Source organism: Macaca nemestrina, chromosome X (assembly GCF_043159975.1).
Source record: "Macaca nemestrina isolate mMacNem1 chromosome X, mMacNem.hap1, whole genome shotgun sequence".
Lineage (NCBI taxonomy): Eukaryota > Metazoa > Chordata > Mammalia > Primates > Cercopithecidae > Macaca > Macaca nemestrina.
In genome coordinates, this window is record NC_092145.1 from 64,018,156 (window position 1) to 64,090,244 (window position 72,089).

Sequence of the window (72,089 nt, forward strand, 5' to 3'; positions counted from 1 at the left end):
TTTTCAAAATTTCTTTAAGTTGGTTTCACGTTTTTCTGTTATCTCCTTGAGTAGCTTAATAATCATCCTTCTGAATTCTTTTTTCTTTTTCCTTTTTCTTTTTTTGGAGACTGCGTCTTGCTCTGTCACCCAGGCTGGAGTGCAGTGGTGCAATCTCGGCTCACTGCAACCTCCACCTCCTGGGTTTAAGTGTTTCTCCTGCCTCAGCCTCCTGAGTAGCTGGGATTACCAGTGTGTGCCACCATGCCCTGCTAATTTTTGTATTTTTAGTAGAAACGGAGTTTCACCATGTTGGTCAGACTGGTCTCAAACTCCCGACCTCGTGATCTGCCCCCCTCAGCCTCCCAAAGTGCTGGAATTACAGGCGTGACTTCTGAACTCTTTATCTGGCAATTCAGAGATTTCTTCTTGGTTTCGATCCACTGCTAGGAAGCTAGTGTGGTCTTTTGGGGTTGTTATAAAACCCTGTTTTGTTATATTACCAGAATTACTTTTCTGGTTCCTTCTCATTTGGGTAGGTTAATACTTACAATTTTTTTTGGAATTTATTTTTAACTGAACTGTGCTTTTATTTAATATATATTTCTTTTTTATTCTCTTGAGGATCAGACTTTAATGCTTATTTTAGCCTAATTTGATTCTTGATGCTTGTAAGGGTAATGAGTCTCTAAGAGATCCTTAGTTATGAGAGTCTTTGTGTTCTGGTTTTCCCTAATGCTGGTTGTAGTAGTTACATTATTGGTGTGTGGACCAGTTTACTATCTCCTATGGAGTTGGAATGGCAAGGATCTCTTGAAGCATATCTCATTCTCTTGTGGTATACACTTTATTTATTTATTATTTGTCCTCGTATTTTATTGACTGAGTTGATGAATCAGGCTTCAGGCCAAAAGGGGAGGTATCCCTGGGTAAGCACTGATCCTGACTAAGGCAGATGGGTAGATGTAATAACCAATGTTGGATCAAGGTGCCAGCCATAATGAGGATGGCCAGGTGAACTCTCAATTAAATGTGCTGAGGTTTTATCAGGGTGAAGAGTGGGAGCTACCTCAGCTTCCCGCCAGATCAGCAGGAAAGCTTCACAGCCTCACTCCTCCTTTATGTTTCAGCTATTCAGATCGTACAGACACCACTTTTTGTCTATGGAAATGTTGATGTTTCAAGTAGGGGGGAATTGTGACTCTGCCACACTTGCAGGCCTGAATCTGGGGTATGCTCCTCCTATGGGGCTGCACTCTCCGGGACTGTTCCAGAAAGTCTGTCTATAGGTGACTCCATACTGCATTCCTGTGGGGGAAGCTCCAGCTGTGTCTACAATAGAGTACCAGTGGGGAACAAGGACCCCTTCTCCAAGGCTCTTCATGATCACCGAAGCTGCCTGCCTGTTGTGATATAGGTGCAGAATTTTTATTACTGCATCCAGCACTGCAATTGTGTTTCTGCTGTGAGAAACTCCCCACCAGCAGAAAGATCTGGAACTTAAGACCTGCTGTTCAGATTTTTTGTCCCATGGGGTGATCCCTTGATGTGGTGTTCTCCCCCTCTCCTTAGGGATGGGGCTTCCTGAGAACCAGACTGCAGTGATTATAATTGATCTTTTGGATCTAATCACCCAGTGGGGCTACGAGGCTCTGGGCTGGTGCTGGGAAATGTCTGTAAAGAATCCCGTGATGTGATCAGTCTTTGGGTCTCCCAGCCATGGATAACAGCACCTGCTCTGGTGGAGATGGTAGGGGAGTGATGTAGACTCTGAGAATCCTTGGTTGTAGACAGGTTACATCCTGGCTTTCTCAAATGCTGGTTATGCTAGCAGTGAAGTAGTCACATGGACAGACTCAGGACCTCTGGTTAGCCAGGATGTTGCAGGCAGTGGAATTAACTGTTGTTTTCTCCTTCCTGGGGCAGAGTTATTCTGTCATGAGATGCTATAATGGCCTTAGTTGGTTGACCTCCAGCCAGGAGGTGGCACTTTCAGGAGATCACAGCTGTTGTATTAGCAGTGGAATTTGAGCTTGCCCTAAGTTGGCCAGGGGAAGTATTTTGATTTCTCAGGCGATGGGTGGGGCCATAAAGCTCCCAAGAGTTTATGTCTTTTGTGTTTGGCTACCAGGGTGGGTAGAGAAATACTATCAGCGGGGCGGGGTTAGGCTGATCTGAGCAAAGACTCTCCTTGGGCAGGACTTGCTGTTGTCACTGTGGGGATGAGCAGGCAGTTCTCAGGCCAATGGGGTTATGTTCCAGAGGGGATTATGGCTGCCTCTGCCATACAGGAGACTTCACTAGGGAAGTGGGGGATAACTGGTAGCAAAAGGCCTTACCCAACCTCCACACAGTTGGCAAGGCTGGTCTTTTTCCCACAGTGCTCCACTAACAGTGCAAGTGCTGAGTTTAGATCCAGGCTGCCTGTGCACAGAACACAGACCCACCACAGGTCATAAGGTTCCCCACTGAAAAAGCAAGCACAGCTTTCACGCCACACCTCTCTCCATTTACCTGCAATGGTGGACACCCCATCCCTACGCTCATTTCTGCTGCAGTTCCCATTCACCCTTTAGATTCTGTTCGAGAGGTTTTGTTCCCACTTGAAATTATCACAACATTTATTTGGGAGCTTCTTTCACCCTGTGTCCCCTCCCTAATTCTGCTGGCTGCCTTTCCTGAGGGCCCCTGTGAGATATAGTAAGAGATGGCTTCCAAGGGCTCAATGGGAGTGCCTACAAGCCTCCTCATACTACTGCTTCTACTTTTGTATTTCACATGGCTCCCTAAATCCATTCCAGCTCTAGATAAGGTTAAATCCTTCTCCCGTGATCTGAATTTTTAGATTTCCCAGTGGGGATGTGTGTTCAAAGGCAGGTTTTCTCACTCTCACAATTTGGGAACTCAAAGCTTTTCACTTGTCCTGCAGAGTTTGCAGAGGCATGTCACTTCTTTCAAATAATCTGTTAATTCTTTTGATTATCCTGATACTTTCCTGCAGTAATTGTTGGAACAAAAGTTCACAGTGTGAGTATAGACACCTTGTTCTTTCTATCCAAGTGGGAGATGCACATTAGCCCTGCCTCCTATCTGCCATCTTCCTCTGGTCCCAGAAAGAAAATATGTCAATTTCTTAAAATGAGACAGCAATGGTATTTGCCGTATTAATTGATTCTTTCATAAAAAATTTCTCTGTAACATGCAGTGATTTTTAATAGCATCATCCCCACAACAGAAATTCTTTCAAAGTTTTAGTTGATCATCTCAAACCTTGACACTGTTTTATCAACTAAGTTTCTGTAATCTTCTAAATCAGGTGCTGTCATTTCAACCAAGTTCACAGCATCTTCACCAGGAGTGGACTCTATCCCCCCAAAAATCAATGTATTTGTTTATTCATAAAAAGCAAGTCCTCATCCATCCAAGTTTTATCATGAGACTGCAGTATTTAGTTCCATCTTTAAGCTCCACTTCTAATTTTATTTATCTTGCTATTCCCACCATTTTTATATTACTTTCTCCCTGGAAGTGTTGAATCCATTAAAGTCATTCATGAAGGTTGGAATTATCTTCTTCTAAACTTCTGTTAATGTTGATATTCTGACCTTTCGTGAATCACAAATGTTCTTAATTGGTATCTTGAATGGTGATTTTCTTTCCAGAAGGAATTGCCCAGATCTAGCAGAGGAATCATTACCAATGGCAGATACAGCCTTATGTAATGCTTTTTGTTGTTTGTTTTGTTTTTGAGATGGAGTCTTGCTGTGTCACCCAGGTTGGAGGGCTGTGGCACAATCTTGGCTCACTGCAACCTCCACCTTCTGGGTTCAAGTGATTCTCCTGCCTCAGCCTCCTGAGTAGCCGGAATTACAGACACATGCCACCATGCCTGACTATGAAATGCTTTTCTTAAATAAGTCTTGAAAGTCAAAAACATTCATTGACCTAGGGCTACAGAATGGATATTGTGTTAACAGGCATGAAAACTACATTAATCTCCTTGCAAATTTTAATCAGAGTTCTAGGTTGACTGGTGAATTGTCAGTGAAGAGTAATATTTTGAATGAAATCTTTATTTCTGAGCAGTAGGTCTCAACAATGGGCTTAACATATTAAGTAAACCATACTGTAAACAGATGTTCTGTCATCCGGGTTTTGCCATTCCATTTCTAGAGGACAGGCAGAGTATAATTAGCATAATTTTTAAATACCCTAGGATTTTCAGAATAGTAGATGAGCATTGACTTCAACTTAAAGTTGCCAGCTGCATTAACCACTAACAAGAGAGTCAGCTTGTCTATTAAAGCTTTGAAGTCAGGCATTGACTTCCTTTCTCCAGCTATGAAAGTCTTAGATGGCATCATCTTCCATCAGAAGGCTGTTTTGGTCTACAATGAAAATCTGTTTTTAGTATAGCCACCTTCCTCAATTATCCTAGCTAGATCTTCCAGATAACTTGCTGCAGCTTCTCCGTCAGCATTTGCTGCTTCACCTTGCATTTTTGTGTGATGAAGATAGATGGCTTATTTCCTTCAACCTCATGAACCAACCTCTACTAGCTTCAAACTTTCCTACTGTAACATTCTCACCTCTCTCAGTTTTCATAGAGTTGAAGTGTGTTAGGGCCTTGCTCTGGATTAGGCTTTTGCCTAAGTGAATTTTGTCACTGGTTTGCCTTTGATTTAGACCACTGAAATTTTCTCCATATCAGCATGTAATAAGGCTGTTTCATTTTCTTATCATTCAGGGTTTTGCTGGAGTAACACTTCTAATTTTCTTCAATAACTTTTTCTTTGCATTCACACCTTGGCTCATTATTTAGTGCAAGATGCCTAGCTTTCAGCCTATTTTGATTTTTGAAGTGCCTTCTTTATTAGGTCTAATCATTTTCTAGCTTTTGATTTAAAGTGAGAGACATGAAACTCTTTATTTGACGTGAATACTTACATGACATTGTAGGGTTATTAATTGGCCTAATTTAAATATTGTTGTGTCTCAAGGTATAGATAGACCTGACAAGAAGGAGAAAGATGGGGGAAGTGCTGGTAGGTAGAGCAGTCAGAACACATACAACATTTATGTATTAAGTTTGCTGCCTTATGTGAGTGCAGTTTATGGTGCCACAAAACAATACAGTAGTAACATCAGAGACCGAATATGACCATAACTGATATAATACGGAAAATTTTTGAAATATTATAAGAATTGCCAAAATGTAACACAGAGACACAAAGTGAGCAAATGATGTTGGAAAATTGTTACCAATAGGCTTTCTTGATACAGGATTGCCACAAACAAATGTTAATAAACACAATATCTGTGAAGCACAATAAAGCAAATAACAAAAAAACTGAGGTGTGTCTGTTGCAATCACGTTTTGTTTAAAACAGTGAATACATTTCTGAGAAATATATTCTTAGGCAATTTCATCATTGAATAAATATTGTAGAATGTATGTACACAAACCTAGATGTTATAGCTTACTACACACTTAAGCTATAGAGTATCCCTTATTGCTTCTAGGATGCAAACCTGTATGATACATTAGTGAACTGAATACTGTAGGCAGTTGTAACACAATGATATGTGTGTGTGCATCTAAACATATCTAAGCATGGAAAAGGTAGAGTAAAAATATGGTGTACGAGATTAAATTTGATACATCTGTATAGGGCTCTCACCATGAATGGAACTCACAGGACTACAAGTTGCTCTGGTTGAGTCAGTGAGTGAGTGGTAAGTGAATGTAAAGGCCTAAGATTGCATTCAACTGAAGACTTTATAAACACTGAACATTTAGGCTGTGCTAAGTTCATTTAAAAGATTGTTTTTTCTTAAAAATAAATTAAGCTTGGCTTACTGTAACTTTTTTACATCATAAAATTTTTATTTTTTTCAACTCCTTGACTGATTAAAAATAATACTTAGCTTACAACACAACAACATCTCATAGCTGTACAAAAATATTTTCTTTGTTTATATGCTTATTTACAACCTTTTTAAAAATAATTTTTAATGCTTTCATTACTTTTTAAACTTTTTTGTTATAAACTAAGACACAAAAATACACTTGATCCTAGGCCTACACAGAGCCAGAATCATGAATATCACTGTCTTCTACCTCCACATCTCAGATTTTCAGGGGCAATTACTTGCATGAAGCTGTCATCTCCTATGATAACAATGACTTCTTCTTAAATACCTCCCGAAGGACCTGCCTGAGGCTGTTTTACAGGTAATGTTTTTTTAAAAGTTACTCTTTCACAATAGTACATTCTAAATAATGATGAAAAGTGCAGTATAGTAAACAACAGGCGATAGGAATTTTCAACTTCATTATAATCTTATGAAATCACCATCATATATGTGGTCCATCACTGACTGATATTATGTGGTGCATGACTGTGAATCTTTTATTCTGACCAGGTTAATCTATTTTGTAGTCAGTCAAGAAAAGAATGCTCATTTGTCACCACTAAAATTTTGTATCAGCTAACTCTCCCCTAACCAGATCTGGTGCTCTCTCTCTCCTTCTAATACGTTTATTACCTCTTAGGGGTTATTGAGATATTATTTTTTTTCTTAACTTTATTTATTCCCTAAGATAGTTCTTGAGTACATAACAGACAGTGAACTATTTTGTATTTTCTATAATATTTAGAATGCTGCTATATGCATCGAAGTTGCATGCAGGTGATTTTTGAAGCTCTAAACTCATTAACAGACTACTGTAAATGGTTACTTTTCTTTCAACTCCCTACAGGCAATTTATCTCACTTATTTATCTGTTACTAGTAGACTCTCCCTTTTGCTATCATGAACCATGTAATAGGTTTCTTCATGGAAGAATAGTTGGAATTAACATTACAGACTCTCCTGTTTTTAGTTTCATTAAGTATTACTTGGAATTTTTCTGCTAATTGATAAAAACCTTGGAAATGAACATTAGGAATTTGAGCTAATTTCATTAGAAAAACATATGTCATTCTATTTTTAAATATGTGAAGAATGATTCAATAAAATGGTACTTCAAGATCAACATGTCATGGGGAACAGGGAGAGATGGCAGTAAATGAGCCCTGCTAGGTGTCTACTACAATGCTCATCAGCAATCTCATTACTGGATATATAACCCCCAAAATACAGATCATTATACCAAAAAAACTCTCACTTGTATGTTCATCACTATGTTATTCACAATAGCAATTACATGGAATCAATCTATGTGCCTATCAGTAGAGAATTGGATAAAGTAAGTGTGGTCCATATACACCATAGCATCCATAAAAAGATGAGGTCATGTTCCTTGCAGCAACATGGACGGAGCTAAAGACCATAGTCCTAAATGAATTAACACAGGAACAGAAAACCAAATAACCACAGTTTCTATTTTTTCCATGTTTATGTCCATGTTTTTTTCAATGTTTAGCTCTCACTAATAAGTGGGAGCTAAACTACTAGACTACTAGAGGGAGGAGGGAAGAAAGTGGGAGTGAGATGAAGAAATAGCTACTGGGTACTATGCTCACAAATGGAGTCCAATATACCCATGTAACAATTCTACACATGTACCCCCCATATCTAAAATAAAAGCCACAATAAAGAGCACACCAAACTCAAAGCTGGCAGAAGACAAGAAATAACCAAAATCTGAGCTGAACTGAATGGAATTGAGAGGTGAGATCTCAAAACCTTTCTTTTGTGGTGACATAATTCAACTCATAGTATCCACTATCCCTTATCCATTGAAATATTTTGTTTTTTACTTCTCCAGCACTACTTCCAATTCATAGCAATTTTAATATTCTTATGGATAATCTTTCCAGTCTTCTGTTCTCTTAGGTCCTTGAAATATTTTTCAGTGAACCTGTACTTTGTTTCACCTCAGTAATATGGTTAGGCTTTGGGTCCCAACCAAATTTCATCTTGAATTGTAATCCCCAGGTGTTAAGAGAGAAACCTGTTGGGAGGTGATTAAAACATGTGGGCAGTTTCGCTATGTTGTTCTTGTGATAATGAGAGAGTTCTTATGAGATCTGATGGTTTTATAAGTGTTTGGCAAGTTCCTCCTTTGCACGCTTTGCTCTCTCCTGATGCCATGTGAAAAAGCTCTTTGCTTCCCCTTTGCCTTCCTCCATTATTGTAAGTTTCCTAAGGCCTCACCAGCCATATGGAACTCTGAGTCAATTAAACTCCATTCCTTTATAAATTACTCAGTCTTGGGTATTTCTTTATAGCAGTGTGAGAATGGACTGATATGCTAGGCTTCTCATTTTTATTGAGAAATCCAAGACTTTACTGTTACACGCGTCCATGTGAAGAGGCCACCAAACAGGCTTTGTGTGAGCAACAAGGCTGTTTATTTCACCTGGGTACAGGTGGGTTGAGTCCGAAAAGAGAGTCAGCAAAGGGTGGTGGGATTATCATTAGTTCTTATAGGTTTTGGGATAGGCAGTGGAGTTAGGAGCAAAGTTTTGGAGGCAGGGGTTGGATCTCACAAAGTACATTCTCAAGGGTGGGGAGAATTACAAAGAATCTTCTTAAGGGTGGGGGAGATTACAGAGTACATTGATCAGTTAGGGTGGGGCAGAAGCAAATCACAATGGTGGAATGTCATCAGTTAAGGTTATTTTCACTACTTTTGTGGGTCTTCAGTTACTTCAGGCCATCTGGATGTATACGTGCAGGTCACAGGAGGTGTGATGGCGTAACTTGGGCTCAGAGGCCTGACAAGAAATGTCTATACAGACTGTCTCCTCTTCCTTTCTTCCAATTTTTCCTTAAATACACTCTACTCAGGACTCATATCACATTTGCATTAAAACCTTTGTCAAGTTCACCAATGACATTTATGTTCCTAAACGAAATGGTTAACTTTCAGTTCCCATCTTACTTGACATATTATGTATTTGACACTAGTGATCATTTCCATCAACTTGAAATATTTATTTTTTTCATTTTATTTCCAGAACAACATTATTCTATATTATTTTTTATTCCAATTTCTGTTTTTTTGGTGCATAATCACTTTTAAAGTTTCCTTCCCATTTTTCTGATCTTAATAATTAGAGTGATGTAGGCCTTAATAACCTTCTTTATCTACCCACCCTCATGTCTAGATAGTGTTAACCTATGTTGTGGCTTTAAATTACATATCTATGCCAATGGCAACAAAATTTATTATCTCTAGTATAAACTTCTACCTTGAATTCAAGACTCATACATCCCATTGTCTTCTCAGCATTTCCTCTTGGGTCTCTAGGCATCTCAGTATTAACATATCCCCAAAATCTCCTAATTTCTCCTTTCCGAAGGTTGCTCCTCTGTTATTTACCATTTAAGTAAATGACAATCCAAAATCTTAGATTTATTATTTACTCACCTCTTTCCCTTACATCTCTTAGCCATTTCATCATCCAAACTCAGCTATGCTCAACTTTAAAATGTCTTTAGAATTTGAGAATCTAGCTACTTCTCATCACCTTCTACCTATCCTGGCCAAAACTCCCATCATATTTTACCTGAATTATTACATTAACCTACTAAATGTTTATCCTATTGTGTTTCAGTTTTTTCATCTTTTTGTGTCTTAGGTCACTCATCTTAATATCCCAGTTTCGATAATTACCGCTGTAATTTATAGTAGTAATTCCTTTACAGGATTTACAGTCTGTTGATACTACCATCTTTTCACTCTTTCTCACCATCTTTTGTGGGTTGGTGCAAAACTGGAGATATCACATTACAGTTTCAGAGCCAAATATTATGGGTAATTTCTAGTTAATATAAATAGTGAAAGAGGTAAACTATGTGGAATCCAGATTGTGTAGCTCCCCAGGTCCACTTAGCTCCACTTTTATCCTGGATTTTGTTATTGAATAGTGAAGATTCCCCAGATCCTACCAGTGTCATCTCATCTCCTAATAATTTTGATTGTCTTGGATTCACTGAAGTGAGGGCTAAACTCCAAGAAAGTCTCATAACATTTGTTGTAACTTCCTAATATACCAATCTGATCTGATCTAACCCTTGCAGTCACTGGCTCTTCCCAGCACTTCTGGGCTTAGATGCAGCTGCTAAACTGCAAGGAGTACGGAATCGGGCATCTCCAGTGACTGGAAGGGCAGTGAGTCAAAACACAGAAAAGAGAAAGAATGAACTGCTTTTCTCTTACAGATCAACTTTTAATGCATGATGATTCACCATGGCATTTTCAGATATTCCGTGTGATCAAACAACAAGCTGTTTCCTCGTTAAGCCATTGGTGACTTTTTCACGCTCATTTTCTGTTGTGTCATCTGTCTTTTCCTTACTCCGGATGCCCTGAAATGACATGACTAACATCCCCATCCCATCCCCCACACCAATAAACATTAGTACACAGGCTTTGTTTTTAATGACTCGCATCTAAGACATCAAAATTGTTGAATATTTTTCTAAATGGTGGAATCATAGATAGTGCATGGGTATATTCACTATTCTAACATCTAGCAAAATGAACATTAGAACATTTTATTTCCTATACGTCTTACATTCTCTTCTGGCATTTACTTTGTGAAGCAGACGTGGATTAAATTTATCTATTTTCATGTCCATAGGGAAGAAAATCATCGATTATTTAACACTTTATGATGGAAAAACTTTAGGTTACATAGCAAGGAGTCAAGTTCAACATGGGGGAAATGCTCAGGGCTGCAACTTTTTAAAGCTGTCTCCACAAATGAAGGCATTTCTCCGGGTTTAAAAATTATGAGTTGTTTAGTAAAAATAAATGAGATTATGTTCTTATACCAACTTAAAGATGCTGCTTCATTAACTAAAGAAAATAAAACATACCTGTTAAAATCTTGTACATCTATTATTCATATAGTTGTTTGTCATATCAAGTAGCTTATGGGCAGAGACTATGGCATTTTCTAGATATGGAATGATATCATCTGAAAAGAGGGATAGTTTGACTTCATAACTGGTTGTCTTTATATCTTTCTCTTGCCTGATTGCACTGTCCAGGACTTTCAATACTATGTTCCATAAGAGTAGTGAGAGCGAGGACCTTTGTCTTGTGCCAGTTTTCAAGGGGAATGCTTCTAGGATTTGCCTATTCAGGATAATGTTGGCTGTGGGTTTGCCATATATGTATCTTACTACTTTAAGGACTTCTTAATTTCTGCCTTAATTTCTTTATTTACCCAAAAGTCATTCAGAAGGAGGTGTTTTTTTTTTATTATTATTATTTCTGTGTAATTGCATGATTTCAAGTGATTTTTTTTTTCTTTAGTCTTGATTTCTATTTCTATTGTGCTGCACTCCAAGAGTGTTTTTGGTATGATTTCAGTTATTTTGTATTTGCTGAAGATTGTTTTATGTCTGATTATGTGGTTAATTTTAGAGTATGTGTCATGTGGTGGTGAGAAGAATGTACATTCTATCGCTTTTTAACTACAGAGTTCTGTATATGTCTTTCAGATCCATTCGATCCAGTGCTGAGTTAAGGTCATGAATATCTGTGATGATTAATATTAAGTGTCAACTTTATTGTTTGATAGACGCAAAGTATTGTTTCTAGGTGTGTCTGTGAGGGTGTTGCCAAAAGAGATTAACATTTGAGTCAGTGGAACTGGGAGAGGAAGACAACCCTCAATCTGGGTGGGCACCATCCAGTAGGCTGCCAGCATGGCTAGAAAAAGAAGGCAGAAGAAGGTGCAATAAGCTGACTTGCTGAGTCTTCCGGCTTTTGTCTTTCTCAAGTGCTGGTTATTTCCTGCATTCAAACATCAGACCCCAAGTTTTTCAGTTTTTGGACTCTTGGACTTACACCAGTGGTTTGCCAAGGGTTCTCGAGACTTTGGCCACAGACTGAAGGCTGCACTGCTGGTTTCCATGCTTTTGAGGCTTTCAGACTTGGACTAAGTCAATACTGGCTTTTTTACTCCTCAGCTTGCAGATGGCCTATGGTGAGACTTCACCTTGTGATTGTGTGAGTCAAGTCTCCTTAATAAATTCCCTTTACTATATATATATATCCTATTAGTTCTGTCCTCCTGCAGAACCCTGACTAATGCAATATTTTTGTAATTTTCTGCCCTGATAATCTGTCTAATACTGTCAGCAGAGTGTTGAAGTCTCTCACTGTTATAGTATGAAAGTCTAAATCTCTGTGTAGATCTCTAAGAATTTGCGTTATGAATCTGGGTGCTCCTATGTTGGGTACATATATATTTTGGATAGTTAGTTCTTCTTGTTGAATTGAACCCTATACTATAATGTAATGTTTTCTTTTGTCTTTTTTTTTTTTCAATCTTTGTTGGCTTAAAGTCTGTTTTGTCTGAAATTAGAATTGTAACCCCTGCTTTTTTCTGTTTTCCATTTGCTTCATAGATTTTCCTCCATCCCTTTAGTTTGGAACTATGAGTGTCACTGAATGTGAAATGGATCTCTTAAAGACGGCACACCTTTCAGACTTGCATTTTATTCAGTTTGCAACTCGATCCCTTTTAAATGGAGTATTTAGCCTATTAACACTCAAGGTCACTATTGATATGTGTGGTTTTGATCCTGTCATCATGATGTTAGCTGGTGATTGTGCAGGCTTGTCTGTGTCATTGCTTTACAGTATCACTGGTTGTGATGGTTAACTGAGTATGAACTTGATTGAATTGAAAGATGTGAAATGTTGCTCCTGGGTGTGTCTGTGATGATGTTGCCAAAGGAGATTAACATTTGAGTCAGTGGACTGGGAAAGGCAGACCCACCTTTAATATGGGTGGGCATAATCTAATCAGCTGCTAGCAGGGCCAGACTAACAAGCAGACAGAAGAACATGAAAAGACTAGAATGGCTTAGCCTCCCAAACTACATCTTTCTCCCACACTGCATGCTTCCTGCCCTTGAACATCAGACTCCAAGTCCTTTAACTTTGGAAAATGAACTGGCTTCCTTGCTCCTCAGCTTGCAGATGGCCTATTGTGGGACACTGTGATCGTGTGAGTTAATACCCATTAATAAACTCCCCTTTGTATGTACATCTATTATATTGGTTCTGTCCCTCTAGAGAACCCTGACTAATACAGATATTGGTACCAGGAGTGGTTCTAGAGGAACAGAATATTAAGGATGGAGTTCTTTCATTGGTTTTGAGGTTTCTGGAGTTGGCTGCTTAATGTGATTAGACTTCAAAATGCTAAGGACTCTGCTTGTAATAGTATGGAGAACACTGATAGTCCTCGGCAAGAACTGTTTAGAGAGTTATGCAAAATAAATGCATTTGACACTCCAGATTCACCACTTGTGAGAGTCAAGGAGTTTAATAACTCTGTACATATTACCTTTGACCATATGTGGAGAACCAAAAGAACACAATAAAGTTGGTTGGTTTCTCCTAAGTCCACTGGACAAAGTGATTAAAAAAAAAAAAAAAAAAAAAAAAAGTTGAACTCAGGGATTCTAACTCCCATCTTCAGAAGTAAATACTGAGCCTCAAATCTGCTAAGATCTCCCTGAGTGAGAGTCTTATCGCCTGTAGAGAAAGAGCTGAAATTGTGGAAAATCCAACACAGGTTCTTATAATGCAAGCGGCTGACCTGCAACAAAATGTGCATGCACAGCCTTGCCAGGTGTCTACTATTAAAGTGAGGACATTGATTTGTGAAGAATGGGACCCTGCAACTTGGAATGGTGATGTGTGGGAGGACCCTGATGAAGCTGGGGACACTGAGCTTGTAAACTCTAATGAAACTTTTTTGCCAGAAGGAACAGCTACCCCATCCCCAATAGTGGCAAGATCCCCTCCAAGACCCATGCTGCCTTCGGCCTTTCCAGCTTTGTCTGAGGAGATAAACCCTGCACTAACTGAGGCAACAGTGATGGCCTCTCCTGAGGCAGTTGTGAGATGAGATAATGTTTATTCTCCTCAATACCCACCCCCAACACCCTTGTGTGCTTCTAGACCTATAACTAGACTGAAGTCCCAGTGGGCCCATAGAAGTGAGGCTCAGAGTGTGACCCATGAGGAGGTGCACTATGCTTGAAAAGAACAGCTTGAGTTTTCTAATTTATATAAGTAGGAATCTAGATAACAGGCATGAGAATGGATATTAAGTGTGTAGGATAATGGTGGAAGGAACATAGAGTTGAATCAGTCTGAATTTTTTGATTTGGGCCCACTAGGTAGGGATTTTGCATTTAATGCTGCACCTCTGGGAGTTAAAAAACGTTCTAAGAGTTTATTGCTTTGTTAGCTGAATTATAAATTAAAAGATGGCCCACTGTGAGCGAACTGGAAATGCCTGATTTTCTCCCTTGGTTTAATGTAGAGGAAGGGATCCAAAGGCTTGTGGAGATTGGGATGGAGGAGTGGATTAGTCACTTTAGACCTACTTATCTCAGCTTGGAGGGTCCAGAAGATGTATCCTTGAACAATGCTTTGTGAAATAGATTTGCGAAGGCAGCACCTGCATCTCTGAAGAGCTCTGTATGAATTGCTCTTCTCTGTATGACAGATCTAACAGTGGGAACCACAGTCACTTAACTGCAAAATTTAAATGTAATAGAAATAATTGGATACTGAGGTGGCAAGGGACAAGTGGGGACACTCAACCATCAAAGGCAAAATGGGCATAGCCACCATAATGGACAGCAGGGGCAAAGCAGAAATCAGAATAGTTTGACTCGTACAGAGCTCTGGCATTGTCTAATTAATCACGGTTCCTGTAGAAGTGAAATTCATAGGAAGACTATTGCATCCCTATTTAATTTATATAAGCAGGAAACTTCCAGGTCAAGTGGACAAAAGACTAATTGGAATTATAAAAATAGAATCACAGCCCTCAATCAATAACCAGGTGAGTCAGTTTACAGACTCAGAATCCCTTGAATGCAAGGGAGGCCAGGTCCCTTTGTTGAGGAAGGAACTCACTACACTACCAACAATTTATGCTGTTAATCTTTCTCCCATCCTTCCCCAAGGAGACATCTGATCTTTTACCAGAGTAACTGTGTATTGGGAAAGGGAAATAATCAGACATTCTGGGGACTACTGGACACTGGTTCTGAGCTGCCATTGATTTTAGGGGACCCAAAACAGCATTATGGTTTTCCAGTTAAAGTAGGGGCTTATAGAGGTCAGGTAATTAGTGGAGATTTAGCTCAGGTTTGACTTACAGTGGGTCCAATGGGTCCTCGGACTCATGCTGTGGTCATTTCCCTAGTGCCAGAATGCATAATTGGCATAGACATACTTAGCAGCTCGCAGAACCCTCCACATTTGCTGCCTGGTTGGTAGGGTGAAGGCTATTACGGTGGAAAAGGTCAAATGAAAGCCATTAGAGCTGCCTCTACCTAAAAAAAAGTAAATAAAAGACAATATTGCATCTCTGGAGGGATTGTGGAGATTAGTGCTGCAATCAAGGACTTGAAAGATGCAGGGGTGGTTATTCCCACCACATCGCCTTTCAACTCTCCCATTTGGTCTGTGGAGAACACAGCTGGATGTCAGAGAACGACAGTGGATTATCATACATTAACTAAATGGTGACTCCAATTGCATCTGCTATACAAGATGTGGTTTCATTGCTTGTGCAAATTAACACATCTCCTGGTACCTGGTATGAAGTCATTGGCTTGACTAATGTCCTTGTGTCCATTCTTGTCCATAAGGCCCACCAGAAGCAATCTGTCTTCAGCTGGCAAGGCCAGCAATATAACTTTATTGTCCTACCTCAGGAGTATATCTCTGGCTTTGTGTCATAATCTTGTTTGGAGCGACCTTAATTGATTTTCCCTTCCAAAAGATATCACACTGGTTCATTACATTGATGACATTACACTGATTGGACCCAGTGAGCAAGAAGTAGCAAACATACTGGACTTATTGGTGAGACATTTGCATGCCAGTGGGTGGGTAATAAACCTGACTAAAATTCAGGTACCTTCTACCTTGATAAAATTTCTAAGGGTCCATTGGTGTGGGACCTGTCAAGATATTCCTTCTCAGGTGAAGGATAAATTGCTGCATTTGGTCCCTCCTACAACCAAGAAGAGGTACAATGCTTAGTGGGCCTATTTGGATTTTGGAGGCAACACATTCCTCATTTAGGTGTGTGTTACTCCAGCCCATTTATTGAGTGACCTGAAAGGCTGCCAGTTTTGAGTGGGGTCCAGAACAGAAGAAGGCTCAACAACAGGTCCAGGCTTCTGTGCAAACTGCTCTGCCACTTGGGCCATATGACCCAGCAGACTCAATGTTGCTTGAGGTATCAGTAGCAAATAGGGATGCTGTTTGGAGCCTTTGGCAGGTCGCCACAGGTGAATCACAGCAGAGGCCTGTAGGATTTTGAAGCAAGGCCCTATCATCTTCTGCAGATAACTACTTTCCTTTTGAGAGACAACTCTTGGCCTGTGACTGGGCTTTGGTGGAAACTGAATGTTTGACTATGAGTCAAGCCACCATGCAACCTAAACTGCCTATCATGACCTGGGTGCTTTCTGACCTATCTTGCCATAGAGTGGTTCATGCACAGCAGCACTCCATCATCAAATGATCAAATGGAAGTAGTATATACATGATTGGGCTTGAGCAGGTCCTTAAAGCACAAGTAAGTTACATGAGGAAGTGGCTCAAATGCCCATTATTTCCATTCCTGCCTTCTCTCCCTCAGCCTGCACCAATGGCCTCATGGAGAGTTCCCTGTGATCATTTGACAGAGGGAGAGAAGTCTAAGGCCTGGTTCACAGATGCTTCTGCACATGCAGACCCCGCCCACAAGTGCACAGCTGCAGCACTACAGTCCCTTTCAGGACATCCCTGAAAGAAAGTAGTGAAGAGAAATCTTCCCAGTGGGCAGAATTTCAAGCAGTGCACCTAGTTGTGCACTTTTCATGTAAGGAAAAATGGCTAGATGTGCAATTATATACTGATTCATGGGCTGTAGCCAATAGATTGACTGGATGACCAGGGACTTGGAGGAAATATGATTGGAAAATTGGTGACAAAGAAATTTGGGGAAGAGGTATATGGATAGACTTTTCTGAGTGGCCAAAAAAAGGGGATGATATTTGTATCCCATGTGAGTGCTCACCAATACGTGACCTTAGCAGAAGAGATTTTAATAATCAAGTGGATAGGATGACCTGTTCTGTAGATACTACTCAGCCTCTTTTTCTAGCTTCCCCTGTCATCACTCAATGGGCCGATGAATAAAGTAGCCATTGTGGCAGGGATGGAGGTTACGCATAAGCTGAGGAACATGGATTTCCAGTCACCCAGGCTGACTTGGCTATGTCCACTGCTGACTGCCCAATTTGCCAGCAGCAGAGACCAACACAAGCCCTCAATATGGCCCTATTCCTCAGGGTGTTCAGCCAGTTGCCTGGTGGCAGGTTGATTATACTGGACCTCTTCCATCATGGAAAAGGCAGAGAGGTTTGTCCTCACTGGAATAGACACTTATTCTGGATATAGGTTTGCCTATGCTGCATGCAATACTTCTGCCAAGACTACCATCTGTGGACTCATGAAATGCCTTATCCACCGTCATGGTGTTCCACACAGCATTGCCTCTGACCAAGGCACTCACTTTACATCTAAAAAAATGTGGCAGCTGGCTCATGCTCATGGGATTCACTGGTCTTACCATGCTCCCCATCATCCTGAAACAGCTGGATTGATAGAATGATAGAATGGCCTTTTGAAGTCACAACTAAAATGCCAACTAGGTTATAATACTTTGCATGGCTGGGACAAGGTTCTCCAGAAGGCTGTCTTTGCTCTGAATCAGCGTCCAATATATGGTACTGTTTCTCCTATAGCCAGGATTCATGGTTCCAGGAATCGAGGGGTGGAGTTGGAAGTGGCATCACTCACCTTTACCCCTAGTCGCCCACTAACAACATTTTTGTTTCCTGTTCCTGTGACATTGTGTTCTGCTGGCCCAGAGGTCTTAGTTTCAGAGGGAGGAATGCTGCCACCAGCAGGCACAGCAATGATTCAACTAAACTGGAAATTAAGATTGCCACCTGGAAATTAAGATTGCCACCTGGAAATTAAGATTGCCATACTTTGCACTTCTCCTACCTTTACGCCAACAGACTAACAAGGGAGTTACAGTGTTGGCTGGGATGATTGACTCAGACCATCAAGATTATATCAGTCTACTACTCTGTAATGGAGGAAAGAAAGATTATGCATGGAGTACAGGAGATTCATTAGGGTGTCTCTTCTTATTACCATGCCCTGTGATTAAAGTCAATGGGAAACTACAACAGCTCAATTCAGGCAGGACTACAATTGGCTCAGATCCTTTTAGGAATGAAGGTTTGGGTCACTCTGTCAGAAAAAACAACAACAACAACAACAGCAACAACAAATCCACAACCTACTGAGGTGCTTCCTGAAGAAAAAGGGAATAAAGAATGGGTAGTAGAAGAAGGTAGTCATCAATATCAGCTATGACCACGTGACCAGTTGCAGAAACGAGAACTGTAATTGTCATGAGTATTTTCTCCTTCTTTTTAAAAAAAAAAACATGTTTGCACGTGTATACACTTGTACTAAGAAAATGTCTTTATTTCCTTTTTTCTTTTATCATATGATATAAGATTTATTGACTTGGTATCAGCATTTAAGTGTTGTTAACTTTATGTAATAGCATTTGGGTTGGGGATTGGTGCCTTTCCAGTTGTACAAAGAATAGTTGCATTATGTTAGGCATAATTGGGATCTTATTATTGTCTTTATTTGAAGATTATGTATAATCTTAGGACATGTGTTTGGGTTCAAGTTAACAAGGGCTGGACTTGTGGTGGTTAATACTGAGTGCCAACTTGATTGGAATGAAGGATGTAAAGGTATTGTTCCTAGATGTGTCGGTGAGGGTGTTGCCAAAGGAGATTAACATTTGAGTCAGTGGACTGGGAAAGGCAGACCCACCCTTAATGTGGGTGCGTACAATCTAATCAGCTACTAGAGGGGCCAGAATAAAAATCAGCCGTAAGAACATGAAAAGACTAGACTGGCTTAGCCTCCCAGCGTACATCTTTCTCCCATGCTGCATGCTTCCTGCCCTTGCAGGAAGCTCCAAGTTCCCGAGCTTTGGGACTCAGGCTGGTATCCTTGCTCCTCAGATTGCAGATGGACTATTTGGTGTCCTTGTGATTGTGTGGTTAATACTCATTAATAAATTCCCCTTTATATATACATCTATTCTATTAATTCTGTCCCTCTAACAAACCCTGACTAATACACTGGTCTTTCTAACTAGGCTGAATTAGATGAAATGACAGAAGTAGAATTCAGAATATGAATAGAAATGAAGATCATTGAGATTTAAGAGAATGACACAACCCAATTCAAGGAAACTAAGAATCACAATAAAATAATACAGGTGCTGACAGATGACATAGCCAGTATAAAAAAGAAACTAACTCATCCGATGGAGCTGAACAATGCACTACAAGAATTTCACAATGCAATGGCAGGTATTAACAGCAGAATAGCCTGAGCAGAGGAAAGAATATCAGGACTTGAAGAGTAGCTGTCTGAAATAAGGGAGTAAGACAAAAATAAAGAAAAAAATTAAAAGGAATGAATAAAACCCCCAAGAAACATGGGATTATGTAAATAGACCAAATCTACAAATCATTGACATTCCTGAAAGTAAAAGGAGAAAGCAAACAACTTGGTAAATGTATTTCAGGACATCACCCATGAAAACTTCCCCAACTTCACTAGGGAGGCTGACAATTAAATTCAGAAAATACCGAGAACCTCTGCAAGATTTTACACAAGAAGATCATCCCTAAGACACATAACCATTAGATGTTCAAAAGTTGAAATGAAAGAAAGAATATTAGGGAAGCTAGGGAGAAGGGGCAGGTCTCCAGTGAAGGGAACCACATCAGGCTAACAGCAGACCTCTCAGCAGAAACCTTACAAGCCAGAAGAGAGTAGGATTCTATATTCAACATGTTTATAGAAAAAATTTTTCAACCAAGAATTTCATATCCAGCCAAACTAAGCTTTCTGAGTGAAGGAGATATAAGATCCTTTTATGACAAGCAAATGCTGACCTTGTTTGTTACCACCAGACCCACTATACAAGATATATTGAAAGGAGCACGAATTATGGAAAGGAAAACAATTACCAGCCAATACAAAAACAAACTTAAGCAGTACAGATATTGATACAATGGAAAAGAGAAATAAAAACTTAGTATTATTGTGAGAGCAACATTGACTTCACAGACATTTAAAAGTTCTCAGCTTCTCCAGGGATCCAGGGACTACATTTGCAGAAACTCAGCTGAAGATACTACCCAAACTGGATCTTGAATAGAGGAGGGTATAACTTTTTAAGTTTTTAGAAATTGCTTATAAAGTCACGTTGAAAAATATGATATTTGGTATTTCCAGATCCATTATTCTTGAGATAAAATAAAGAAACTTATCTTTATGTTTTTGTCTTTCTTTCCTATATGCCCTTAACTCCAGGTTTATTTCAGAGATACCTATTTGTCACTCAAAAAGCATGTCTGAACGGAAATTTTCTTTTCTACTAAGTCCTTGATTTTCTTTAATTTTTAACTTGTACTTATTTAACTTTTATTTCATTTATTTATTACATTTATTTAATTTTATTTTGGTTTGTTATATAGGTAAATTTTGTGTCACAGAAGTCTGGTGTACAGATTATTTCATTACTCAGGTCATAAGCTTGTATCCAATAGGCAGTTTTTCAATCCTCACCCTCCTATCACCGTCCACCCTCAAGTAGGCCCCAATGCCTGCTTTTCCCTTCTTTGTGTCCATATGTACTCTGTAAGGTTAGCCAAAAGAAAGAAAAAATAGACCCAAAGTCAGGCAAGCAAGTTTTCATTAACCTGCTCCTTAACAGTCAGAGAAGAAGAAGCCCCAAGCTTACAGAATGAGGGGTTTACAGTGGGGAGTGAAGTTTGAGGGGGTTCTTTGGTATGGCCACATCCCGGGGTTGTTTACTGGTTAATTTTGTCACATATCACCTTGTGACATTCATGGTGGTAGCTAGAGGAAGAACAGGAACTTATAGGAAGGTGTAGGTAAAGTTTGTTTATGCTTCCCACGACCTCCGCCTGTGCAGTATGACTGGTTTGTAATTGGGGTTTGCTTATGACAGCAAGGTCTGATAAGTGAAGTCTGCTGGTTTCACCGCTTAAGGGCTGAGAAATGTAAAGAGGCTTGGGGAAAGCCTGGGTGGCATGGAGAAGAGTTGCAGAGCATTAGGTGGAGAGGTGGGCAGCACCAAGAAGGTTTCTTGGTGCGGTATGTCCCTAACATACTCAATGTTTAGTTCTTACTTATAAGTGAGAAAATGCAGTATTTGCTTTTCTGTTCCTGTGTTAGTTTGCTTAGGATAATGGCCTCCAGCTCCATCCATGTTGCTGCAAAAGACATGTTCTCATTCTTTTTAATGGCTGCAGAGTATTCCATGGTGTACATAAACCACATTTTCTTTATCCAGTCTCCCACTGATGGGCATATAGGTTGATTCCCTGTCTTTGCTATTGTAAATCGTGCTATGATGAACACATACATGCATGTGTCTTTATGTTAGAATAATTTATATTTCTTTGGGTATATACCTAATAATGGAAATACTGGGTTGAATGTTGATTATGTTTTAAGGTTTTTGAAAAATGGCCAAACTGCTTTTCTAAATGATTGTGCCAATTTACATGACTACAAGCAGTGTGTAAGCATTCCTTTTTCTCTGCAACCTCACCAGCATCTATTATTTTTTGACTTTTTAATAATAGCCATGCTGAGTGATGTGAGATGGTATCTCATCTTGATTTTGATTAGTATTTCTCTAATTATTAGTGTTGTTGAGCATTTTTTCATATGCTTGTAGGCTGTTTGTATGTTTTCTTTTGAAATCTGTCTGTTAATGTACTTTGCTCAATTTTTAATGTCATTAAAATTACATAAAGTATGAAGCCTTAGAATAAAAATTATAATCAAGGTAAAAAGCAGTGAAGATAATTAATATCCACAAATGTGGATATTATTCATTCTGACTTTTATACGTTTAATAAGCACTCATGGAGTACTTTTTTGTGTATGACACCATGGCAAGGCAAACAATAGTTATATAGGCATGAAAATGAAGTATTTTTCTCAAAACATTGTATTCAGTGAGAGAAAGTGAAATGTACTAATAGGAGTATTATAATAGATATAAATTTAGTTATCAATTTTCATGGTAGAATAGCCAAAAATGGATTTTTGGAAAATTTAAAAAACTTTTGTTTTATTATGTGTTAGTAACTGTTCTGTAGACTAAACATGAATTATTTTATTTTCTTCTCATCACAATTTTATGAGGAAATACTGCTATTATCCCCATTTTACATACAGGAAAACCAAAGTACAGTATGGCTATTTAAACTTACTCTAATCTGACTCTCAAGGCTGCAGGTTTAATCATTAAGCAAGACTTCAGCATTAAAACTAATATGAAGTTTTTGCTTTTGTGGCCTGAGATTATAATAGAAAATATAAATAGAAAAATCATTACCGAGGGCGAATGTACAGGAGCTGTTTCTCTATGTTCTCTTCTAGGAGTTTTATAGTTTCTGATCTTATATTTGTGTTATTTTAGTAAATTTTTGTGCATGTTACAAGGGTTCAATTTCATTCTTTGGAGTTTGAAAATCCATTTTTCCTAGGATCACCTATTGAAGAAACTATTCTTTCCTTACTGTGTCCTCTTGGTGCCTTTTTCAAAAATTAGTTGACTGTATATATTTTATTTCCAGACTCTCTATTCTGTTCCATTAGTCTGTGTCTGTTCCTATGCAAGTTCTACACTGTTTTGATTACTATTGCTTTGCAATGTTATATTAAATTAGGAATTGTGATGCTCTCAATTTTTTTTCTTTCTTGAAATTGTCTTGTAGATTTGGAGTCTTTCACAGTTCTAGACGAATTTTAGAAATTTTATTTTTTTTTCTGTAAATAATATAATATGGTTTGGACCTGTGTTCCAACCCAAATCTCATGTTGAATTGTAATCCCCAGTGTTGGAGGTGGGGCCTAGTGGAAGGTAATTGGATCATGAGGGTGAATTTTTCATGAATGGGTTAGCTTCAGCCCCTCAGTGCTGTTAACAGTGAGTGAGTGAGTTATCATGAGATCTGGTTGTTTAAAAATGCATAGCACCATCCCCGTCTATCTCTCTTCCTTCTACTCTGGCCATGTAAGATATGCCTGCTTCTCCTTCACCTTCTGCCATCATTGTAAGTTTCTGAGACATTCCCAGTAGCAGAAGTCACTATGCATCCTGTACAGCCTGCAGAACTGTGAGCCAATTAAACTCTTTTGTTGATAAATTATCCAGCTTCAGGTATTTCTCTATTGCAGTGTGAGAAAAAAAGTAACTAAAAGTTGGTACCAATAATTGGGGCATTGCTACAAAGATACCTGAAAAAGTGGAAGGAGCTTTGGAACTAGGTAATGAACAGAGGTTGTAAGAGCTAGGAGAGCTCAGAAGAAGACAAGAGGATGAGCGAAAATTTAAAACTCCATAGACACTGTTTAAGTGGTTGCAACCAAAATGCTGATAAAGATATGGAAAATAAAGTTCAAGGTGATGAAGTCTCAGATGGAGATGAAGAAGATATTGGGAATTAAAACAAAGGTAACTTTTGTTATGTGTTACCAAACAACATGGCAGCATTGTGACTCTGCTCTAGGGATTTGTGGAACTTTGTACTTGAGAGTGATGATTTAGGATTATCTGGAGGAAGGAGTTTCTAAGCATCACAGTGTTCAAGATGTGGCCTGGCTGCCTCTAACAACCTATACTCATATGTGTGAGGAAAGCAAAGACCTGAAACTGGAACTGACGTTTAAAAGGGAAGTAGAGCATAAAAGTTTAGAAAATGTGCAACCTGGCCATCTGGTAGGAAAGAAAAGCCCATTTTTTTTTAAGGGAAGGAATTCAAGCAGGTTGTAGAAATTTGCATAAGTTAAAAGAATCCAAATGTTAATAACCAAGACAAGGAGGAGGCCTCAAAAGCATTTCAGAGACTTTCCCGGCAGTCCCTCCTATCACAAGCCCAGAGACCTAGCAGAGAAGAATGCTTTTGTGAGCCAGGACCAGGACCCCAACACACTGCATATCCTTGTAACACTGCTTCCTGTGTCCCAGCCACTCCATCTCCAGCCATGGCTCAACAGGGTGCAGATACAGCTTGAACTGTTGCTTCAGAGGGTGCAAGCCATAAGCTTTGGCAGCTTCCACATGGAGTTAAGCCTGCAGGTGAGCAAAGTGCAAGAGTTGAGTCTTGAGAGCTTCTGCCTAGATTTCAGAGGATATATGGAAAAGCCTGGTTGTCCTGGTCTGCAGGGGCAGACCTTTTATGGAAAACTTCTACTAGGGCAGTGTGGAAAGGAAATGTGGGAATGGAGCCTCCACATGGAGTCACCACTGGGGCACTGAATAGTGGAGCTCTGAGAAGAGGGCCACCATCTTGCAGAACCTGGTATTGTACATCCACTGGAAATCTGCACACTGTGCTTTGAAAATCTGAATGCACTCAATCCAGACCATAAGAGCTGCTCAGGGTGCTGATCCCTGCAGAGCCACAGGATCAGAACTGACCAAGGCCTTGGAAACCCATTCATTGAATCAGTGTGCCCTGGATGTGGGACGTGAAATAAAAAGATTTTATTTTGGAACTGTAAGGTTCAATGACTGCCCTGCTGGTTTTCAGACTTGCATGGGGCCTGGAGCCTCTTTCTATTGGCCAAGAAATGTCTGTCATTTAGATTGAAAGTATTTATCCCATTGTATCTTGAAAGTAAGTAATTTTTTTTCTATTTTACAGGCTTATAGGTAGAAGAGACTTGCCTTGTCTCAGATGAGACCTTTGATTTTGGACTTCGGAGTTAATGCTGGAATGAGTAAAGACTTTGGTGGACTGTTGGGAAGGCATTACTGTATTTTGAAATGTGAGAGGGACATAACATTTGGGAGGGGCAGGGAGTGGAATGATATAGTTTGGATCTTTGTTCCCACCCACATCTCATGTTGAATCATAATCACCGATGTTGGAAGTGGGGTTTGGTGGGAAGTGATTGGATTATGGGGGTAGCGTTCTCATAAATGGGTTAGAACCATTCCATCAGTGTTGTTCTCGTGATAGTGAGGGAGTAAGTTATCATGATATCTGGTTGTTTAAAAGTGTGTAGTATCTCCCACTTCTCTCCCTCTTTCTCCTCCTCAGGCCATGTAAAATGTACCTGCTTCCCCTTCACCTTCCCCCATAATTGTAAGTTTCCTGAGGCATCCCCAGAAGCAAAAGCTGCTATGCTTCCTGTACAGCCTGCAGAACCATGAGACAATTAGACCTTTTCTTTATAAATTACACAGTTGCAGGTATTTCTTTCTAGCAGTGTGAGAATGAAGTAAAACAGGATGCCAGTGGGATTTTAATAGGTATTGCATTGTTTCTGTATATAGTTTTGAGTAATATAGACATTTTTTAAAATGATAATTCTTCCAGTGCATGAGCATGGGATATATTTCCATTTATTTGTGTCTTGAATTGTTTTTCATTGGTGCTTTGAGGTTTTCAATCTAGAGATCTTTTCCCTCTTTGGTTGAATTTATTCCTAGGTATTTTTTTCATACACTATCATAAATGAGATTGTTTTTTGATTTCTTTTTCAGTTAGATTGTTATGCATTTATCAAAATGCTAATGATTTTTATATGTGGATTTTGTATCCTGCAACACTATAACATTTGCTATTAGTTTTAAGAATTTTTAAGTGATTTGTTTTTCATTGTTTTATAGATAGAATGATGCCATCTGCAAAAAGAGATAATTTTGCTTCTTTCTTTTCAGTTTAGATGCCTTTTCTGTCTTTGTCTCATGTGACTGTTCTTGCTAATACTTCCAGTATTATGTTGAATAGAAGAAGTGACAGTTGGCATTCTTACTTTGTACTGAATCATAATGGAGAAGACTTCAGGTTTTTCTCCATTAGTTACAATATTATCTGTGGGTTTTCATAATTGGCTTTTATTTTATTGAAGAAGTTTCTTCTATACCTAAATTGTTGAGAGTTTTTAACAATAAAGAGTGGTGAATTTTACTGAATGCTTTTTTCATGTCATTGAGATGATCACGTGGTTTGTGTCTTTCATTGTTAATGTGCTATATCCCATGAACTGATTACATATGCTTAATCACTCTTGAATACCAGGAATAAATTCCACTTGGTCACAATATGTAATGTTTTTAATGTGTTGTTAAAATTGGTTTGGTAATATTTTATTGAGAATATTTGCATCAATGTTACTCAGATAAATTGGCCTAAATTGTGTGTGTATGTGTGTGTGTGAGAAAGAGAGTGTGTGTGTATGTGTGTGTGATGTCTTTGGCTAGGATATCAAAGTGATATTAGCCTGCTAAAATCTGTTTGAAATTATGCTCTCTAGCTCTATTTTTTGGAATATTTAAGAAGTATTTTCATTATACTTTGAATGCTTGAATGTTCGTTGAATGCTTGGTAAAATTCAGCTGTGAAGCCATTTGGTTCTGAGCTTTTCTTTGTCAAGAAGTTTTTAATTACTCTTCAATATCTTTATTTGTTATTGGTCTGTTCAGGTTTTCTCTTTTTTTCCTGATTCAATCTTAATAGGTTATATTTTTCTAAATGGAACTATATCAAACTAAAAAGCTTCTGCATAGCAGAAGAAATACTCAAAAAATGACATGGAAAACTACAGATTGGGAAAAATATATTTGCATTCCACATATATGATAAAAGAGTAATATCCAAAATTTACATATAACTCATAAAACTCAATAGTGGAAAAACAGATAACTCAATTTTATAGAATGGGAAAAGACCTGAATAGATATTTTCCCAAAACAGACAAAAAAATAGCCAACAGGTATTTTAAAAAGTGCTAAACATCGTTAGTTATCAGGGAAATGCAAATCAAAATCACTGTGAGATACCACCTCACACTCATTAGGATGGCTACTATTAAAATGTCAAAAGACAACAAATGTTGGTGATGGTGTGGAAAAAAGGGAATTCTTGTACATTGCTGGGGAGAATATAGATTGGTACAGTCATTAAGGAAAACAGTATGGAGGTTTCTTAACATAGCCATAATACCCAGTGATCACTTTTCTTAGCATATATCCAAAGGAAACAAAATCATTACATCATAAAGACATCTGCAATCTCATGTTTATTGCAGCATTTTTTTACAATAACCAACGTATGGAATAAACCTAAGTGTTCATCAATGAATAAATGGATAAAGCAACTGTGTCACATATATACAATGGAATATTATTTTACACTCAAAAAGGACAAAATATTACAATTTGCCACAACATGGATGAGCCTGGAGGACATTACGCTAAGCTAAATAAGCCAGATACAGAATGAAAAATATTTCATGATCTTACTAATATGTGAAATCTAAAAACAAATTCAAATATACAGAGATGAAGAAATGGGGGGATGTGGGCCAGAGGATATGAAATAGGAATTATGTAGGATTAACAAGTTCAAAATCTAATGTGCAACATGAGGAGTATTGGTGATAAAACTGTATTGTATATGGGATTCATAATAAATGAGTAGATTTTATCTGCTCTTGACATGAAAACAACAAAAAAGAAAGATAGTGGGCAACTATGTGAAATGATTGAAGTGTTCGTTTGCCTCACTAAAGTAACCTTCTTTATCTATATGTATCCTATAACACAATGTCATATACCTTATACATAGTAAAATTTATTTTAAAAAATCATAGAACAAATTAAGAAACAGAAATTGTGCTTCTTTTGTCTTCTGCTGTTTAAAAATTTAACCAACCATGCAACAAACGGATGAAAATCGTCTTCTGGCCGGGCGCGGTGGCTCAAGCCTGTAATCCCAGCACTTTGGGAGGCCGAGACGGGTGGATCACCAGGTCAGGAGTTTGAGACCAGCCTGGCTAACACGGTGAAACCCCGTCCCTACTAAAAAATACAAAAAACTAGCCGGGCGAGGTGGCGGGCGCCTGTAGTCCCAGCTACTTGGAAGGCTGAGGCAGGAGAATGGCGGGAACCCGGAAGGCGGAGCTTGCAGTGAGCTGAGATCCGGCCACTGCACTCCAGCCTGGGCGGCAGAGCGAGACTCCGTCTCAAAAAAAAAAAAAAAAAAAAGAAAAAAAGAAAATCGTCTTCTAATGTATATTTGGAAAAGCAGAAGTAAAATCTAGTATCAGACAACATTAAATACAAAAGCAGGCCCAATGAAATATATTCTGTTTATGTGCTGTAATTTAATCATGAAGGTACTAATAGGTGATAGTAAAAAGGCGGAAAAATAAATTCTATGAAAAAAAAAGATAAAATCACTTCTGAGGCTATATTAATTTCAGAAATAGTAAAAGACTTATGTGCACTGTTGATTTACAAACTATGGAAATATCTTAAATATGCTCTCAAACATATAATGAATATTTGCATAATTAACTTTGCTTATTTAGCAAGAAAAAAATCGATATTCATGTTGCGGTGGGATTTGGGCATTTCTATAACTGAAGCTGTAACTTTGGGTTTTATAACACAGATGTTTTCAGGGCACGTGTGAACTAGTAACGACAGCCACACACTTCATTATTTCTTGGCTATGCATTCATATGTCTACCTCCCATTTGGAGATTTAAATTTCTCATGGATAATTTCGCAACAGTTTTATGCAAAATTCTTGAAATATTTATGTGAATGAATCACTAAATAAAAATTATTCTAGCATTTTTGACAGTAGGGAAGTTTCACCATACTTTCTGAAAGTATGAAGAGTCCCAGAACTCTTATCCATCTTATTTCTTTCTATATCTTTCATTTCCTCCTCAGCATCTACACGCCAAATCACTGTACGGCAAAGGACACTGACAATAGGGCCACAGTCTTTATGCTAGATAACTGACTGAAGAACAGAATGAGAAAGATTTTCTTTCTGTTCCCCCATGTGTGGAGAAGCATGTGGGAAGATTCTCAACATCCTGAATAAAAGTATGAAATTCTTTCAAGGATGTAGCAATTCATATTTAAGATAAGATTTATTGATAGAATAATTTCATTTTCAGGTTGCCGTGTGTGTTTGCATGTTATGTATGGGTACACGTGCATGAGTGTAAGAGGATGGAAGAGTTCTCTAACAACCTGACATCGGGTTAACTAGCTACCCACAATGCCTGAAAACAAATCACTACATATTTTGCAAATCTGGGCTAAATGTTATGGTAATTTTTTTTGGAAGAGAAGAAGGCTGATGGAGAGGTTAGATAGGCTTCATGCTTTTTTCTCTAATGGCCACAATGGCATGTACGTACTATCTTCCTGGATCCAAGGAGGAAAAAAAAAAAGGCAAAACTAATCCAGTAACAGAGGAATAAAATAATGTTGGATGTATTAAATTTCCCGATTAAAATAGCTTTTTCACAGCTTTGAATAAAATCACTCAACTCATATTATTTATATTAATAAAAATATTTTATCTACATTTATTGGCCTAAGTGATTTGTAATAATTAACATATTTTAATGCTTCCTAATACAGCTTTGTTCATATTTTTTTTCAGAAAAACTGAGAAAAACTTTACTGAAATTAGTCATCAGATATATACTTGCAAATCCATTGTCTTTAAAGAGATTTGCTTGTGTTCTATCTCAGGATGCATTTCCTTGGTATGCTATTACAAATAAATAAAAGTCAATGTCATGCAAGCAATTCTGATGGAAGTTTGACATTAATATTTGCCCTACTTTTGCAGTGGTTCAGAACTCATGTTTTGCAACCCTAATTGGAACTTGAAACTCAGGCCCGAAATTGTATTTTCTCAAATTAGCATTTACCAGGTTTCAATGTGTTTTGAAGCTTGAAAAATGACACCACGTATTTCTGATTGCATTAGACAACTTTTCAAACAAATGTATAAAATTATTTATGCTCCATTTCTCCCCATATTTTTTAAAGTTTAATTTTTTATACAACGGGTTGTACTTAAGAATAAATATAAGGTGCAAGCAAAGTGCTTTACATTTGATGTAAAACCTTGAACCCTTCAGGTTGAAATGAACTTTTAATTGGTAAAGAGGAATTTTTCATATACAAACAACCAAGAATAACATAGAATTTTGACCTAGTTGCAAGAGCTGGCATTTAAAAGTGTTATGCTGTTCTAGGCATTGTGAATTATAGGTTATTATCATCATTTTCATCTGAGGACACTCAGGTTCAGAGTTTAAGTAGATTGTGTTCATTTCTAATATCAATGTATTTTACTAGTTATGCCATAGATTGGAAATTATTCTACTGGTTTTATATACAAGGACAAGTTTCTATGTTTAACACAATGTTGAGAAAGCCACCAATATTTGTGAAAGCAAATTTAAAGCTATCAATTGATTCATTTCATAGGAAAACCACTGTAAATTGTAAGGTATGCATTTCAAACGTAAAGAAAGTCCTTGGCTGTAACTTATTATGATCCATATACCAAAACTTGTTGCCAACAAAAAGAAACAACCCACAGACACAAAGGTCATTGGTGTGAATATATGCTGAACAATTTGATGTTACTGGAAACTTCTTTAACACTCCATAGCTTATTAAAGCATCTCTATTTGGGTGAGTAAATATCAATTTCAGCGATTCAAATTGGAACATATAAGAAGAAATTTGATTCCAGTTTTACACATATTAATATTAGTATAATTCATTTCAAGTTAAATTCACCCTAATATTTTCAAGAAAGGATAGCTCCTACAGTTCCTAAAATTCTTTTTTCTGATCATTTCTCCTAGCTTATTTTCTTTGTTTCTTTTAGAACTCCCTTGAGTATCCTGAATTTTTGTGTAATCCTAGATTGCTATGTAGGTAATCTTAGTCATTCTGGTCTAGATTTATGACCTTTAACCCTTTAGACATATAAACGATTGATTACATGGTTTGGGAGTTCAATACGAATTGCAAAATGTGCGGTCTGTTGTTAAAAAATCATTCAGAATTTCCAGACAACAAGTGCATCAAAGTGCTGAATCCTTTTAAGCCTCGTGCCTGTATAAGGGAACAGGTTGCATGCTTGTGAGGCCAGCTCTAGACCTATATAGTAGTTACGAGTTTTTCCACTAGGATCAGGTAATGGGTTTTGGATTGGTCCATAATTAAACACAGATTAATAACATCCAGTTGCATTTCTCATGTAAACAATTACATATTATAACGTACCAATGTTAGCAAGGTACTGCTACAAAAACAGAGATATAGACCAATGGAACATAACAGAGCCCTCAGAAATAATACCACACATCTACAACCATCCGATCTTTGACAAACCTGACAAAAACAAGAAATGGGGAAAGGATTCCCTATTTAATAAATGGTGCTGGGAAAACTGGCTAGTCATATGTAGAAAGCTGAAACTGGATCCCTTCCTTACACCTTATACAAAAATTAATTCAAGATGGATTAGAGACTTAAATGTTAGACCTAAAACCATAAAAAACCCTAGAAGAAAACCTAGGCAATCCCATTCAGGACACAGGCATGGGCAAGGACTTCATGTCTGAAACACCAAAAGCAATGGAAACAAAAGCCAAAATTGACAAATGGGATCTAATTAAACTAAAGAGCTTCTGCACAGCAAAAGAAGCTACCATCAGAGTGAACAGGCAACCTACAGAATGGGAGAAAATTTTTGCAATCTACTCATCTGACAAAGGGTTAATATCCAGAATCTACAAAGAACTCAAACAAATTTACAAGAAAAAAAAAAAAAAAAAAAAAACAACCCTCTCATCAAAAAGGGGGCAAAGGATATGAACAGACACTTTTCAAAAGAAGACATTTATGCAGCCAACAGACACGTGAAAAAATGCTCATCATCACTGGCCATCAGGGAAATGCAAATCAAAACCACAATGAGATGCCATCTCACACCAGTTAGAATGGCAGTCATTAAAAAGTCAGGAAACAACAGGTGCTGGAGTGGATGTGGAGAAATAGGAACACTTTTACATTGTTGGTGGGACTGTAAACTAGTTCAACCATTGTGGAAGACAGTGTGGCGATTCCTCAAGGATCTAGAACTAGAAATACCATTTGACCCAGCTATCCCATTACTGGGTATATACCCAAAGGATTATAAATCATGCTGCTCTAAAGACACATGCACATGTATGTTTATTGCGGCACTATTCACAATAGCAAAGACTTGAACGTCCATCAATGATAGACTGGATTAAGAAAATGTGGCACATATACACCAGAGAATTCTATTCAGCCATAAAGAATGATGAGTTCATGTCCTTTGTAGGGACATGGATGCAGCTGGAAGCCATCATTCTCAGCAAACTATCTCAAGGACAGAAAACCAAACACAACATGTTCTCACTCATAGGTGGGAATTGAACAATGAGAAAACTTGGACACAGGGCAGGGAACATCACACACTGGAGCCTGCTGGCCTGTCGTGGGGTGGGGGCAGGGGGGAGGGAAAGCATTAGGAGATATGCCCAATGTAAATGACGAGTTAATGGGTGCAGCACACCAACATGGCACATGTATACATATGTAACAAACCTGTACATTGTGCACATGTATCCTAGAACTTAAAGTATAATAATAATAAAAAAAGGAAAACATGAGAGAGAAAGGCATATTCTAAAAGCCTAAAACTCAAAAAAAAAAAAAAAAAAACCTACCAATGTTATTATCAGCCTATGTATATATTTATTTCAAATTCATCAGAGTGATACACTTCAAGAATCAATTTTTTTTTTTCAGGCCACTAAGGTGCTACTTGTTGATTCTACTATATTAAAATGTCTTTTACATGTTAAAACACCTTTTGCATCATGTTATTTTCCATCAAGAAAAAATAAAATAGATACAAAAAATAAGGGAATAAAGTCAAACCTCAATATAATAAAGAACAAAGTGTACAAGAATTGACAAAAAGCATATTTATAATGGCAACATTTTTTTTTAAAATAACTCCCCTTCTTTTTTGAGAAAGTGTCTCCCACTGTCATCTAGGCTGCAGCGCAGTGGTGCCATCTAGGCTCACTGTATCTCCACCTCCTGGGCTCAAGCTATCCTCTTACCTCAGCTTCCAAAGTAGCCAAGTAGCTGTGACTATGGGTGCATGCTACTATGCCCAGCTAATTTATTTTTATTTGTACTTTTGGTAGAGACGAGGTCTCTCTATGGTGTCCAGGGTGGTCTTGAACTCCTGAGTGCAAGTGATCCGCCTGCCTCAGCCTCCCAAAGTGTTTTGTGTATTTTTTTTTTAATAACTTAATGGCCTAGTGAGATTATTCAAACATAAATTCTATTTCAAATTTAGTAAAGCTTAGAAAACAAAGAATAGTTGATTCACTTTACCTGAAAATTAAAATAATCATCACACATAATTTTTATTTACATATCATTTACCAGAGTGGATGAGAATATGGTATATAAGATTTTTAAAAATTTTATTAAAATAGCTAACAAATATTGGCAAATACAATAAATCATGACATTTATGTATTGTTGCTTTAAAACTGTTTAAAATTTGACCAGTTATTTTGACCATATATGTATTTAATATTTTCTTATACAGGCTATATTTTTTACCTGATGAGTTGAAATCTGATAAATGTATTCTTATCTATTAAAGTGTATTACATTGGTGAGAGATATCTTACCACACCAAAACGTCAATCGATGAAAGCATTTGGAGCAGGTATATATATTTGTGTATTTATCTTTCTAAATATGATCTGGACTAGTAGAAGTCAGAGAATAATGTCCATGATATTGTGAAATTAATTTGACTTGAGTCTTCTTAAAGAGCACAGTTTGTTTTTAGGGCTTTAAACATTTCTTATTTTTAAAACATAATAATTAGACATCCATAAATTTACATGTAAAAAATATAATGAAAAAGTTTCCTCAAAATTGTAAACCAGGAAAAAAATGGTATTTTTATGTTAGCGATAATAGCAAAGGTTTATCTTCTGAAGAAATTTTCTACCACATTTTTCTACAAATGAGAAAACTACAGTTTGTGAATTTTGGTCTTGTCTTCTCAAATAGCTTAAGCAAACTCAGGATAATTTTTGTCTTTAAATAGCAGAATGTTACTTACTCAGAACATATTTACCTTTATACTACCCAATTAATGAGTTCTTGTCCTGTTTTTCATTCATATTTATATGAAGGTACATTTTTCTTAGAATTTTGAATTTTTAAAAAAACATGTAACGTTGAAATATGTTCACTCAACAACATATAATAATTTTTTTTCCAAACAAATTCTTATGAATCAGCTGGTAGGTTACAGTAATTCTGGAACTTTACAGATCAAAAATATTACAGCAGAAAGGGCTCACAAGTTCTCTAAAAAAAAAAAAAAATCATTAAATGGCAGAAGTGTTATTGCTGTTCTATGTGGATGATTACTTCAATCAAACCAAAAATATTGGAAATGCAAAGCATGATACAGTACTGGAATACTAGTAGAAGTTGGTCCTTGATGTAACTAATATTTTTATGTGCTTGAATGGTAAGACCATTATAAATAATGCATGAAAATTAACTCTTTATGGGTCAGTATTAATTGAAACTAAAGACCTGAGATTGAATTTGTTGATGAAACCCTATGCTTAAATATGCACAAGAGCAATTAGGCTAAGGAATTAAAAGATTTGGAAGCTTCGCTTTTGTTATGAAACACAAATTTTACATGTGAAACTTTTTATCAGAAATTGTAACTATTATATCTTAAGGTTTGGCTTGAACTTGTGAAACTAGTTGTCAAACTAGTTGTCACTAGTCAATGTTATTTAGAGAAGCTATATATATATGCAAATTGCCCTCCACCCATCTGATAGTCTATAGTTACAGGATTTCCTCTGTTTCTTGATAGCAACTTGCAGGGCTTTTTATCAACATTTTATCTGATGTTGAAGAACAGACATCTGCTTTTCTTCAACAATAGCGAGATTAAGAACTTGTGTGAAGTGGGGGATAAGAGAGACAAGAGAAAGAAGAGCAAGCAGAAGAGAAAGATTATAAGAAGAAAGAGAAAGAGAAGGAAAAGGAACACGGATGTCAAGCAAAGGGTAAACAGTAAAAAATAAACATGTACCTCTTCATTTTACTATTTCTTCAGACTTCATATTTCTTATTTTTAAATTTTAGTTATTTTGCAATAGGTATCAAATTCATGATTCACATTTTAAATGATAAAAAATAGAACATACTAAAAGTTCTCCTTGCCAACCCCTAATCACCAGATATCCAGTTACTCTCCTAGAGGCCATCAGTATTATTAGGTTGGGGTATTCTTCCAGAATGTATTTATGTATATACAAGTATAATATCATTAATATTGTATTTTTGTTGCTTTCTGTTTCTTTACATAAGTTTAGTTTTTATACACATTATTCTGTATCTTTCTCTGTCACATAATAATTTCATGGAATATTTCTCTATCAGTATATAAAAAGCATACTTACTATCTTAGTACAAGTATAAGCATTCTGTTTATGAATATTCACAAATTTCACATATCTGTGTGACCAAGTACTCATATAAAAATACAGAACATTATTAGAACCCTGTAAGACCTCCACTTGTCCCCTTCCAGGCACTACCCACTAAAAGTTGACACTACTAATAAGTTGCTTTACTATTAAAATAGTCTTTTAAAAGTATAATATTAGAGTTGGTAAAAATGAGTTGCAAAGCAACATTAATGAATATAGTATTCTTAATCTGAACAACAAACATTGCAAAAATCTAAAAGGCTTCAGAGTTAGTAGCACATTATTTGAAATTAATTATTAATACAATCCCAGTCACACATGGAGATTTCATAAATGCAACAGTTGTTTAAGTTACAAAAGTTTCAGTGTTCATAAACAGACACATAATCTTATTAAAGCTGTAGTTCATTCAATATCTATTAGCTAACGGATTTCATTGCTATTACCATAAGGTTCTGGAAGTCGACTGAGTATTCATTTAGCGTTAATGAACCTCAAGTTCACATCAAATTTTGTGGGATATTTTGTAAATTGACATCAAGTTTTTATTCATTATCTAGTCAATGCTTGTGAAAGGAAAAAGTGGTAGAAAGAATTGCAGAAGTAAGTGGAAAGAAAAAAAAATGAGTTGAAAACAGTATCAGAGAAGTTTATAAATATAGAGTAAATGGCTACCTTTATAATCAGTTTTAACCATTTCCAAAAATATCTTCTTTTAAAATCTTTTTTTCATGTATACTGAAACTCTTGATGTTATAATCAAGTCACACTGTGTAAAAGAATACATATAATCCTGGAGTGTGTAAACATAATGATCTATTAATATCAGTGTCACAGATTTTACGTCAAATAGTGTATCATTTTGATTAGCCTCAAAGAGCAAGATTCAGATGTATAAGATACATACATTTTTATTTTTATTTCAAAAGTAATACATGCTTCTTGTTGAAAATCCAAAATCTTCAAATACATAGACAGCAAAAAATAGAAATTCATCCATTTCTAATCCTACTCCAGAGGAATAAACACTGTTAACATTTTAAAATATGCATACTTACAGACCCTGTTTCTACCAGTATTCTTTTATAAGTGTGTATGCACACACGCATACACTCGCAGTATTTTTACAGGAATAGTTTTATATTTTAAATATTCTCTAAACTTGTTTTTGTTACCCAACAATATCATGGATATAATCCACTGCCCAAATATATGGGTTTACATTTTTCTCATTTTTAACAGCTGATTATGTTACTAGTTCTATATCACTGAACATTTGGAAAAACAAATTATAGCCAGTTTTTCTTATAACCAACTAATGTGTACTAATGAGCACATTGTATAAAATTATTTATCAGAAATGTGATTGCTGGGTCAGAATATGTATATTTAAAATATTGAATGGTACTGTTAAATGTCACTGCAATGTGGATGAGGCATTAAATAATCCCACCAAAAATATGTGAAAGTTCCCACTGTCTCATAACTTCAGTAATGCTGGCTTTATTAATTTAATGTATGTATTTAGTTTGCTAGACAAAAAATTGAACTTTATCATTTTTATTTGCAATCTTTTGTTACTAGTGAGATTGAGGATCTCGTTATATGATGATTGACTATTTGCATTTCCTCTGCTCTGAATTGCCTATATTCATCTTTGCTCATCTTTCTTTAGATAATATGTCTTTTCTTTCTTGTGTTGAAGGTGATCTCTCCATAGGGATAAGCTGTTTGTTATATATTTTGTCAAAATTTCCTCCCATTATGTAAATCATCTTTAGATTTTTTCAGACTTTTAAAATTTTTTTTTTTTTTTTTTTGAGACGGAGTCTTGCTCTGTTGCCCAGGCTGGACTGCAGTGGCCGGATCTCAGCTCACTGCAAGCTCCGCCTCCCGGGTTTACGCCATTCTCCTGCCTCAGCCTCCCGAGCAGCTGGGACTACAGGCGCCCGCCACCTCGCCCGGCTAGATTTTTGTATTTTTTTAGTAGAGACGGGGTTTCACCGTGTTAGCCAGGATGGTCTCGATCTCCTGACCTCGTGATCCGCCCGTCTCGGCCTCCCAAAGCAGACTTTTTAAATTTTAAAATGATTTTAGACTTACAGAAAATTTGCCAAAATGGTACAGAGAATTCCCAAACATGTTCAACCGGCTTTTCCTAATGTAATCTTCGTAGATAATGATAGTACAATTATGGAAACCAGAACATAATATTGATATAATACTGTTAACATATCTGTAGACCTTATTCAAATTCCACTAATGTTCACATGAATATTCCTTTTCTGTTCAGGATCCAATTCATTATCTCACATTTCACAGTGGTTGCCATGTCTCCTCAGCCTCTTCTGGATTGTGACAATTCTTCAGTTTTTCCTTGTCACTTACAACCTTGGCATTTTTGAAGAATTCTGGTCATTTTTTGAAGGAACTTTTCTCAATTTAGGTTTGTTTGATATTTACTCAGGATTAGATTAAGGTAATGCAGCTTTAGCAAGAACACTACAGAGGTGATACATCCATCTTACTGCATCGAATCTGGGGACATTGATTTATATATGCCTTATTAGTGGCCATATTCACTCTAATCATTTGGTTACAAAAGGTATCGGCCAGGTTTCAATGTCTTAAAGTTATTTATCTTTGTACTCTATGCAAATATTGTAGAAAAATAATTGATACTATGCAAATATCCTGTTTCTCACCATATGTTCCGTCACTGATTTTTAGCATCCATTGGTGATTCTCGCATTCAACAATGACCTTGGTATTCTAATAATGATGTTTTATTTCCATCATTCATTCCACAGTTACTAATTGGAATTCTTACCTCCAGGAAGACTTATCAATCCCCACTCATATATTTATTTATTCATTACATTTTTATCTCTATCATTTTGGACTCATGAATATTTATTTTATTTTATTCTGTAGGTTATAACCTGATGTTATTATTATAGCTTCTGTTACTTTTTTATGTTGTTTCAATAAGCTTTATCATTTTTTTGAGTTCTTTCTTATTCTCTTGTGAGATTTTCCAGACTCATTTTATAGATTTCCAGCCCAAGTCCTGAAATTACCATTTCTTCAAGAAGCCTTGCTCTTTTTCTTATTGGATAATTATATTTCGAATGGACATTTGAGTGTTAAGTATGCTCATTGCTACCAGAGCATCATTATTTCTAGGCCCCATAAGCAAACAGAGCTAGTAAATACATATATGTATACTGATATGCAAATAAATACATTTATAATCATTTTGATATGTAAGTATCTGACTCTATGTTAAAAACCATACTGATACCTGTGATCCCAGTGTAAAATACAGAGTTAATTCTTGCTTTCCCTCTGGCCTTATTTGTAAGTCCTTTTGATTTTTGATAGTTAGAAATCTGACTCTTGTTACTCACAGTATATATATGTATTCAGAGTATAAACATAACATAATTTTAACCCATGTCCTGTGATAAACACACTTACTGTGTAGAGTTCAATAATTATGTAAATTCTTTTGCCTTTATTATTAAAATATGTTGTTACAATACTCTTTCCCGAAATTATTTGATAGTTATTTTATTCTCTATCATGTTTGGCATGATAATGCTATTCATTTTAATATAGGTAGGTTTGTTTGTTATTGTTTCCCATCCATTTTTCATTGTCTCCCAAAATGGTGAACATTATATATTAATTTGAGGGCAGTATGTGAAACATAACTATGATTTTAATAATCACAGTTATAAAAACGGTACACTGAGAGTAATGCCACTCACTCTCCATACCTACTAACCTTTTCATCTTTTCCAATAACTTGTTCTCATTATTTACTCATTCAACTCTGTTTCCAAACTCATTAGCTTTTGGTTAATCTCTTCTGTATGTCTTTTTCAAACTTGAGCAAAAACATGCATTTCTTTCTCATGTCTTCATCATTTTTACAGCAAGGATCATATACTGTAGTTTTTTTTGTTGTTGTTGTTTTTTGTTTTTTAGCATTTTGCTTTTTTCTTAATATATAAATCATTCCTTACCAATCTATCCCAAAGTTAACTTCTTTCATAATTACAGTACAATATCACAATCAGGAAATTTACATTGCTACAATTAGTAGAGCTCATTCAGAATTCACCAAAGACACATACAATCATGTGTATTTATGTGAGTGTATATTTCTGCACAAGTTTATCACATGTGCAGTTTCATGTAGCCACAGTCATAATCACACTTAGCTAAGCCATCATGATTAGACTCCCTTGTACTCCCTTTCTAGCCAAATTCGCCCTATCTACCATCCTTCATAATTGGAAATGACTAGCCTATTCTCTATCTGTACAATGTGATACAACATTCTTTTATACATTGCCAGATTGTATTTGCTAAAATGTTGATGGGAATTTTTGCATCTAAGTTTATGAGAGATATTTGTTTGTAGTTTTCAACGTTTTAATGCTGTGTTTGTCTTACAGTCCTATCAGGGTTAAACTGGCTTCAAAAATGAGCTGGGGAGAAGTGTTCCTTCCTATTTTATTTTCTGAAAAAGATTATGTAAATCTGATGTTGATTTTTCTTTAAATGTTTGGTAAAATTCTGTGAAATCATTTGTGCCTAAACCTTTCTTATTTGGGAGACTTTAATTATAAATTTATCTTATTTAAATGTTATAAGGCTCTTCAAGTTATATAGTTATCTTAGCTGAGTTATATTACTTTGTGGCATTTGAGGAATTGGACTTTTTTTTCAAAGTTGATAAATTTGTGAGCATAATTTTATCTGTAGTATTTCTTTATTATCCACCCTTCCCTTTTTATTTTTTTAATGACTGCAGGATCTGTTATGATGTCAACTGTCACATTCTTATTCGTTGATTATAGTCTTGTCTCTCTGCTTCCTTCTTTTTTCTTTCTTTCTCTTTCTTTCTTTTTCTTTCTTTTCTTTCTCTTTCTTTCTTTCTTTCTTTCCCTCTTTCCCTCTTTCTTTCTCTTTCTTTCTCTTTTTCTTTCTGTTTCCTTTCCTTCCTTCCTTCCTTCCTTCCTTCCTTCCTTCCTTCCTTCCTTCCTCTCTCTCTATTCACTTCCCTTCCCTTCCCCTCCCTTCCCCTCCCCTCCCCTCCCCTCCCTTCCTCTCCCTTCCCTCTCTTCTCCTCTCCTCTCCTCTCCTCTCCTCTCCTCTCCTCTCCTCTCCTCTCCTCTCCTCTCCTCTCCTCTCCTCTCCTCTTCCTTTCCTTTTGTTTTCTTTTCGTCTTTTCGTTCGTTTCTCTTCTTAAGACAGAGTCTCCCTCTGTCACCCAGAGTACAGTGGCACCATCTTGGCTCACTGCAGCCTCCACCTCCGCCTCACGTATTCAATCGATTCTCTTCCGTCAGCCTACCAAGTAGCAGGGATTACAGGTGCCCACCACCACGCCTGGCTAATTTTTGTACGTTTAGTAGACACTGGGCTTCACCATATTGGTCAGGTTGGTCTAGAACTCCTGAACTCGAGTGATCCGCCCACCTCGACCTCCCAAAGTGCTGGGATTACAGGCGTGAGCCACTGCGCCCCGCCTGAATCTTCTTTCTTTTTATCTTTTCTGATATTGCTACAGATTTATTAAATATTTATTTATTTATTTATTTATTTATTTATTTATTTATTTATGACAGAGTCTCACTCTGTCACCCAGGCTGGAGTGCAGTGGCGTGATCATGGCTCATTGTAGAGTTGACCTCACTGGCTCAAGGGAGTCTTCCGCCTCTGCCTACCTGGCAGCCTCCTGAGTAGCTGGGACTACAGGTGCATGCCACCATGCCTGACTAATTTTTGTATTTTTGTAGAAACAGTGTTTTGCCATGTTGCCCAGGCTGGTCTCAAACTCCTGGGCTCAAGCAATCCACCTGCTTCGGCCTCCAAAAGTGCTGAAATTACAGGTGTAAGCCACCGTGCCTGACTGATTTTATTATGTTTGCATATCTAGTATTTTTCCCATTTTTTTCATTATTTTTCAATTTTCAATTTCATTTATATTTGCTCTTATTTTTATTATTTCCTTCCTACTGCTAGCTTTGGATTTATTTTTGTGCTTGTGTTTTTCTGGTTTCTTCAGGTAGAAATTTAGGTTATTGATTTGAGTGTTCTTCTTTTACAATGTAAGCATTTAATGCTATAAGTTTCCCTCGCATATTATCTACATATCACATATTTTAACATTTTTCATTTTAACTTTCATCCAGTTCTATGTATATTTTATTCATTTAATGTTTGACTTGGAACAACAGGTTATTTAGAAATAAGTAATTTGAATTCAAGTATTTGAAAACTTTTGTATTGTCTTTCCATTATTGATTTTGAGTTCAATTTCTTTATTTTCTGGAATCAGTCATTGTATGATTTCTATTATTTTAAATTTGGTGAAGTTTGCTTTATGATCCAAGATAATGTCTAACTTATTTTTATTGAGTGGATTGATCAGGGAACATCAACTAGATCCTGCTGTTTGATGGGGATATTCAGTTCTTCTAAATATTTTCTCATGTTCAGTTCAGTAGATTTATCAATTATGGAACATTTGGTGCTGACAATCCCAAATATAATTATGTATTTGTCTCTTTCTCCTTTTAATACTATCAGGTTTTCCTTCAAGAATTTGAAGTTCTCTAGTTGTTTGCTACATACATATTTAGTATTACTACATTTTTCTGATAGGTTGATAATTTTGTAATTGCATAATGCCCCTCCTTTATTCCTAGTAAATTTCTTTTCATGAAATCTACTTTGTCTTATATTACCATAGCCAGTTCTGCTTTTTTTTTTTCTAAATTGAGGTTTGCCTGATATGTCTTATATTTTATTTTTACTTTCAATGTATCTATGTAATTATGCTTGAGGTTACCTCTAAAAACTCTACCTTGACCTGGATTTTGAATGTTTCTGATTTTTAAAAAGAGTTTTACAATTTTACATTTGACATATAATTACAAAATCCATTTTGAGTTCATATTTGCCCAAGTTGTGAAACCTAGGCTGAAGTTCAGTTTTGATTGTAGATATAACCTGTTACTCCAGCAACATTTTTTGAGGAATTAACCCGTGTCTTTTTGTAGTACTTTGGGGTTTTTATTTTTTATATTTAGTTATCTAATCCCTTGGAGTTTTTCCTTGTGTATGTTTGAAGTATGAATCAACTTTTACCATTTTCCAAATGGCAACTTAGTTATCCTAGCAACGTTTATTAAGATGTTATCATTTGCCTCAGAGATTTGCAAAGCACTAAGTTTCCATATATACTTTGGTTTATACTTGGGCTTGCTATTTTATTTCACTTGCCAAATTGTCATCTGTTATTATCACACTTTTAACTATATAGAATTTTTGAAATGCCTGGCAGGGCTAGTCCTCCCTAACAATATCAACATTTCAAAATCCATTAAAGAGCTTGTTGGCATATATATTGGGATTACATTAAATCTATATATTACTCTAGACACAATTAATATCTTCATAATTTTGAGATATCCAATCCAATTACAGGTGATACCTTTCCATTTGCTAAAACTACTTTATCTTTCAGTAGCATTGTAACATTTTTATCATATACTGTAGTTTTTTACATTTCATGTTGTTTATTCCTAAGGGTATTAATCTCTTTTGTTGCTATTTTATATGTGGTTTTCTCCACTATTTATATCATCTTATTGGCAATTTTGGGGTATATATAAAGACCATTAAATGTTATTTGTGCATTAATTTTAAGTACTACTGATTTATTATTTTATTGTTTTAGTATTATTATTGATTATTGTGTTGGTTAATTTTATGTGACAACCTGAGTTACTACAGAGTAACTAGATTAAACATTATTATGGGGTGTCTCTTTGAGGGTGTTTCAGGAGTATGCTAGCATTTGAATCCATAGACTCAGTAGATTGATCTACTGAATGTATCATCCAATCTACTGAGCACTTGAATAGAATAAACGTTAGAAGAAGAAGGAATTCCCCCCTTACTGACTGACTGCTTGAATGGAAACATTTTGTCTCATCGTCTTTAGTACTCAGACTGAGATTTACGCTGTTGACTCCCTTGGTTCTCTGGTGTTTGGTCCTTCAGATGCAGACTGAATTACACTACACCACTGGATTTCCTGGGCCTCCAGCTTGTAAATGGCAGATCATGGAACTTCTCAGACTCCATCATTGTGAATTGTGGAGTAATGGTTCACACGATTATAGTAGTGGAATTGGTTCACACAATTATAGTATGTATATAGTATACTACTATTTCTGTTTCTCTGGAAAACATGGACTAATAAAACGATTTAGCCTTCTTCATGTACACTATCATATTCTCTGCACATAAATAAAGTCTTATTTCTATACTCATCCTAAGTGTCCAGATGATTTTTTGTCTAACTGTATTGGATATTAAATCTAGTGCATTTTTGAATAGTAGTAATGACAGTGGCAACTCTTACCGTGTTCCTGATGTTAGTAAAAATACCTGTAGTGTTTCAACATCAAGATACTAGCTTTAGGACAAAGGTACATGTACTTTACTCTGTAAAAATAGTACCTCACAATTCCTATCTTTGAGTGTTTTATTTTGAGCAGGTGTTAAATTATGGTAAAGGATTTTTAGCATCTGTATAGATAATCATATGATTTTTGTTTTATATCTATTGATACGTTGCATTACATTAAGCAATATCTTAATATTGAACTAAGCTTGTATTCCTGAGGGGGAAAAATATCTCATTAAGTCATTGTGTGTGTGTGTGTGTGTGTGTGTGTGTGTGTGTGTGTGTTTTAATGTGGTGTTAGATTTTGTTTGCCAATGCTATTTTAATGTGTTTTTGCTAATACTCATAATATTCATGAGTAATGGTATGGGTTTTTAAATTTTTCTTTTTGGTTTAGGTGCCAATGTTTCTTGTTTCATGGTAAGAATTAAGGAGTTTTTATTTCATTTCAACACTTCAAAATTTTTATAAAGCACAGTGGCTATCAGTTCTTTGAAAGTGTGATGGAAATTCCATATGAAAACTTCTGTGTCTGCTGTTCAGGGGGAAATAGTTGCTTAATATTAATAACTATTTATTCTGTGGAAAATGGTCTCTTTAGGTTTATAGGTCTAAGGAAGCCAAATTGTGCTAATCTATATTAAGTAGAAAATTATTTTATGGAGATTTTTATATTTATTTGCAGAGGGGTTAGACTTTTTTCTCTTACATTTTAAAAACTATCTTCTGTTTCAATGGTCATTTTCTTTTTGACCTTTCTTATATTTGTGCTTTTTCCTTTATTTCTTGATGAGGTTAGCTACTAGTTCATCCATTTTGTTTATTCTTAAAATGCAGGATTTTGACTTCTTAACTGTAATATTTTCCTGTACTCTACTTCATTGATTTCTGCTTTTATCACTATGATTTTCTTTTTTTTTATTTTTAGATGAGAATTTATTTATTTTATTTAAAATCTCTTACCGATAAAAGTGTTTACTGCTATGAAAGCTTCTCTGATTGTTACTTTAAATGAATTTTCTTGCTATGATATGTGCTTTTTTATTGCCATTGTTTTAAAATATTGTTATTTTTATTGTTATCATTTTTTGAGTTCTTTCTTATTCCCTTGTGAGGTTTTTCCAGACTCATTTTATAGGTTTCTGGCCCAAGTCCTGAAATTATCATTTCTACAAGGAGCCTTCATTCCAGGGATGAAGTCAACTTGATCATGGTGGATAGGCTTTTGATATGCTGCTGGATTCAGTTTGCCAGTATTTTATTGAGGATTTTTGTTTCAATGTTCATCCGGGATATTCACCTGAAGTTTTCTTTATTTGTTGTATCTCTACCAGGTTTTTTCAGGTTCATACTGGCTACATAGAATGAGTTAGGGAGGAGCCCCTCCTTTTCAGTTGTTTGGAATGGTTTCAGAATAAATGGTATCAGCACCTCTTGGTTCTTCTGGTAGAATTCAGCTGTAAATCTGTCTCTTCCTGGGTTTTTTTAGTTGTTAAGCTATTTATTACTGCCTCAGTTTCATAACATATTATTGGTCTATTCAAGGATTCAGCTTCTTCCTGGTTCAGTCTTGGGGATGGTGTATGTGTTCAGGAATTTATTCATTTATTCTAGACTTTCTAGTTAATCTGCATAGAGGTGTTTATAATATTATCTGATGGCTATTTGTATTCCTGTGAGGTTAGTGGTTACATCCCTTTTTCATTTTTCTTTTTTCTTCTTTATTAGTCTAGCTAGAAGTCTACTTTACTTTTTTAAAAGAGCTTCTGGATTCATTTATTTTTTGAAGGGTTTTTTTTTTTTTTTTTTTTTTTTTTTTTTTTTTTTTTTTTCTCTATCTCCTCCTGTTCTGCTCTGATCTTGGTTTTTTCTTGTCTCCTGCTAGCTTCCCAGTATTTTTGTTCTTGGTTTCCTAGCTCTTTGAGTTGTGATATTATGTTGTCAATTTGAGATCTTTCTTGCTTATTGATGTGGGCGTTTGGTGCTATACATTTCCCTCTTAACACTGCTTTAGCTGTGTCCCAGAGATTCTGGTACATTGTCTGCCTTAATACTCAGGTGTCATTCAGAAGCAAGTTGTTTAATTTCCATGTAATTTTTGGTTTGGGGTGAATTTATTAATCTGGAGTTATAACTTGATTGCACTGTTGTCTAAGAGACTGTTATTATTTCAGTTCTTTGGCATTTGCGAAGGAGTGTTTTACTTTCAATTATGTGATTGATTTTAGAATAAGTGCCATGTGGCACAGAGAAGAATGTATATTCTGTTGTTTTTGTATGGAGAGTTCTGTAGATATATATCAGGTCTATTTGAGTTCAACACCTCAATATTCTTGCAAATTTTCTATCTCAATAATCTGCTGTTGACAGTGGGTTGTGAAAGTCTCTTACTATTATTGTGTGGTGTATTAGTGCTGCTGATAAACACAAACCCAAGACTGGGCAATTTACAAAATAAAGAGGTTTAATTGGACTTACAGTTCTGTGTGGCTAGGGAAGTCTCACAATCATGGTGAAAGGCAAGGAGGAGCAAATCAGTCATGTCTTACGTGGATGGCTGCAAAGAGAGCTTGCACAGGAAAATTCCCTTTTATAATTACCATCAGATCTTGTGAGACTTACTATCATGAGAACAGCATAAGAAAGACCTGCCCCCATGATTCAATTACCTCCAACAAGGTCCCTTGCACAATAAGTAGGAATTCAAGATTTGATTTGGGTGGGGACACAGTCAAACCATATTATGTGCGAGTCTAAGTCTCTTTGTAGGTCTCTAAGAACTTGTTTTGTGAATCTGGGTGTTCCTGTATTGGGTGCACATATATTTAGGATAGTTAGCCCTTCTTGTTATATTGATTCTTTACCATTATGTAATGCCCTTCTTTGACTTTTTTGATCTTTGTTGGTTTAAAGTCTGTTTCATCAGAAACCAGGATTCAACCTCTGTTTTTTTCTGCTTTCCATTTCTTGGTAAACTTTTCTCCATCCCTCCATTTTGAGCCTATGTGTGTCTTTGGCCCCTTGAGATTGGCCCCTTGAATACAGCATATCAATGGGTCTTGACTCTATCCAGCTTGCCATTTTGTGTCTTTTAGCCTATTTACATTGAAGGTTAATATTGTTATATGTAAATTTAGTCCTGTCATCATGATGCAAGCTGGTTATTTTCCAAACTTTTTGATGTAGTTGCTTAATTGTGTCATTGATCTTTGTACTTCAGTGTGTTTTTGAATTGGCTGGTAATAGATTTTCCTTTCTATATTTAGTGTTTTCTTCAGTAGCTCTTGCAAGGCAGGTCTGCTGGTGACAAATTCCTTCAACATTTGCTTGTCTGAAAAGAATTTTATTCATTTTTTGCTTATGAAGCTTAGTTTGGTTGGATATGAAATTCTAAATTAAAAATTATTTTCTTTAAGAATGCAGAAAATTGGCATCTAATCTCTTCTAGCTTGTAGAGTTTCTGCTGAGAAGTCGGCTGTTAGTCTGATGGAGTTTGCTTTGCAGATGACCTGGCCTTTCTCTCTGGATGCCCTTAACAGTTTTCCCTACATTTTAACCTTGGAGAATCTGATGATTATCTGTCCTGAGGTAGATCTTCTCATGAAGTATCTTATTGGGGTTCTCTGGATTTCTTGAATTTGAATGTTAGCCTGTCTTCTTAGGTTGGGGAAGTTCTCCTGGGTGATATCCTGAAGTGTGTTTTTCAACTTGGTTCTATTCTTCCCATCTTTTTCAGGTACCCCAATCAGTCATAGGTTCAGTCTTTTTACATAATCCCATAGTTCTCAGAGTTTTTTTTTTCATTCCTTTTCATTTCCTTTTTTTTCTAATCTTGTCTGCCTGTCTTATTTCAGCAAGATAGTCTTCAAGCTCTGAAATTCTTCCCTCTGCCTTTTATTCAATTTTTGATACTTATGGTTGCAATTGTGAAGTTCTGTTTTTGTGTTTTCCAGCTCCATCAGGTCATGTATGTTCCTCTCTAAACTATGTGTTCTGGTTAACAGCTCCTGTAATGTTTCATTATGGTTCTTAGCTTCTTTGCATTGGGTTATAACACACTCCTTTAGCTCAGTGAAGCTTGTTATTACCAACCTTCTGAAGCCTACTTATGTCAATTCATCCATCTCAGCATCTGCCCAGTTTTGTGCCCTTTCTGGAGAGGTGTTGTGATCAATTTCAGAAATAGAGGCGCTCTGGATTTTTGAGGTTTCATTTTTTGTTGTTGTTGATTGTTTCTCATCTTTGTGAGTTTATCTAGCTTTGATCTTTGAGGCTCTTGGCTTTTGGATGGGTTTTGTGGGAACCTTTTTGTTGATGTTGTTGTTGTCGTCTTCTGTTTGTTTGTTTTACTTTTAACAGTCAAGTCCATTTTCTATAGGGCTGCTATGTTTCCCTGGGGGTCCACTACAAATCCTATTCCCCTGGGTCCCTCCTGCACCTGGAGGTGTCACCCATGGAAGCAACAGAACAGCAAAGATAGCTGCCTGCTTCTTTCTCTGGGATCTCTGCCTTAGAGGAGCATTGACTTGTTAACAGCATGAACACTCCTGTACAAGGTCTCTGGTGATTCCTGTTGAGGGGTCTCACCCAGTCCAGAGTCACAGGTTCTGAAACCCACTTAATGAAGCACTCTGCTTGCCCATTGACAGAGGATGTGTGCTGTGCAGTGGGGCATCTCACTCATATGGACTGCCAAATATCCTCAGGGCCAGCAGGAAAAGCTAAGTCTGCTTATCCTCAGAGACTGTGGCTACCCCTCCTCCAAGGGGCTCAGTTTCAGGGAGATCAGAGTTTTGTCCCTAAACTCCTGGCTAGAATTGCTGAAATTCCTTCAGGGAGGCCCCTCCCAGTGAAAACGGATTGGTCCGGGTCTGACCTAAAGAGGCAGTCTGGCCATGATCTTCCACAGCCACTGTGCTGCACTGTGGGGAATTCCTCCTGGATCCAAACCATCCAGTCTCCCTGTTACCAGCAGGGGAAAAAATGGCAGACTGGCACTGCAGTAATGGCTGCCGCCCCTCCTGCAAGGAGCTCAGTCATCTTAGGCAGCAGGCAGCTGCAGTGTTGACGGCCAACCCTTTCCCCCAGGAACTTGGTAGTCTTAGGCAGTCTTCAGCCAATTGACTGCTGAGAATCTGCATATCTCTGTGCTTGAGACCTAAGGCCCTGGTGGTATGGGCTCATGAGGAGGCTGTGATGCTTCATAGGTTGCACAGAAAAAAAGCCTAGTTTCCCAGGCAAGGTAGTATGATCACTCACTGCCTCCTTTGGCTTGGGTTAGGAGCTCCCCTTGCTCCATGTGGCTCCCAGGTGGACCATCACACCACCCTGCTTTTCCTTGCTCTCCCTGGGTCACGTCAACTGCCTAGTAAGTCTAAATGAAAGAACTTGAATACCTCACTTGCCTGTGCAGGATTCACTTGTAATTTTTGTTCCTCTCAGTGGGAGCCTCTGACCGCAGCTGTTTCTAGTTGGCCATCTTAGCCCCTCCCACTGCTTAACATATTGATAGGAAAAAGAAACAGCAAAATCTGAAAAAACCTAAGTGAAGTGAAGAAATTTGGCCGGGTGCGGTGGCTCATGCCTGTAATCCCAGCATTTTCAGAGGCCAAGGCAGGCAGATCACTTGAGGTCAGGAGTTAAAGAAAAAGCCTGGCCAACAAGGTAAAATCCTGTCTCTACTAAAAATACAAACATTAGCTGGACAGAGTGGCAGACACCTGTAATCCCCAGGAGAATCACTTGAACCTGGGAGGCAGAGGTTGCAGTGAACCACGACCGCACCACTGCACTTGAGCCTGGGTGACAGAGCGAGACTTCATCTAAAAAAAAAAAAAAAAAAAAAGGTGAAATATGGAATGAGATTTTTTTAAAAGCTCTTATGTTAGTTTTACCTGTGGTCTAAATATACAAGTCTTCACCACTTTAGTCTTTCATTCCAAAGTTTGTCTTTTATCGTTTGCAAAGGTTATGCTTAAAATATACTCATACTTAGAAAGTAGAAAAACAATTTATCTAAAGCTAGGATTGATTTGATTAGCCCTATCTCACTCTCTCTCTGCCTCTGTCTCTCTGTCTCTCTCTCTCTGTCTCTTTGAAAGAAGAAAGAAGAGAGAAGCAGGAAGATAGAGAGACATATAGAAATATTTCGATTAGACATCTACCTTTTCACTGCTGAGACAAAGGGGGATTAGGTTGTAATCATGTAGGTTAAAGGCATTTCTAGCTTTTACAGTCATATCTATCATAGTTTAAAACCTATCAGACTTGGAAAAATAGTGCATACTTAATATATTTATGTTCTATGTCGAACGGGCCTCACTCACAGGAAATAAACAGCAGACTAGGGAACACAATCTTAAAAGTTTAATACTTATAAGAAGTATAATTAGGATCCCAGTTTAACAAGGAATGAAATAGGAATGTACTAGGAAATTTGTGATTAGACGTAGAAAGGGAGAGCACATTACCAGAAACAGTGTGAAAACATGTCCTAAATTGTGTCAAATGATATCCTTAAACTAGTAGAAAAAATAAAATTTACATTGTGGGTGAACAGATAAGCATGACATTTCAAGTGATTATCTTAATTACCTTCTAGTATTATTTCCCTTGCATTCTACAGGAATAAAAGAAGGGCAGAAAGAAATATTTCTTGAAAGAGAAAGGAAAATAACATAAATAAAGAAAATAAATAAATAAAATAAATTTGTCATATTCAGATCTGGAAAAAACAACCCAATTAAAATTCTAATTAAATTGTAATTATTAAACTAGAGTACTTGTTGCAAAGAAAATACCAGTGACGAGGTTAATGCTTCTAAACTTAAAGTGCTAAATAAACTAAATTCTTAGTAATATGTCCCCTCATCTGAAATGTTACATTTATTTCCTTGCCCAAGGATAATTTTAGTCACATAAATATTTTATATTATAAATTTTTGAAAAATATAATCTTTGAGTATATATACCAATTTCTGCTTGTTAAATATCATGTAGGAAAAGATGTTCATTACTATGAAAAAAATATTATATTATTTAAAGTATAGGATTTTCAGAGTGTATTTTAAATTTAATATAACCACAGAATAAATAAACTCATCTTAAACTCTTGGTAAACAAAAATACCTAAAAATACAAATATTAAAAATTGTTATAATTCAAAAAAATGCACACTTAGCATCATTCTCTATTTATTGTATCTGAAGCAGAACTGTTTCTAATTTAAATGTACTGTGTCGTAAATATGAACACAAAAACTTGTGTACATGGTTAGGCAGAGCAGCTCAGAAAGGTTGGAAGTGTTTAGATGTATAAGTGGTATTAATTTTTGCTTAAACGTTAAAGATCCCAATGACTTCATCAAAAGAGGAAACTGATTAGTCATATGGCTTAGCCTAAAAGTTATTTCATTTTTAAAACTTTTTTTATATATATTTGGGGTTGTCTAGGCCTTTTCACTCCATGACTTCATCATTTTGCAGAATGCTTTATATTATATAAAACACACTTATGCTTCCTAAATTATGATTGATGTTACAAAGAATAGTACAAAGTATATTTTGTCAGTTTAGTTTATTTTTAAAAAGTGTTAATGTTCTATAGAAAAAAATAAATTTAATAAATTTCATTCTTTATTTGGGCAATCAGTTATCTCTAAAGAAGGGTGTATGCATCCAAGCATTGCACAACATGGTTACTTGGGGAGAGGGAAAACACTAGAATTGCTATTTATTTTTATTTTTACTGTGGTCCTTTTTTTTTTTTTTTTGGTACTTTTTGTAATGTATTTATAACCTATACATAACATATTTATTGTCTATACTAGCACTACCCAATGTAACTCTCTGCAATGATAGAAATGTACTATAAATTAGAATGATAGCCACTAGACATATGTGGATGATAAGAACCTGAAATGTGAATAATAAGCTGAGAAATTGGATTTTGGGGTTTATCTAGTATTAATTAGTTTGAATGTAAACTTACATAGCTACATGTGGCTCGTGGCTACTCTATTGGACAGTAAAAATCTATAAGTGTATAATAGCTTCTGTATTATGCAGTGTGTGTGTGCACGCGCTCGTGTAAGGTGATTGATTTTCATTTTTATCCTCTTATTTTTATACCCCATATATTCCAGCGAAGATTTATTAATGTTTATAGCACCACAAATATAAAAGAGAAATAAGCCCCAATAATCTCAATTCTTTAAATTGTCAATAGAGCCCACTTCTTCAGTCAGCATATGGATAATGTTTTCTATTCTTTACAGCGTAGTATAATTAAATGACACATATAAACAGTCACTGCCTCATGAACTGGTCTGATTATTGGGGCACAAGGTCAGTATCAAAGCCAAAAGCATACATATACTGTGATTCTCTGGCGGTATTACTATATTCTAAATATAGTAAACCTGGAAGTGCTCAGGCTTCCAGGTTTTAGTTACTAGTTTTCAGAGTACCTTGGGAATAGTGCTTGAGGCAGTTGCCAGATAAATAATTATATAATAAGATAGGACATGAAAGCAATTGAAGTGGGAAATCAGACAGAGCAGAAGAAATGTTTATTCTCCATTGCTGCTTTATTATGGTTCTTGGCTACATCTTTTGTAGCAAGAAATAAAAAGTAAATGTCTATTCTTGTACTTCTTTTATGACAGAAAGTTTAACTGGCAAGAACTTCAGGTATTGATTGGAAAATAACTTTTTAAACTTTATAAATACATGTTCTTTTTTCAATCTAGGATTTTTTTGGACTACAATTCTAAAAGTAGTAAATAACTTACAGAAGACCAGTATTTATAATAAAATGTTATTTTTTTCCTGCTTTATATGATAAACAAATACCTAGATTCTCTTGAGCTATGTGCATTTTATACTCAGACTAGACCTTGCTAAATGATATAAAAATAATAATTTAAATAGTTTATTTCTAGTTATCTCAATAACATAATAAATATATTAAAAGTATGAAACTGCTAATTTATAATATAATCATGCTGGTCTTTTGTGAGAACATTTTATGTAAACTCATATTTTATATAGTGATACAACATCAGTATCGGTATGGTCATTTGATAATTGAGTTCAATAAATATCACAACAAAGTTGTCATCAGATGGCTAACTAGAGGCACCCAACACTCATCTCCACAAAGAAGGACCAAAGCAACAAATAAATAACTGCATCTTGAGTAGAGTGACTGAGACAGAAGACTGGAACTCAGCAAGAAAGCGATGAAAATGCTCAGAGACATAGAAACTCTAGATAGCAGCACAGAAAGGGAAGAAAAACACCCGGCCAGATCCAGCTCAGAGCCAAGAAAATGCACACACCAGATCCCCAGCATTCCCAATTATCACAAAAGATGCCTTAATTTCTATCTACAGGACAACCCTACAATCCTCACAGACCGTGAGCTCAGTATAGAAAGTTTTCTGGAATTCACATGGCTGTTTTACTACAAAAGAGGAAACACACAATGAGATACGCCTACTCCTGAGTACACAGGCTGCTATAGCAGGAAACATTTACAGAATGGAGCCACTGATGGAATATATTATGATCTGGGGGTCAATACCATTTAAATCTCCACATCCGTGAGGTCTTGTCATCACCTCATTTTACCAACACAGAAGGTTTCAACATTGAGGTCCCAGTAAGACTCAGTGGTACAGCTGGGACTCCACTTGAACCCATATTTTCCTACACTCCAAAGAGCAGTGGTTCCAGCACAACAGGGAGGCTGTTCCCAGGATCAGGGATACCATTATGCACACTCCCCAGGCACCTAGAACTGGTACCTTGTGCCCACCACTGGCAGCAATCCAACCATCTCCAGCACTAGGGCCACTGTGTGCTGTATGCACCCATCAGGAACCCAGCACTGACCTTCCTAATGCTTCTCACTAGCATTGAACCACCATCCTTGACCAGTGAAGCTGCTGCACACAGTGCATACCTACCAGGGACTGGGGGATGAACTGCCTGTTGTGCCACCACAGGTGACACCAGCTCCATGATTGGTAGTGCTGCTGTACCTGTCACATATTCCCAAGGACTTGAAAATAAGCCTGACCACTGGCCCTCACCCATGAAAAAGTCTTGCCACTGTCTCCACAAACACCTGAAGTGTAGGCCACTGAGGCACAGATGCTAATGACAGTTATTGAAGCCTGAGAAATTGCACAGAGACTACACTATCACACCTACCCAGTACCCAGAGCAAAATACCCTACCTAACCAACAATACAGGAAATGAGCACATAGAAATATTTTCCTCCTAAAATAACTACTCTGTGAAATTGGGAGAGGTGACCATCTCACCAGATGTGCAGATATAAATGTAGGAACCCATGAAACATTGAAAAATAAAAACAAGAAGATACAAAACATTCAAAAGAACTCGATAAATTTCCAGTAACTGAACCCTGAAAAAGAAAATCTATCAAATCTTTGAAAAGAAATTCAAAATAATGTTCTTAAGGAAATTTAGCTTGATACAAGAGTATACAGATAGACAATTCATCAAAATCAGGAAAAAAATTAATGATCTGAATGATAAATTCAACAGAGATACATATTATATAAAACTATCAAACAGAAATTGAGGAACTACAAATTCAATGAATGAAATAAAAAAATATACAATATAGAGTTTCAACCACAGACTAGGTCAAGTGGAAGACATAATTTCTCAACCTAAGGATGGCTCTTTTAAAATAACCCAGAGGGGAAAAGAATAAATCACAAAAAAATGAGGAAAGCCTATGAGACTTATATAACACCATTAAGCATGCAAATTTTAACAGTTGAAGAGATGGGAAAATGAGAAGAAACAGGAAAAGGCATAGAAAATATATTTAATAAAACAGTAGCCAAAAACTTCCCAACTCTTGTGAAAAATGTGTACATACAAATTCAGTAAGGTCAAATGCTTTCAAATAGGTCAAACTCACAAAAGGTCTTTCTCAAGACATATTATAGACAAACTGTGAAAAGTATAAGATGAAGTGAGGATTTTTTAAATGACAAAAAAAAAAGCATTAAGTCACATATAAGAGGATACTCATTATATTAACAGCAGATTTCTCAGCAAAAATCCTTACAAGACAAGAAAAAAAATGGGATGATATATTAAAAGCTAAAAAATCTGTCTACTAAGAATACTGCACTCAACAAAGCTAGCTTTCAAAAATAAAAGAGGAGTAAAATATATCTCAGAAAATAAAAAACTGAGGGAATTCATCACCACTAAATTGGTCCTACAAGAAGTGCTTAAGGGAACCTGATATCTAGAAATAAAAAAAAAAAAAAAAAAAAAAAAAAAAAAACTATCATTATGATAGTACTCAAAAGTATACAACACACTGGTAAAGAAGATCCACAAATGATAAAAAAGCAATTAAACTGTATTACTACAAAAAAACACAAAAAGTCAAAGATAATCAGAAAGAAAAGAACAAAATGAACAATATATACAAAACTACTGGAAAATAATTAACAAAATGACACAAGTAAGTTTTCTCCTATTTATGATAACCTTAAATATAAATGGATTAAACTCTCTAATTAAAATAAAAACTGTTGGAACAAATTTTTTGGCAACCCAACCATATGCTGTTTATAAGAAACTCACTTTATCTGTAAACATACATATAGACTGAAAGTAAGTATTTTATGCAAATGAAACCCAAAAATTTTCATGAATAGCTCTACTTATATTAGATAAATAGACTTTATCTATTAAAAGTATAAAAGGAGAACAATAAGGTCATTATATAACAATACAGTGATCAATGCAGTAAGAGGATCCAAAATATATGGATATATATAAATGCAACACTGGAACACCAAGATATGTAAGCAAATATTATTATATCTAAAGGGGAAGATAAACTCCAATACAGTAATAGTTAGGGATTTCAATATCCTACTCTCAGAATTGGACAGATGACCTAAACAGAAATCAACACAGAAACATTGTATTTAAAATGCATGATAGAACAAATAGGCCTAAAAAACAAGAACATTTCATTCAATATCTTTAGTATATACAAATTCTTCTCATCAGCATATGGAACATGTTTCTGATAGACCATATTATAGGCCACAATATTCTCAATAAATTTAAAAATAAATCAAAATCATATTAAGGATCTTTCTTTGCCATGATAGAATAAAAGTAGAAATCAATAACAGGAGGGACTTTGGAAACTTTACAAATACATGGAAACTAAGCAATATGCTACTGAAAGACTAATGGGTCAATGATATATTAAGAAGGTACTTAGAAAATTTCTTGAAACAAATGACAAAAGTAACAGAATATACCAAAAACTATGGGACACAACAAAAGCAGTACTCAAAGGGAAGTTCATAGCAATAAACACCTCTACCAAAAAAGAATGTTTTCAAATAAACAATCTATAAATGGACCTTAAGGAACAAGGAAAATGAGAGCAAATCGAAGCCAAAATTAATAGAAAAATAAATAATAACGATCACAGCAGAAATATACAAAATAGAGACTAAAAATACAAAAGATCAATCAAATGAAACAAAAATGTTTTTTAAATAAACAAAATAAACAAATAACTTGCTAGACTAAAATAAAAACACCCCCTAAAATTATTAAAAATAAAAAATTGCAACTGATAACACAGAAATACAGAATATCATGAGAGATTGTTATGAACAACTATATGCCAATAAAATGGAAAAGCTAGAGGAAATGGATGAATTCCTGGACACACAGAACCTGTCAAGAATGAACCAGGAAGAAATTAAAAACTCGAGCAGACCAAAAACAAGTAACAAGTTTGAAGTGCTAGTAAGATATTTCTCACAACATCAGAAATGCCCAGGATCAGATGACTTCATTGCTGAATTCTACCAAACATCTAAATTAAAATGAATTTCAATTTTTCTTAAACTATTCCAAAAATTGAAGGGTAGGAAATTATTTTAAACTTATTATATGAGGCCGGCATTGCACTGATACCAAAACCAGACAAGGACAAACCAACAACAAAACTAGGCCAATATCCCTGATGAGCATAGACACATTAACAAAATACTAGCAAACTGAATCCAACATCACATCAATACAATTATAGAGCATGATTAAATAAAATTTATTTCAAGGATACAAGAATGGCTTAACATACACAAATCAATAAATGTGATAAATCACATAAACAAAATGAAGGAAAAAACATAATCATTTCAATAGATGCAGATAAAGCATTTGATAAAATTCAATGTTTCTGAATAATAAATACTCTCAGTAAATTAAGTATGGAAGAAATATACCTTAAGAAAATAAAGGCTATATGTTGCAAACCTGCAGCTAACGTCATCCTGAACAAGGAAGAATTGAAACCTTTTTTTTCTAAAATCTGGCACAAAACGTGAATGCCCTCTTTCACTACTGTTATTTGACACAGCAGTGAAGGTCTTAGTCAGAGTGATTAGAGAAGATAAAGAAATAACGTACCTTTAAATTGGAAAGGAGGAAGATGAATTGTACATGTTGGCAGATGGCCTGTGTTTTTATATAGAAATTCTAAAGACTCTACCAAAATCTTTCAGAACTAATACATGAATTCAGTAAATTCACAGGATACAAAATCAACATACAGATATCATTTACATTTTTATATACCAATAACAATCTAGGTGTAAAAGAAATTGAGAAAATAATACCATTTACAATAGACACAAAATATCACATATTTAGGAATAAATTTAACCATGGAGATGATAGATCTCTGCAATAAAAATAGTAAGACTCTGATGAAATAAAGAAGACATTTAAAAAGTAAAACAACATCCCATTTTCATGGATTGAAATAATATTGTTAAAATAACCTCACTACCCAAAGTGATCTACAGATTCCATGTAATCCCTAACAAAACATTCACAGGATTTTTCACAGAAATATATTAAAAAGACAATAAAAACATTTATGTCATTATGGCACTAAAAATGATCTAAAATAGCCAAAGGAGTCTTGTGAAAAAAAGAAGCTAGAGGCATTACACTACCTGACCTAAAATGTACTACAAACATAGTAACAAAAATAGCATGGTACTGGCATAAAACCAGGCACATAGACTAATGGAAAAGGGTAAAGGACCCAGAAATAAATATACATATATACAGTCCAATGTTAACAAAGTTTTCAAGAATACATATTGGGGAAATGACAGTATCCTCAATAAATGATGGTTGGAAAATTGCATATCCATATACAAAGAATAAAACTAAAGCCATATTCCCCACCATATACAAAGTTGAACTCAAAAATAAAGTAAACACCTAAATATAAGACCTGAAACTATAACACTTCCAAAGAAAACAGGAAAATCCTTCAGGACATTGGCCTGAACAAATATTTTATGGCTAGGACCTCAAAAGCACAGGCAACAAAAGTAAGAATAGACAACTGAAATTGTATCAAAATTAGAGGTTTCTGCAAGGAAAGAAAAACAATAAACAAAGAGACAATCAGCAGAACGAGAGGAAATATTTTTAAACTACTAATTTGACAAGAGACTTACATGTAGAATATAAAAGGATCTCAACTCTGCAGCAGAAAAATAAATAACCTGATTTAAAAAAAGAATAGAATATCTGAACAGTAATTTCTCAAGACATACAAACATTAATAAATATATCAAAATGTCCATTTTTACCAATAATCAGAGAAATGCAAATCAAACTCACCATGGTATCATCTCACCTTAATTAGAATGACTATTATAAAAAATAGTAGTGAGAATGCAGAGAAAAGCTTATACCTTGTGGGTCAGAATGTAAATCAGTCATCAGTTATGAAACAGAGTATGGAAGTTCTTCAAACAACAAAAAACAGAGCTGTTGTATCTGCCAGCCATCCTGCTATTGAATATATGTTTTTAAAAAAGTAAATTAGTATTTCAAAGAGATACCTGTACTTGAATATTTTCTCTCAGAACTTGTCATCATAATCAGAATATTGAATCAACAGATGAATAGATAACAAAATGTGGCATAGATTCACAATGGAATATCATTCAGCCTTTAAAAAGAATAAAATCCTGTTATATGTGGCAGAATGGATGAAGCTGTAGGACATTACATCAAGTCAACTAATCCAGGCACAAAAACATAAATACCATATGTTCTCAGTCACATGTAGAAGCTAAAAATGTTTATATCATTGAAGGAGAGAATAGAATAGTAGTAATTAGAGACTGGAAATGGTTAAGGGGCCACATAGGGAAAGGTGGTTTATTGGATACAAAATTATAGCTAGATAAGAGGAAACATTTCTAGTGTTACTAGGGTGACTAGTAAACAACAATTTATTCTGAGTTTTTAAACAGCTATAAGAGAGGATTTTTAATACTCCCAATACAATTAAATGATAAATGAATGAGGTGATGAATATACCAATTACCCTGATTTGAGCATCACACATTTTATACATACATTTGATATAGATATCAAAATAGCACCTCTACCTCATAAATATGTACAATGACTATATGTCAACTAAAATTTCCAAAAGCAAATAGCCAAACAAATCATACTTCAAAAACAATTAGAATATGGTCATCTTAAAATAAACAATGTAACATACATCAAAGAAATATTGATTCTTTCACCCTCAAGTGTCTCTAAGGTAGTTAGCATTTTTTATATGTGAGTGCAAGAGAAAAAAAAATCATTGCATAGTGAAGACTGATTTTGGCATTTGAGAGTTTTCTTCTATTTTCCATTGTTTAATTTCACTTGGAAGAAGTTTTGTTACCAAACACTAGGGATTTGGCCTAGGTCCTGCTGTTCACTGCACTGAAAGCCAATCACTGAGTCAATGATTATTGCCAAGAAAAAAAGACCTTAAACAGGTGCTGCAGCGAAGGAGAGGGGAGATCAGTATCAAAGGGGCATTGTGGGTACTCTATATCATGGGTGATCATATGGCCATGGAGAAATCAAAGATTGGTACTATAGTTTTCTTTTGAAATACAATCTTTCTCTCTCCAGTTCCCCGCTTTCACTAAAGGCGAATTATAATAGGACAAACCTACCTGCAAAATAAGCTTTAGTCCCATATACTGGGCCTGATTACCCATATAAAGTGCAGAAATAATTATTGTCCAAATAGGCTCTCCTGTGTTGGCTTTGCTAAAACTTCTCACGAGACCATTTCAGTAAAAACCCTTGGAAAATAATCAGTTCCTCCAACTGCATCCCCTTATAAAAGAAACAGGTTCTTACTAAACGTATACAAATGATCACATTGACATGAATTAAGAATATTCACAAATAGTTTACAAATTAGGTAGAAATAGGCAGAGAGAGAAAGGACTATGACTCAAAATCTTCAAACTATACACAATACACTTAAAGTATATTTAAAGGTTATACATAGCTCTAAAGAAAAAAGTTCTCCAGATTCTGAAAAACAAAGAATCAACAATATTTCGAACAAAAAAGCCATAAAAATTATGTCAGTCTTCCATTAGTTCAGACCACCCAATCAGCTCCTAATGTGCTTCATATTTTGTTAGCAGTCTTTATAAACATATCAGCTAGGTAATTAGACTACTGGAAGGTTTCTTTCTAATCCAGTGGCACAATCTTCAAAGTTATCAGAATCCTGCATTCATGAGTTCCTTCCATAAACTTCCCCAAAGAAGCAAACCCTGGGTTAAAACTGATTTTAAGTCACTTTTTGACAAGAATCAACAAGAAACAATTGTGGATGACAAAAGTCTTAAAACAGTCATAGTTAAAGATACAGTTGATGAGGAAATTTGGGAATTTCTGTTGGCAACAAAAAAATTCAACATAATAATTATAATCATGACTTAACAAATATATTAAGGTATGTCAGAATTTCAGAAATATCATACAGTCCAAGAACACATATTAATAACATATCTTTATAAATATAACCCCAAAGAAGTTAAATACTACATCACATTTGACAATGCTTTTTGTATAATTCCAACATACCAAATAAGCCTAATATGTCTCTGTTGGACTTCAGAGGACCCAATATAAGAAAAAGTTAGTTTGAGGTTAAAAAGCCTGAATTTAGAACTTGAAATTTTGCTGTTGGAAACTATCAAAGGTTTAAAACAATTGATGTTACAAAATAGAACCACAAGTTACTACAAACTAGTCATTCATTTAGCCAAAATGATAATACAAAAACAATTACCCTTTGATAGTGATGAGAAAAAGTTTCTCGATTAAACCTAATAAAGATAGCATGAGGTCAAATAAATTTGTCCTCTCCCTATCCTTTTTTGCCTGCAGTTTAATCAAACGGTAAACAAACATCTCTTATTATCTCTTACATGAAAAGTTTCTCCAAAGAAGAAAACCAAAATTTACCTTTGTATGGTGTATCATTAATGTTAAATCTAATTTTAATAAAATTTAATAAAACCTTTAAAACAAATCTATCTATTTTTAATCAGTTTGACCACAAGGTAAAATTTCTTTTAAATATTTTATAACGTTCCATTAAAGAACAGATCAATGCTCCAAGAAAACCCTGTTATTTTTACATGCAGGCCTAGATGCTGGCTTTGCATCAGTGTGCTTTTAATATTAATGTTTAATTTATATAAAAAAAAAAAACCTCTGTACTAATTTTATCTCTCAAAATTGGCCCTTAAAATCTCACGTGCCCAACGTTTCATGATAGTCCCTGAGCCTAGAGAGATTGAATGGTTCAAACTTCTGGCTCTGTGTTTCACAAAAGCATTCATTTTGATTTTCACCTTCTCTGTGGTCTCGAGACGCAGCTTAGACTGCTGTCAATGCTCAAAATTCAGCAGAAGTGGGTGCCTTTTTCAGATTCAAAGGCACCCTGTGCTGTTAAGTTACAGGATTCAAAGCCCTGTAACTTAACAGCACAAGGATGGGTTAATAAGATATTTATACCACAGAAAGTGCTATCATTCTCTCTATCATGTCACAAATTAAAACACTGTGATTTGGTGTTTAGAGGCTACTGCCTGTTGCACTTGAAACCACTGTATATTAAGTTAGTTATCTTACTTATTGCATGTTTAGTTGCTAGCATTCTAGTGACAAAAGTGTGACGAAAAGCATCCAAAATGTGATAGTTCCTATTCCAAACTTATCAAAGTAAGATGACTAAGGTTTCTCTTCATCATTTAAAAAAATGATAAATGCAGCTATCAGTTTTGGAAATTCAGTGTGAGGAAAAATAATCTCCTTTCATTTAAATACTGTACAACAAAAAAGGGACAAATTAAGAACAAGCATACAGTAATTTCTTTTCAACTGTTTTAAAAGAGCATCATCACACATTTCCAAGATTGGCTTCTAGACACAGTACTGACAACTGATTAGGTAACTTTCACCAGTAAAATGTTCAAGCCAGTGTAACACTTGTACATATTTTGTTTTCAGTTACACATATCGAGGCCTATCAGTGATAAATGGCTTGGGATAAAAAAATAAATTACTAGAAAGTCACACTTTTTTATTATGACTTAACCCAAGCAAATATCACTGAATTTTAATAATGGTAAATACAACTAAATTGGTTTGAGGGAAATCACAATCAATATAATTTCCTTAAGGGCAAGGCCAATCTTTTCTGAACGTTAAAACTTTATGTCAATGTCATAATTTTTCTTCATTCCCTAAATAAAAAGATCTGAAACCAATTCAAATTATTGATTGAACTGAATTACCTTGGTAAACATTATTTATACATCTTTATTCTCACTTACTTTTTTCAAATGAAGTAATGTAACATTACTGCTCAAAACATGTAAAAATAAATCCTATTTATTTTATTTTTACAGAAACCTTAAAGCTTTTGTAGCTGTCTGTCAGAGGTAAACAAAACCAATCAAATTTTAAATAGCTGGTGTCCTCTATTAATTATTTTTTGCAGATTTGACATAGGTAGCTTAGGAATTTTAGATAAATAGAACAGATGATGAATTGTTGGAAATGCATAGGCCAATAAATGGCTTTTCATGGGATCAAATAAAAGCCTTCCATTAGAAACTAAAAACCATCAATGGTTTTATGTATATGCAAATATGGTTAAAACTCCAAAAAAATCAAACAGCAAATAAATGAAAATTAAAAGCAAAAACAAATAAACAGAAAACTGACTCCAATTATTTCTCCTACTCAGTTTATATGAGAGGCTACAATGTTACCCAGAGCGTAAAACAAACACCTAATGGACATGTTTCTGGTATAGAGATTAATGTCTTTAAGTTTATCAATACCAATGTATATTTTGTGCAATTGAGAAATTCACTCTAGGCAGATGATCAGTAAGTACATTAGTACTTGTACTGATAGGTCAAGGAAGCAGAGAAATTCTAGGCAGAAAAGGTCAGGTCCCCAGTGAAACCCTCACCCTCAAGCCAAAAAGCCTGAACCCATGGCCTAAAATGAGAACCTATATCCCTGTCTTCCTGCTTGCATGTTGTCTTTTCCTAAACTACCCATGGCCCACCCTGTCCTCCATTATGTGCCTGTAAAGACCCAAGATTCAGTTGGAGAGGAGCAGAGACTACGGCTGGATGTCCGAGAGAAATGGCTTGAGTTCAGAGGGGCAGCTTGATGGTATATCCTTGGAGAAGAATCTGGCTAGAGACAGCCAGACTTCAGGGGGAAATTACCTACCTCCCCATCCCCTTTTGAGCACTTCTTCCCACTGAGAGCCAATTTAATCAGCAATAAAATACCCTGCATGTACCATCCTTCAATTTGTTCATTTAACCTCATTTTTCCTGGACTCTAGACAAGAGCTTAGGAGCCACAAGTGGATACAAAAGGCTGTCACACTGGCCCTTTCCCCTCACTGGTGGAGAGCAGCTGCCCCACACAATGAGGCAAAGTACTCACTGAGCTGTAAGCACTTCAGCCATCCATGGATGGCATAGCTTAAAGAGCATTGGTAACATGCCCTCTAGGGCTTTGGGGTCACAGGCATCCATATGTGGACAATGCCACGGGGCCCACATGGAGCTCACTCCTGCTGACACCAAACCTGTTGGCCAATTCCAGTGCTCACACACTCCAGTTCTCATCTGAAATTTAGAGTGGGAGGCTGAGTAAACGAGGTACCCCTGTAGTGAGTCCTGTATGCTCTTTTTCTATTGTTTGGAATAGTTTCAGAAGGAATCGTACCAGCTCCTCTTTGTACCTCTGGTAGAATTCAGCTGTGAATTCATCTGGTCCTGGGCTTTTTTTTGGTTGGTAGGCTATTAATTACTGCCTCAATTTCAGAACTTGTTGCTGGTTTATTCAGGGATTCGATTTCTTCCTGGTTTAGTCTTTGAGGGTGTATGTGTCCAGGAATTTACCCATTTCTTCTAGATTTTCTAGTTTATTTGTATAGAGGTGTTTATAGTATTCCCTGATGGTAGTTTGTATTTCTGTGGGATCAGTGGTTATATCCCCTTTATTATTTTTTATTGTGTCTGTTTGATTCTTCTCTCCTTTCTTCTTTATTAGACTGGCTAGTGGTCTATCTATCTATTTTGTTAATGTTTTCAAAAAACCAGCTCCTGGATTTATTGATTTTTTGAAAGTTTTTTTTTTTTTTTTTTGTGCCTCTATCTCCTCCAGTTCTGCTCTGATCTTAGTTGTTTTTTGTGTTCTGCTAGCTTTTGAATTGGTTTCCTCCTGCTTCTCTAGTTCTTTTAATCATGATGTTAGGGTGTTGATTTTAGATCTTTCCCGCTTTCTCCTGTGGGCCTTTAGTGCTAGAAATTTTCCTCTAAACAGTGCTTTAGCTGAGCCTCAGAAATTCTGGAACGTTGTTTCTGTGTTCTCCTTGGTTTCAAAGAACATCTTTATTTCTGCCTTCATTTCATTATGTACCCAGTAGTCATTTAGAATCAGGTCATTCAGTTTCCATGCGGTTGTGCCCTTTTGAGTGAGTTTCTTAATCCTGATTCCTAATTTGATTGCACTATGGTCTGAGAGACTGTTTGTTATGATTTCCATTCTTTTGCATTGGCTGAGGAGTGTTTTACTTCCAATCATGTGGTCAGTTTTAGAATAAATGTGATGTGGCACTGAGAAGAATGTATATTCTGTTGATTTGGGGTGGAGAGTTCTATAGATGTCTATTAGGTCCACTTGGTCAAGAGCTGAGTTCAAGTCCTGGATATCCTTGTTAATTTTCTGTCTCATTGAACTGTCTAATATTGACAGTGGTGTGTTAAAGTCTCCCACTATTACTGTGTGGGATTCTAAGTCTCTTTGTAGGTCTCTAAGAATTTGCTTTATGAATCTGGGTGCTCCTGTATTGGGTGCATATGTATTTAAGATAGTTAGTGCTTCTTGTTGAGTTGATCCCTTCACCATTATGTAATGCCCTTGTTTGTCTTTTTTGATCTTTGATGGTTTAAAGTCTGTTTTATCAGAGACTAGGATTTCATATCCTGCTTTTTTTCTTTCTTTCAATTTTCTTGGTAAATATTCCTCCATCTCTTTATTTTGAGCCAATGTGTATCTTTGCACGTGAGATGGGTCTCCTGAACAGAGCATACCAATGGGTCTTGACTCTTTATCCAATTTGCCAGTCTGTGTCTTTTAATTGGGGCATTTAGCCCATTTACATTTAAGGTTAATATTGTTATGTGTGAATTTGATCCTGTCATTATGATGCTAGCTGGTTATTTTGCCCGTTAATCGGTGCAGTTTCTTCATAGTGTTGATGGACTTTACAATTGGTATGTTTTTGCAGTGGCTGGTATAAGTTTTTTCCTTTCTGTATTTAGTGCTTCTTTCAGGAACTCTTATAAGTCAGGCCTGGTGTTGACAAAATCTCTCAGCGTTTGCTTATCTGTAAAGGATTTTATTTCTCTTTTGCTTATGAAACTTAGTTTGATTGGATATGAAATTTTGGGTTGAAAATTCTTTTCTTTAAGAATATTGAATATTGATTCCCACTCTCTTCTGGCTTATAGGGTTTCTGCAGAGAGATCCATATACAGCATGGAATACTATGCAGCCATAAAAAAGGATGAGTTCATGTAATTTGCAGGGACATGGATGAAACTGGAAACCATCATTCTCAACAAACTAACACAGGAACAGAAAACCAAACACTGCATGCTCTCACTCATAAGTGAGAGTTGAACATTGAGAACACATAGACACAGGGAGGGAAACATCACACACCAGGGCCTGTTGTGGGATAGGGGGATAGGGGACGGATAGCATTAGGAGAAACACCTAATGTAGATGATGGGTTGATGAATGCAGCAAACCATCATAGAATGTGTATACCTATGTAACAAACTTGCATGTTCTGTACATGTATCCCAGAACTTAAAATATAATAAAAAAATTGCCAAACTTCCGATGTGTTTTATTATAATATTTCTCAATTTGCCTTTATTGAGACTAAGAGCTTTGACTATAAGCAATATTAATTGCCATTTCTTCAGTTTTCTATCATATTTTAAAGATTTTATTATCTAAACTTTTTCAACTTTCTGTTTTTCCTTCATATGCACAAAGGTAGACATACAAAGAAACAGAAAAACACTACATAAGACTTATACAGACCATCTATAGCATGGTTGGAATTTCAATTGTATTATAATTTCCCCTTCTTTATAACTTATATATATATATGTTTATGTATATTATTATATATATGTATATATTTATATATACATATATGTATATTTGGCTGGCTATGAAATTTTGCGTTGAAAATTCTTGTCTTTAAGAATGTTGAATATTGAACATTTGTGACTTTAAGAATGTTGAATATCTATATCTATATCTATATCTATATCTATATCTATATCTATAGAGAGAGAGATGGAGTCTCGTTCTGTCACCCAGGCTGGAGTGCAGTGGCGTGGTCTCGGCTCACTGCAACCTTCGCCTCCAGGGTTCCAGCAATTGACCCTGCCTCAGCCTCCTGAGTGCCTGGGACTACAGGCGTGTGCCACCATACCCATCTAAATTTTGGAGTTTTAGTAGAGACAGGGTTTCCCTGTGTTAGCCAGGATAGTCTCGATCTCCTGATCTCGTGATCTACCTGCCTCAGCCTTCCAAAATGCTGGAATTACAGGAATGAGCCACCATGCCCAGCCAAAATATATATTTTCATATCCATAGAGTTCTTCACATCTCTGTCCCCTACTTCCAGATTCCTTTATACCTTGTTTTACAAATGACCTTTTCAACTGTGTAATTTGAATTAATCTTCAGATAACTTCTGAAGCAGACAAAATTATTCTCTTAATAAAATCACATCTTCTTTGGCAGATTTTATACACAAAATTACATCTTATCTAGTATTCTTATCCTTAGTAACCTGACATTTTAGTAAAAAAATAGAAAGCAAGAAATCCTGAGATTCCTATCAGATATTAGAATTTTATAGATGAGAACCATTTCATGATTTTTAGAAATATGTTTTTCAATATCATAACCTTTTCTTAATTGGAAAGGGTCCAGACATCCAATGAGCAGCACAAATAATTGTAGTATTTTAAGTTCCACAAAAATTTCACCTATAGCACTTAATCATTTGTAATTTATTCTTTTTTAGAAGTTTATCTAGATTATTTATGCATCATTTACTTGTTATTTGTTTTATAACCTGTGTATATCAGCTGGTCACCTAAATAAGAAACTTAAAATGAATTACATGGGCATTTTCGCCAATAACCCAGGAAATTCAATTATTTTCATTAAACCGAAAACATTAAATTAGTCTTATTTATCAAAAAAATTGCACACAGATTATTTTATTTTTGCTGAGTTCACAGGTTTATAACCTTCTGTGGCAAACTCTGATACCTCAAAATATCTAACAGAGGCAAATATAAAACCCGGACAAAAAATATATACTGAAAACTCTGAAGACATTTCTATTTTTATATTGCCAATAATTTTAAAGCCAGCTTGTTTATTAAAGATTTACTTAAGTCATGTGAATATGAAATTTATTGGATGCATTTATTTAATTTATGAGTGCTTTTTAATTTATAAGCCAATTTGGTAGACACAACACATAACAATACATGTACATACACCTAAGCACATACAGACATGTATACACACATACAAGTAAAGATCCAGTAGCTTTTACCTTTAAACTGTAGCCATGAGATAGCAATACAAACTTACCAGTCTATGAACATGTTTACATGACTAAACTTTGTTTGCCCCATAGGTGACCCAATGAAGGCTGTGAACCAAAATTTTGGGTAAAGCAATTTTAATGGCAGTTTCATTCTTAAAGACTCAAACCTCCCCAGACTCCAAAGAATATTAGGGTCAAACAGCACCTCAGGACATCACCTGGAACATACTAACTAGGCACAACTCTGCGTAGAACAATAACATAAGATCCTGAAAAAAACACACTTTCTCATTTAGTAGAAAAATCCAGATTCCAAAGAATATTAGGGCCAAACAGTTCCATGTTCATGGACAGAAAGAATCAATATCGTGAAAATGGCCATACTGCCCAAGGTAATTTATAGATTCAATGCCATCCCCATCAAGCTACCAATAACTGTCTTCACAGATTTGGAAAAAAATACTTTAAAGTTTACATGGAACCAAAAAAGAGCCCACATTGCAAAGACAATCCTAAGCCAAAAGAACAAAGCTGCAGGCATCCCGCTACCTGACTTTAAACTATACTACAATGCTACAGTACCCAAAACAGCATGGTACTGGTACAAAAACAGAAATATAGACCAATGGAACATAACAGAGCCCTCAGAAATAATATCACACATCTACAACCATCTGATCTTTGACAAACCTGACAAAAACAAGAAATGGGGAAAGGATTCCCTATTTAATAAATGGTGTTGCAAAAACTGGCTAGCCATATGTAGAAAGCTGAAACTGGATCCCTTTCTTACACCTTATACCAAAATTAATTCAAGATGGATTAGAGACTTAAATGTTAGACCTAAAACCATAAAAACCCTAGAAGACAACCTAGATAATACCATTCAGGACATAGGCATGGGCAAGGACTTCATGTCTAAAACACCAAAAGCAATGGCAACAAAAGTCAAAATTGACAAATGGGATCTAATTAAACTAAAGAGCTTCTGCACAGCCAAAGAAACTACCATCAGGGTGAACAGGCTACCTACAGAATGGGAGAAAATTTTTACAATCTACTCATCTGACAAAGGGCTAATATCCAGAATCTACAAAGAACTCAGACAAATTTACAAGAAAAAAGCAAACAATCCCATCAAAAAGTGGGTGAAGGATATGAACAGACACTTCTCAAAAGAAGACATTTATGCAGCCAACAGACACATGAAAAAATGCTCATCATCATTGGCCATCAGTGAAATGCAAATCAAAATCACAATGAGATACCATCTCATAGCAGTTAGAATGGCAATCATTAAAAAGTCAGGAAACAACAGTTTCCTGAGAGGATGTGGAGAAATAGGAACACTTTTACACTGTTGGCAGGACTGTAAACTAGTACAACCATTGTGGAAGACACTGTGGTGATTCCTCAAGGATCTAGAACTAGAAATACCATTTGACCCAGCCATCCCATTACTGGGTATATACCCAAAGGATTATAAATCATGCTGCTCTAAAGACACATGCACATGTATGTTTATTGGGGCACTATTCACAATATCAAAGACTTGGAACCAACCCAAATGTCCATCAATGCTAGACTGGATTAAGAAAATGTGGCACATATATACCATGGAATGCTATGCAGCCATAAAAAAGGATGAGTTCATGTCCTTTGTAGGGACAGAGATGAAGCTGGAAACCATCATTCTCAGCAAACTATCACAAGGACAATAAAACAAACACTGCATGTTCTCACTCATAGGTGGGAATTGAAGAATGAGAACACCAGGACACAGGGCAGGGAACATCACACACCGGGGCCTGTCGTGGGGAGGGGGGAAGGGGGAGGGATAGCATTAGGAGATATACCTAATGTAAATGGCGTGTTAATGGGTGCAGCACCCCAACATGGCACATATATACATATGTAACAAACCTGCACGTTATGCACATGTACCCTAGAACTTAAGGTATATTAATAAAAAAAAATTGGTATATTGAATTCTAATTTTTCATGGAACACACAAAAACAATCACCAAAACACAATTCAACTACTGCAGCAACACTGAAGTCCCAAGAATGTCCAAGCTGAAACAATCTGAATGCTTCCTCTTTCCACTGGGTGGACTTGATCAACTTGCAAACAAAAATTACTTCAGAATTTGTCCAATTGAGAGGAGTCAATCCCACTCTCTGGTACCCACAAAAAACACTGATATGACCAGACACATAAACACAACACACAATTACACATAAGCCCCACAAAGTGTCCATACTGAAACAGTCAGTGTGCTTCCCTCCTCTCTCGGTCAGTTGGGCTTATTCAACCTGCAAATGGGAATTCCTTTAAAATGTTCCTGGTGTTACTGAAACACCGGGAGTTCAGTCTAGGTCCTGTTGTTCCTGTTGGCTGCATAGAAAGCCAATCACTGAGATAATGGTTATTGCCAAGGAAGAAGTCTTTAATCGAGTGCTGCAGCAAAGAAGATGTGAGATCAGTCTTAAATCCATCTCCCTGACCAACTAAAATTAGATTATAGAGCAAGGAAGAAATGTAACTATGAACTGGAAAAGGGAAACTCAGGATGGGTAAGGAAGCAATCATGATGAATGAGGGGCCTGGCATCTCATTGTCAGAATGTGATGATCTGGTGAGCTTCAGTTCTTTGATACCATTTGAGAGGCCTGGTATGTCATTGTCTGGATCTGGTGAGTTTCAAGCTTTAAGACCAGGAAGGCCAATTTCTATGTTTATCAAAATAGATTTAAAAAAAAAAAATCTGTCTATGGGACTATTTGGTAGGTTTTAGTTTCAATTATTCTTGAAATTAATACAAACCTGAACTTTGGCAGTATCAGAAGGACAATCAATCGATGCATATAGATTTACTAAATAGTGTAGAGGATTTAGCAGAAGGTGCACTAATGTCATGTTTGCAAAAAAGTGAAAAGCAGTTGCTTTCATCACTAAGATACATAATGTTTTCTGAAACTGTATTCGAGTTCATGTGCTTGATTACCAAATACCCTGTGCTGAATGGACACCCTAACCAATTTCCCTTGGGACTGGACTCTGCATTCATTCCATAGCAATATTCCTTCCCAAAAGTTCAGCTTTTACTCCTGTCTCTCCACAATTCTCTCATATTTCATATAATTATATTATAGCAATTAATATGATACAGGAATTATTGCAGTTCCCAGGCTTATAAAAATACTTTTAAAAGCTTTTATTGGTGTCTTTTGAGTCTATTTTCTCGGGGATAGGTCTGTGTCAACCAAAAGAAATATAGTGATTTGTGTGAATGAACTGTAGCATGTGATTGTGAAAAGCATTAAGAATTAAGGATCTAGAACTAGGGATCTACATTCTCATTGTGAACCTAATATGTGCCATGGTCTTAGGTCTGATATAATAACTATGAAATAACTGAAAAGTATAAACCTGGCACAATTATAAAATTTATAGTTTTCTATGCTCCTATTCCTTCACTGTCTCATATTTTACATGCCAAGGTTACTTTTATTTAATTATATTTCTATAAAAAGTAATTCTCACAGCCATGTACACACACACACCCAGGCACTCATACCGCACAGAAATACACCTTACTCCCCAACCTCACCTCCGTTGTGTTCCAACAAAATGTATGTACACAATTTTTAGTTCTTTTACTATCCCTAAAAAGTGCCTAGAATATATATATATATATATATGACTATTTTTTGATATGCAGCCTTATAATTATTTACATAGAGGCAATCTCTTTTGACTAGTTTGTATTCTTGTCACTGAATTCTTCACTGTCACTCACTTTATTAGATACTAAAGGCACAGGACTTGGCTACAAACTATCAAAACAGCAAACTGATCATTACTTCAAGTTTTGTTCAAATTTTGGTTAAGT